The following is a 72,089-nucleotide window of genomic DNA, read 5'->3' on the forward strand; positions in this document are numbered from 1 at the left end:
ATGACCTCACACCCGTAACTGTGTTGTGGACTGGTAACTCCTGTACCGCCTCCCTCCTAGCCTTACCTATGGCCCTTTCTCCAGCACGTACAGTCAGACCCAGGAATTTCACCTCCTGCTGGCCGGTCTGTGCTTCCTTTGGGTTTACTTTAAAACCCTCTTGTCTGAGCAGCTCCAGTAGTTCGACGAGCAGTGGGCCATGCTCCTCTTTAGAATCCGTGAACAGGAGCAGGTCATTCACAAACTGTACCAAAAGTCCGGGCTGACTGAAACACTTTAAACTGTGTGCCATGCACTGATGGAAAATGCTGGGGCTTTTGTGGAAGCCCTGAGGCAAACAGCTCCAGTTGTACTGTTGCCCTTTAAACATAAAGGCAAACTTCTACTGATCCTCCCTCCTTAAAGGGATGGACCAAAACCCGTTGGAAACATCCAGCACCGTGAACGTGGTCGCGAATGCTGGAATACTTCCTATCAGGTCGGCAACTGCTGCTACCGTGGGTGCACATGCTGGGAAATTACTGTTGAGCAGCCGATATACCACCAGGAATTGTCCGGCTTTCTAACTGGCCACAGTGGCGAGTTTATGTGGGTGGCTACCTGTCTCAGAACTCCCTGCTGTACTAAAGAGGACATGAATGCTTCCATGTCCGGCTCCGCTTCCCTGTGGAAGTTGTACTGTTTTTGTGGTCGGGCCATGGGGTCCCCGTCTACGCTGACATCAAACCTGTTGACCATCCTGCAGTCATAGAAACACAGAAACATAGAAGATAGGAGCAGGATTGGCCATTCGGCCTTCGAGCCTGCTCCGCCATTCAATGAGACCATGGCTGATCATCCAAATTCAGTACCCTGTCCCTGCCTTCTCCCCATATCCCTTGATCCATTTAGCCTTAAGAAATATATCCAACTCTTTCTTGAATATATTTAATGAACTGACCTCCACCGCCCTCTGTGGCAGAGTATTCCACAGGTTCACCATTCTCTGGGTGAAGAAATTCCCCCTTATTTCAGCTGATCCTGGTACCGGAATGCCCGATTAGGTGCCCCGGGACAGGTGTTCCTATAAACCGGCCATAACCTTTCCGCAGAAGCCTCCGGTGTTTCCCCTGTGTGCTGGACAGTCTTCTCCCCATTGGAGATAGGACCTCCCTCATTCATCTCCATGGCCTCCAGAACCTCATCCCTGAGCTCCTCATTCCCGCTCTGCCCATTCTTTCACTCGTCAGAGAGGGATTGGAGGAGCCTACTCTCCAGGGAAAATAGCAGCATTTTGGCCTGCTCAGCACCATCGCAGTTGTTGACGCTGGCTGCCTGCTCTACTTCCCTGAAGTGGATCGAGGGGTCCCGTTTTTCGGAGAGCTTTTGGATATGGCTCACCATAGCCCTAAGCTTTTGGGTGCTATAGGGTAATACGAACTGGTTTGGAGGGTTCCCTCGTCATCGCCATTGACGGGTGGGCCGAACCTCCGATGCTGGGCTGGAAACTTTAGTCCCGGCTCCGGCCTCTCTGGCGGGGGCTGTTACACCTCCGTTCCCAATCCTGACTCTGCCCCCCCTTGCTTCCAGACATCGCTAAAATCTGGTGCTACGGGTGGCGGCCGACAGACCTCCTGTTCCTCAACCGTGTTGCCCCTTGGCTCTACCAGTGATGTCTGAACTGTTCTCCCCTCGGTCCCCATAAAATCTGCCTGGCCTGCCTCCGGGCTTATGAGGCATACCATGCCTTTTGCCATCCTCAGGGCCAGGCTCAGATTTTCAATCTGTTCCTTGGAGCGGCCATGATCTGCATCTTCAAACCCCTGTTCACTCGCTAGCTTGTAAGCTGCATTTACCTGTTTCACCTTTTCCTCCTGCTCTCTAACTTGCCTTGCCATGCGGGCGTTCTTTGCCCACAAGCTCAACTCGTGACCCTTGGCTTCAGTGACTTGGCACAGTAGGTATTCCAACTTGGCCTTATGTTCTCCCATTAAATGTACCCTTTCCTGATTCAGGGTATGTAATGCTACCATTAACTTCTCCCCTGAGAGATCTTTGTCCTGGATCTCCAGGGCTGACTCCTTTAACTTGGCTGCCCGTGCTGCAACGAGCCTGTCCAAAAGCTGGACCCGCTTCTTGAAACACATCAAGACATCTGCCTTCTCTGGGGATAACGTGTGCTCCCTCCCTTCTGTCCACTTAGCTGCGGCATCTACCAGACGCCCAGCCCTTAATAGATTGGTGATCCACTTCTTTGTGATATTCACCTTACTAAACACATAATCAGAAATCCGTTCCTCCATCATGGTTTGCTCATCCGAACCATTGTCTACGGTATCACTCCCCTGTTGCCGGAGTCCTGCCGCGGTCGCCATTTCTTTAGGGGATTTTGGCGTGTGTGCCCAGTCAGCTCTGCCCCTGACTGCTTTTGAGCGGTTCGAATCGTTCCACACCCATGGGTTCTAGGCACCAGAATTAGGTACAGGCAGCGATACAGGAAATCGAATAGACACGTGGTTTGGTACAAGCAAATCAAAATTTTATTAAAAGGCTGAATGAAACCCAATACTACTGAGATTTATTGGTATATTTCCAGGCATAAAACAATTAATACACTTATGTGGGAATGGGGAACACACGGCATATCGAGGGAAACAAATACGTTAAAAATCCCGTTATCCTTAATCCCACCCCCATGACTAAGTAGATTAAGCTATGAGGGGCCAGGTATTCATGCTCACCAATCCATAGCCTGTTGCGTTAGATGGTGGGTATCCGCTCTTCCTGTCCTCTGGGGTATCCCGTCGCCACGTGGTCACAGGGTGCGGCGCTGAAGTTGTTTTTGCGAAGCACCCTCCTTTTCATCAGCTGCCGATGTGATCGATGGCAATGGGCCTTCTTCTTCTTCTTCCTCGGGCGGTCGTCGGCGGTATTGCTGCAGCTGGGGGGTCGCTTGGCGTTCTTTACCGTCTAAATGATTGTGCTACCCATGCTTCAAACGCCAGTTTATTCGTTACCCGGGCTATTACTGTGCAATTTTCTAGCCAGGCTTTAAATGCTAGCTTACTCTCAAAGGCTTTGAACGCCAACTTATTCTCACAAACGCCAGCTTGTAACTGGGCTGTTTGTCTTGAGTTTACTGTCCATGCAACAAACGCCAACTTATTCACCAAACATCAGCTTATAACTGGGCGTTTGTCCCCCAACACGTCTTTCCGCTGCCCTTCTCTGCCTTTACCGTATTCTTCATCTTATCTCGTCTCATCTGCCCGTTTGTGGCCTGTGTGTCCTGCGTGGTTTTGAACTCGGGCCTCGTTCTCCTCCTGCATTTGGCCCCAGTGTAATGGGCGTCCTTGCTTGTTGAGCAGCGTGGGAAGCGGGAAGAGTGCCCGCTACGAGGCCAGGGCATGATAGCTAGAGCTAAGAACTAAGAGACCGATCACTACCGTTGGGCTTACAATTATACCCGATTCTTCATTCCTTAGCTGTGCGCCAAATCAGGTCAGTCCTTTGTCTAACTTTTGGCGGGCTCGTTTAAACTGATTGCAGCCATTTACTTTAAGGAATCCTGAAATGGCTGTCTCTGTGTTATAATGGTTTTGTGCCCTGGTTGTTGGTTATGTATGAGACTTAATCGGGTTTTCCTGACTTGATGGCTTCTGTGAGCTGTTACCGATTAAAATATGCAGAAATCTGATGGCCTTGATTGAGGCCCATTCTTACCTGATCTGTGTCAAGCCGAATGGAATGCATATTCTGTGTTTTCTTTGTCTGGCCTCACAGAGCCTATTCACATGTCTATGCATTTTAAATTTCGTTCCAGGCTTGAAAAAATGGTATCTGCTTGTTTGCAGAGCCTTGCTTTTAAATCCTGTTCTTTTGGTCACGAGGCTGCAGAAGCCATTTTGGGTACCGTGTCTTTTCATAACTTGTCCATACAGGGCCCCTTTATCCACAACTTTGGGGCATGTGGGAATTTGGAGAACCCTGCAGTCTCCTTTGCAAACGACACAGGAGTTGTTTCTGCAAACGGCGGTGCTAAAGAGCTCAAAAGCACTTTAACTGAATAAGCTGCCCATCAAAGTAGCTGCGGTTGGCCAGCTGACAGAAGAGAAACATTGAAACGCAGAAAAACAGGAGCCTGCTCCGACATTCAATGTGATCATGGCTAATCCTCCATCTCAATACCATATTCCAGCTCCGTCGACATAGCCCTTGATGACTTTTGTGTCTAGAAATCTATCCAGCTCCTTCTTAAATATATTCAGTGACTTGGACTCCACAACTTCTGTGGTAGAGAATTCCACAGGTTCAAAACCCTCTGAGCGAAGAAATTTCTCCTCATCGCCGCCCTACGTCTCCTACCCCGTATCCTGAAACTGTGAGCACACGCTCTAAACCCCCACAGCCAGGGAAAAATTCCTCCCTGCATCCAGTCTGTCTCGCCCTGTCAGGATTTTAGACGTTTCAATGAGATCCCCTCTTATTCTTCTAAACTCTAATGGATACAGGCCTAGTCGACCCAATCGCACCTCATACAAGAGTCCTGTCATCCCAGGAATCAGTCTGCTGAACATTCTTAAATATGGACACCAAACTGCACGTAGTACTCCAGGTGTGGTCTCACCATGGCGCTGTATAACTGCAGTAAGACACCTTACTCCTGTACACAAATTCGCTTGCAATGAAGGCCAACATACCATTTGTTTCCTAACTGCTTGCTGCACTTGCATGTTGGCTTTCAGTTACTGGCGTACAAGAACACCCAGGTCCCTCTGTACAACTACATTTTCCAATCAATCACCATTTAGATAATACTCTGCCTTTCTGTTCTGTTTACCGAAGTGGATAACTTCAAAGTTACCCACCCTATACTGCAACTGCTATGTATTTTCCCACAAACTCAACTTTTCGAAATCGCCTTGAAGCCTCTTTGCATCCTCCTCACTACTCAAAATCACACCTAGTTGCGTGTCCTCAGCAAACTTGGAAATATTACATTTGGTTCCATCATCCAAATCATTGATATTTTTCGATCTAATGACAGAGATTAATAGGAAGCAAGAAAGAATTGCATTTCAATAACGCCTTTCATGACATCCGGTGTCCCACAGCACTTTACAGCCAATGAAGTACTTTTCGAAATGTAGTCACTGTTGCAATGTAGGAAACGAGGCAGCCACTTTGTGCACAGCAAGCTCCCACAAATAGCAACGTGATAATGATCAGTGTTGAGTGAGGGAAAAATATTGGCCCGGACACCAGACATAACTCCGTTGAGCTTCTTCGAAATAGTGCCATGGGATCTTTTAGGTGCAACCTGAGAGAACAGACGGAGCCTCGGATGGACATCTCATCCGAAAGACGGCATCTCCGACAGCGCTGCGCTGCCTCAGCAGTCTACTGCAATGTCAGCTTGGATTTCTGCGCTCAGCTCCCTGGAGTGGGACTATGAACACACAACCATCTGTTTCAGACACGAGGAAGCTACCAACTGAGCCACCATCGACAATATAGGTATATGGATTGAAAGATAGACAGATGTAGGGAGAGATAGTAAACGGATAGTTAGCAAGAAATGATAGATAAATAGATAGATGGAGAGTGAAACCCACAGCGAGTAACAGAGAGGTGGAGAAGCAGGAAATATAAAGAAACAGGAAAGATGGAATCAGACAGAGCGATAGATAGAGAGACAGAGAAAACATGACAATTTACAGAGAGAGAGAGAGTTGGAAACAGGAGCAGACAGGGAAACTCAGGGAAAGTGAGAAGCATTTATAGAGGGAGCTGGAAACGGCAAGGGAGGGAAACATCAAAAGAGAAAGAGATAGAGAGAAGACGAGAGAGACAGAAAAACTGTGAAACAGAGAGAAAGACTAATATAGAGTAGGAAAATAAATATAAAGAGAGATACATCGCGACACATAAACAGCTAAAACACAGAGTTCGATAGTAACAAAACAAGGAGATATATAGCTATACAGAGATGAGGGGGGAAATTAATAATCTGTAACGCACAGTGTAGAACCTCTGCCGGTAGCACTCACAAGAGCTGCTCCGGGGAAGTGAAAATGAGATGGGGAATCGAGATAAAGTGAGGCAAGGAAAGAAAGATACAAACAGAGAGAGAGAGACATACTGCAAGATGCCGCCAAGAAAGGGGTAAAGATGCAGCATGCGACAGGAAGCAGAGAGCGAGACAGAACAATTCAAAAAGAGATAAGTGAATGGAAATAAATGAAGTCAGGGAGAGAGAAAGACAGAAAATGGCAGGCACTAGCTGAATAGCGAAAAGGAGCAAAGAGTGAAGATAGAAATCAGAAGGTGAAGAGGCACAAAAACGTGACAACCTAATAGAAACACAAAGAAGCAGACATTGAAACATGTAGAGGGAGAAACAGGCAAAGACAGTCATGAAGATAAAATGAATAGAAAGGGAGAACAGGATTAATAGAAAGCAAAAATGAACAGCGACGAAGAAGGAAAGAAATCAAAGAATCCGGGGGACGAGCATATGTAAACATTATGAACAAGGACAGCAAATCAATAAAACAGCTAATAGAAAGTGAGAGATAGAGAGAGTTGAGAGGGGTAGACAGATGGAGAAAGTAACTGAGGGGCACAGACAAAGTTAGATAGAGGGAGAGGGAGAGACACTGGGAAGTGATCCACCATTGGTGGCCGTGCCTTCCGCTGCCTGGGCCCTCAGCTCTGGCATTCCCTCTCTAATCCTCTCAGAATTTCTAAGTCTCTCTCCTCCTTTAAGATGCTCCTTCAAACCGATCCCTTTGACCAAGCTTTTGGTCATCAGTCCTGATATCTCCTTCTGTGGCTCAGTGTCAAATATGGTTTGATTGATATTGCTCTTGTTAAGCACCTTGGGAGGTTGTGCTGTGTTAAATGCACCATCTAAATTAAGCTGCATTTTTATGAAAGATGGGAAAATATACACAGCGAAACCAAGAGGCGGAAATCTTTTGGTCCACAATACAACGTTTTCTTTAAGTTGCATTTATACAGCTGCTTTTAAATGTTCACATCTCCAAACACTGTATACATTGAATTACCTCTGAAGTGTGAAGCCAGTTATGTCGCAAATGTGTTAACTAATATAACTGTGTGATGTGTCTGAACAAACGACTGTTACAGTTTCATTTCCAAATGCATAATTAGAATTGAAACGCGGACTGGGTGATCGCTTTGTGGAACACCTCCATTCAGTCCACATGTTGAATCTGAGCTTCCGGTCGCCTTTCACTTTAATTCTCCACTCTTCTCCCACTCTGACCTCTCTGTTCTCGGCCTCCAACACTGAATCGCAACATAAGTTCGAGGAACAGCAACTCATCTTCCGAATATGCACTTTACAGCCTTCTGGGCTCAACATCGAGTTCATTAATTACAGATCATAACCTCTGCCCCTATTTTTTCAGACGGCAGTTGTTGATGAATCTGCCATTCCCATTTACACCTCTTCTAGAGCCATCTTTTTTTTCTTAATCGTCCCATTACCATCTCCATTTGCCTCGCACCATCAGCCCTATTGAAATTCAATCTTTCCTGCCGTCCTCCCTATCAAAGATCTTCCCTTTTGTTCAATTCTCCCCTTCCCCCTTTTCCCGACCATATCCTCGCTTAAAACATGTTACATCTCTAACTTTTTCCAATTCTGATGAAACGTCAGCACCCGGAAACGTTAACTCTGTTTCTCTCTGCACAGATTTGCCTGACATGCTGAGTGTTTCCAGCATTTTTCATTAATATTTCATAATTATAATGTTAAGTTTGTTTTCATTTATATAATATATAATGTGAAAAGTAGTAATACATCTATGCAGTCTGTGAACACTGGAATAAAAATTGCTATTCAAGTGTAAAATCGAAAGGAAGAGGCGGCAAAGACAAAGAGAGAAATTAAAAAATGAAAGACTGAAGAAAGAGAAAAAGTAACGGAATGAAAAACAGAGACAGTCAGATGTAAATAAGTGATAAAGGAATGGTGTCAATATTAGTAATATAGTGAAAGAGAAAAGGAAAAACAGGAATGGAATGATAGGGAAACACTATGATAGAGAAAGACAGAGATAAAAATGAAAAAAAATAAACAGAAAGAGAGAAAGAGAAAAGGATAAACACAGAGACACAGAGACTCAGAAATAAACAGAGGCTGACAGAAGTGGAAAGAGTAAACAGTGTTGCAGGCAATGAGTGGGAGGTACATTGTGGCTGAGGGAGAGAGGAGCCAAAGGCGGGAGAGACAATCAGAGGCAGGCAGACATTAGGAGAGAGGGAGAGAGAGGATGGCAGTAAAAATGCAGAGTGACAGATTGGAAAATATAGAGACAGCAATCGAGAAGCAGAAAGTAACAGACGTGGAAATAACATGACAGAAAAACACAGAAAAGAGACCGATGAAGAAAAATATGCACAGAGAGACAGAGCAAACGAGAGGCAAACAGAGGTAAAAAGAGAAATGGAGGCAATGTCATGAGTGAGTTAAACACACCGCATGCCTTGAGTGCAATTGTATGTATTTATAATGATCTCCTTTATAATGATTTTATTATACAAAGAAACACCGTATAATGAGCCTGGCCTATTAGAGAATCAGCTGATGAAGCGGGTGAGACAGTTAATGCCTGTTCTGGGTTAATACACATTTGGGTTTAATTCTAAGTGTAATGCCTCCAGGCTGCACAATACAGTCACTCGGTCTTGTGTAACTGTCCCTGCCCATCACTTACTGCATGAGATTTCCCTGCTGCTCTGTACAATGTGCAACTTTCCCCAGTGATTTGCTCTATTCTGCAATAAATCAGAATGTATTGTTAACCCTTCTCCTGCGTTACTGAGCTGCATAGGGTCAAGCAGCACTGTCCTGCTCTCTGTTGTGTCTCGATATTCTATGTTATTCAGACCAAAAAAACCTGTTGAATAAAGAGATAACAATTAAACACTGAATCAGAAGAACTCTCAGACGCAGTCCAGTTTTATGTCTAACGTTTGAAATAAAGTTTATAATTGCATACTCTACAAAAAATGACTTCTACATGGGCATTACTTCAAAATAACAAACTTCAGTCCTTTTGCCTTATACAGAAGTTCATATTTCAGGGATTAATTCACTCTATGCATTGCATTCTGTGTTTTAAAATGTAGCTGGTCCAGATTTAACAGTTTATAACCCCGATTTAAAAAGTCCTTTTTATTTAATCCCAGCAATGATTTAATTGGAACTGCAGATTTAGACTCTCTGTGTCCCTCATCATAACAATCTCTTACCGATTAACTTCTTCACTGAGACTGAACAGCCCGTCCTGTGATACACATTACATCGAACTAAATTTGCTAATTAGAGGCTGCACCACAGAGACACACTCACATGGGAAACTGATGGTCAAAGGTCCATGCCTCTCATCCTTGCAAGGAATCTAGGGAAATAATTTGGGACAGGAGAAACGCATTGTGCATCCAGATATCTATTGCCACATCAAACACTCGCAGGGCAGGTACAGACTTTTTTTTCTCCGTGAGTGCTTGTTACAAACATTAGAATATAGAAACATTAGAAATAAGGGCAGGATTCGGCCTGCTCCACCATTCAATAACTTCATGGCTGATCATCGACCTCAACTCCACTTTCCCGCCCGATCTCCATATCCCTGGATTCCCCTAGAGTCCAAACATCCATCGATCTCAGCCATGAATATCCTTAAAGGATCATGATTCACGGCCCTCTGGGGCAGAGAATTCCATAGAGTCTAAACCGTCTGAGTGAAGAAATTCCTCCTCATCTCACTATGAAATTGTCTAGCCCTTATCCTGAGACTGTGCCCCCTAGTTCTAGCTACTCAAACCAGGGGAAACAGCCTTTCAGCATCTACATTGTCAATCCCCTTCAGAATCAAAGATGTTACAATGAGATCACCTCTCATTCTTCTAAACTCCAAAGGGTATAGGCCCATTCTGCGATATATCTCATCATAGGACAGTCCTCTCATCCCAGGAATCAATCTAGTGAAGTTTTGTTGCTCCGCCTCCAAGGGAAGTATATCCTTCCATAGATAAGGAGACCAAAACTGTGTACAGTACTCCAGGTGTGGTCTCACCAAGGCCCTATAAAATTGTAGCAAGACTTCCTTACTCTTAAACTCCAACCCCCTTGCAATAAAGACAAACGTGACATTTGCCTTCCTTAATGCTTGGTGTATCTGCATGCTATCTTTGTGTTTCCTGTATGCGGTAACGTAAACCTCTCTGAACAATAATTATTTAAATTTTCTCACCGTTGAAAATATATTCTGTTTTTACATTCTTCCTACCAAAATGAATAACCTCACATTTCCCTACATTATACTCCATCTGCCACCTTACCGCCCACTCACTTAGTCTCTCTATATCCCTTTGCAGACTCTATGTATCTCCTTACAACTTACTCTCCCACCTAACATTGTATCATCAGTAAACTTGGATACATTACATTCGGTCTGTTCATCTAGGCCATTAATATAGATTGTAAGTAGCTGAGGCCCCAGCACTGATCTTTTCGGCATCCCACTAGTTACAGCCTGCAAACCTGAAAAGGTTCCATTTCTCCCAACTCTCTGTTTTCTCTCCGTTAACCAATCCTCTATCCATGCTACTATATAACCCCCAACCCCATGAGCCCTAATCTTGTGTATAACCTTGCATTTGGCAGATTTTCGAATGCCTTTTGGATATCCAAATATTCTACATCCACTGGTTCCCCTTTATCTACCCCGCTACTTACTCCCTCAAAAAGCTCTAATAAATTTGTCAAACACGATTTGCCTTTCATAAAACCAAGTTAACTCTGCCAAATCATTTTATTATTTTCTAAGTAACTTACCTGTGCCTTCAGCATTCATTGATTGGGGCAGTTCTGTTCACTGAGTCTATCTATTATCTGGATTAATGTTGTGGAAATTATCAGATGATACCAAAATAGGATGTACAACGAATTCTATAGAAGACCAAAGGAAAACAGAAAGGGATATTGATTAGAGGGGGAGTGCCGCAGATGGATTTCAATGTGAGTAATTCAATGTCACCTGGCTTACTCCCAGTTGATTCCACACACCCACCCCTTACACACGCCGGACCCAGCCCCTCGCCACTCACAGGTTCAGGGGCTGCCACCTGTGGATTTTTAAAGTTTACAAGCAAGTTTTCCCAGCTGCTCCGTACAATGTGTAACTTTCCCAGTGACCGGCTGTTTTCTGTAATATATCACAATGTATTCTTAACCCTTCTCCTGTGTTACTGAGCTGCATAGGGTCCCGCAGCACTGTCCTGCTCTCTGTTATGTTTCGATATTCTATTTTTTTAACCTTAATTTCAAAAAATTGAATAAAGAGATAAAAGCTAAACACTGGATCAGAAGAACTCTCAGACTCAATTCAGTTTTATGTCTAACTTTTGAAATAAAAGCTAGAATTGCATACTCAACACAAACTGCCTTCTACATGCGCATTACTTCAAAGTATCAAACTCTAGTCCTTTAGCTTTATACAGAAGTTCACATTTCAGGGAGTAATTGCTCTCTGCACTGCATTCTCAGTGTTAAATCTAGCCTGTCCATGTTTAACACAGTTTGTTAACCCGATTAAATTAATTCTTGATATTTAGTCGCAGCAATGATTTAAGTGGAATAGCAGATTTATACTCACCGTGTCTCTCAACATAACAAGCTCTTACCGGCATGAACCTTTCACCGAGACTTAACAGCCTGTCATATCTTACTCATTAAATCTAACTGCAATCGCCTAACGGACTGCACAACAGAGACACACTCACATGGGAATCTGATGGTCAAAGCTCCATGTCCGTCACCCTTGGAAGGGCTCTAGGGAAATAAATCGGGACGGGAGAAGGGCATTGGGCATCCAGATACCTATGTCGTATCAAACACTCGCAGCCAGGTACAACGTTTTTTTGTAAAGCTGCCCATGATTACTTGTTAGAAACATTAGGTCTGCCTTCAGCATTCAGTGCTTGGCCGAGTTCTGTTCACTGAGTCAATCTGTGATCAGGAGCTAGGGATTGAGTACGATAGATTGAAGAATGGTCCAACCCGAAACGTCAACTCAAATTTCTCTCCACGGATGTTGCCTGACCTGCTGAGTTTTTCCAGCATTTTCTGTTGTTATCTAGGGCGAGACCTACTCGACAAATACTGCCAAAATTGGGCTCTAACAGTAAATCTAAAGAAAACCAACATCATGATTTTTCAAAAAAGGCCCAGATGTCAGGAAAACAAATACCAATTTACCCTCAGTGATACCGCTATAGGACACACTATGAGCTACACCTACCTTGGTCTAACTATTACAGCATCAGGGAGCTTCAGCATAGCAGTGAATGCACTAAAAGAAAAAGCCCGAAGAGCCATATATGCAATAAAAAGAAAATTCTACAACATCAAAATCCCAATCAAAATCTGGCTCAAAATATTTGACAGCATAATCCTGCCCAATGCACTGTACGGTAGTGAAGTATGGGGCCCGCTAAATCACCAAAGCTACACTAAATGGGAAAAACACACAATAGAAGCCCTACATGCAGAATTCTGCCGAAGCATCCTTCGCACCCAAAGAAAAACGCCAACAAATGCATGCAGAGCCGAACTAGGCAGATACCCACTGATAATAAACATCCAAAAACGAGCACTAAACTTCCTAAATCACCTCAAATCTAGCTCCCCAGACACCCTTCATTTCAAAGCCTTTCAGACCCAAGAGCTAAACCCAGAAAAGAGTCCCCTGAGTCAGCTGCCACTGAAACTAAGTACTCAGCCGGACCCTGACCAGCCCCAGACCAACACAGCCGTCCAAACACCAATCCGAGTGAACCAAATCATTAAACAATGCAAAGAAACCTACCTGGAACATTGGAACAAAATAACCGAAAGCCAAAGCAGATTAGAATGTTACCGGGCCCTAAAAAGAGATTATAAACTGGCAGACTACCTCACGACCATCAGAGACACAAAACAGAGACAGACCCTCACCAGGTACAGACTAAGCGACCAACAACTGGAAATTGAAAAAGGCAGATACAAGAAATCCTGGCAGCCTAGAGAGAATAGAATATGCGATCAATGTCTGGCCGGCGAGGTTGAAACAGAAATGCATTTCCTCCTAAAATGCGAAAAATTCAACACATCAAGAAACATATTATTCAACAAGCTAAGCCAAACAACCCCAGATTTCAAGGAATTGGATGACCTGTCAAAATTGAGATTAGTCCTGGGAGAAGGAGACAGACCATACCTTGGGGCCAAATATGTAACAACATGTCACAACCTGAGGACTGTTTAAAAGTAAGACTGTTTAAAATTAATATTGTTTAAAAGTAATATTGTATGTACCCAACAAATGTCAAATCGATTGACACCTACAGAATGTTGGAAAACTGTACCTTTTTGCTATGTAAGCTTTGGCAATATGGTTCTCTGTAAACTTTCATGCCAATAAAGCATTTGAATTGGAAAATTGGAATTGGAATTGGATTGAGTGCCTGCTGTGGAAATTTGCAGATTATTCCAAAATAGGAGGTACAGTGAATTCTATAGAAGACCAGTGGGAGCCACAAAGGGATATTGATTAGTGGGGGATTGTGGAAGATGGAATTCAATGTCAGTAATCGAATGTCACCTTGTCTTGTATACGAAAAGCCATATTTCAGACAAATACACGGAATGTTTGGCTTTATTAATACATGAAAACTGAGTTTAACAATCAACAAGCCTCAAAGACATAGGCTGTAAACAGAATACAGGCTTCTGAGATAAGATGGTTTGTTAACACAGAAGTCGTAAACACCACACAAGCTTTTGAAATAGTAATGGATTGTTAATACTGAGACAATGGCCCTGTTTAAACAGCAGGTTGGAAGTTCCTATATGTCTGAACATTGGAAGCAACACATTAGCAATGCCCAAGTTAAGTGTTATAAACCAACACTTCAGAAAGCATTAAATAAACTAAAAAAAACATTTGCCTTTGAAAAAATGACATCAAGCAAAATAAATACCTGCCGTAAAATAGATTTATGTTAAACTTAGAACAAGTAGACACGACGTCTGTGCTACAACCAACTGAAGTAGATAAGAAATGCATAAGAACACCCAAGTTGAAGTGTTTTTAATTTAAATGTTGTAAAACATACCTACAGAAGACTTTGGAAATATTACGTCAATAGATGTAGTAAATAATCACATTGTGTTTGTATTGAAAATGGAACAGTTAGGAGACACAACGTCTGCTTATAACCAGTTACGGTGATATTAGGAATTGAATTGAAGTCCTTCATAAGAGTCGCATCAAAACATATTTCCGTAATAACCATTTTTTATGAAATGTTTTTGAACACCTAGACAGCAGACAGCATTCTGAAAGTTTCTGAACTGACTGTAAGATTATAAAGAAGTCAACAGAAAGAATGACTAGAGATAATTAGCTTACAGCAGCAGAAAACTTCAAAGAATATATCACCGCACAAAGGATATGAAATGTGGAACTTTCAGATAGAGAGTCAGAAGTCGCTGGAGGGGGCAAGTGATTCTGAACTTCAGAGGCAGGCTCTGTAAGTTTTTAACTCTTTGAGTCTCGGGGTTCAAAATATACTCTTATTTAATTTTGCTGGATAACCTGGATTGAGATTAATAAGAAATGTAAAAATGTAACGAAGTTAAGATTTGAGAATAAGGATCTCTGAGAATAAGAAATGTAAGCTATTTGTATTTTGAACTGTTAAAATTTCGATTGACTCACCAGCTGTTAACTACATGTTGGTTCTTTAATAAATCTATATATTTTAGAATTGTTTCACAGAGTATTTTTGTATCAAACTCGTGAACTCAATCTCTGTACAGTCCATTGTGAGGAGCTGCAGAGTTCTGGGTGGGGCGGGGGGTTGTTCCGGACCCTCATAATATCTGGAAGGTTACAGTCTAGTTAAACTTATTAAAACTGCTATCTGGAAGACGGTAACATCTTCAAGTCGGTCCCTTCCTTTAGAGAGAGATAGCCTGGATCTTTAGACACAATTAATCGTCTTATAGAATTCGGCTATCTCTAACTTTAGTTGAAGTTAAACGTCTGGGGTATACGCCTGAATTTGGGTAGCCCGAAAAGTGCTCGGACTAGTAATTATCCCTTCAGCCTGCTCCCAGTTCATTCCCCACACCCACCTTTCCCCCACCGGAAGCAGCACCCCACCACTCACAAGTTCAGGGGCAGCAACCTGTGGCTTTATAGCGGTTGCAAGAACGGAAAGGGGAAGCTTGTATTTCCAGACTGCCCCATGAATCATAAAATCATACAGCACAGAAGGAGGCCATTCAGCCCATCGTTTCTGAGCTGGCTCCTTGGACAACCTCTCCCATTAACGCCTTCTCTTTCCCCATAGACCTACAATTTTTCCCCATCAGGTATTTATCCAATTCCCTTTTGAAAGTTATTCTTGAATCTGCTTCCACCGCCCTTTCAGGCAGTGCATTCCAGATTACATCAACTCGCTGTATAAAAATATTCTCATCTCCACCCGGTTCATTTGCCAATTATCTTAAAACTGTGTCCTCTGGCTACCGACTACGCTGCCAGTGGAAACATTCTCTCCTTATTTACGCTATCAAAACACTTCAAAATTGTAAACAACTAAATCCAATCTCCCCTTAACCTTCCCTGCTCTAAGGAGAACAGCCCCAGCTTCTCCAGTCTCTCCATATGTCTGAAGTCCCTCATCTCCAGTACCATTCTGGTGAATCTCCAATTAACCTTCTCCGCTCTAAGGAGAACAACCCCAGCTTCTCCAGTCTCTCCACATCACTGAAGTCCATCATCCCTTGTACCATTTTGGTCATTCTCCCCATAACCTTCTCTGCTCTAATGAGAGCAACCCCAGCTTTTCCAGTCTCTCCACATCACTGAAGTCCCTCACCCCTGGTACCATTCTGTTAAATCTCTCCATAACCTTTTCTGCTCTAAGGAGAACAATACCAGCTTCTCCAGACTCTCCACATCACTGAAGTCCCTCATCCCTTGGACCATTCTGGTCAAGCTCCCCCTTAACCTTCTCTGCTTTAATGAGAGCAAACCCAGCTTCTCCAGTCTCTCCACATCACTGAAGTCCCTCATCCCTGGCACCATTCTGGTCAACCTCCCCTTAACCTTCGCTGCTCTAATGAGACCAATCGCCGCTTTTCCAGTCTCTTCACTTACTAAAGTCCCTCATTCCTTGCACCAATCTAGTAAATCTCCTCTGCACCCTCTCCAAAGCTTTGACATCATTCCTAAAGTGTGCGGCAACAGAATTGGAACAAAACTCCAGCTGAGGCAAAAGCAGTGATTTATAAAGGGTTGAGCATCGCTACTTTAGTAATTTCCATATTAACTGTGCAACCCGCCTCTGGTACTGGAAGCAGGCCCCCAGAACGGATTCCCAGGGGATCTGTATTTCCAGTGCCAGGTTCAGGATGCAACTGGTCTCGCACAGCACGCTCTGCAAATGGGCAAACGTTGCATTTCGTACCTCAGGTGCCCTTTTTAATGGGAACAGCCTCACTGTCAGTGTCACTTTTCAAAGGGAAGTCTCACTGTCAGGGGTCCGTTTAAAGGATGAAGTTCCAATATCAAGCGCTTTGTTTTAAACATCACCAGCCCCAGCCCCCAATCAGTAGCTCCCTGATTCCAACCGCCCGCTGAGCCCCAACTTGCAGACCAACCCTTCTCCCCCATCTCCCATGTATCACAAAACCCTTCTCCCCACCTACTGCAGGAATGATCCGACCTGTCTTCCCCCGTCTCGACGCAGGAAAGGTGGACCTTTCTCCCACCCTGCCCAGGAATAGTCCGCCCCTTCTCACCACCAACAGAGGGTTGTGATTTGGGTGAGTCAGGCAGGTCTAAATTTCTCTGCTTTAAGCAGGGTAATAATGGGATATACAAGGTTTACAATTCAGAGCAGCTGAAGGCAGCTAATTAGGGAAACTGGATTAAGCTGCTTCTCTTGTAGCTGGGCTCAACAACTCTCAGCAAGTCTCCCTTGATTAAGGCTTATAAAACAGGCTTTGAAGCGCGATTTTGCACTGAGTGCGGCTTCAACAGAGGGCTATGATTTGGGTGAGTCAGGGTTAGGTGAGGAGTGGAAGGAGGAGCTCCCTTGCTGCACCTTTGTTTCTCCTAACATTTCACCCTGTAGGCTGACGCCGGTTTCGGGAGCAGCAGGAGAGTAGTGAGTTTTTAAACTAACTTTCATGGGCTTTTCTCAAAGTCAGCCATGATCTCATTGAATGGCAGAGCAGGCTCGAAACGCCGAATGGCCTACTCCTGTTCCTATCTCTATGTCTATGTCTATCTCACAGACCGGCGGTTGCGTTCCAGAGCCACGCCACGATTCCAAAAGTGACGTGGGCAAGGGGAAGCAGCTGGTTGGGCGAGTAAGGCCAAGTGAGCATTTATACGACTGTATAGTTTGACAGTGAAGGTTAATCATTTATAACGTTTAGGTCATTATTTTTGTGGTTATAGTTTCTAAGGTCTCTCTTGTTTATCGGTGAGTGCTGGTAACCAAGGTCCCTTGAGTATATCATTTAATTGCAGTGTAATTGGTGGTATTGATTTGATTTACGTTAATTTAAATTAATTGTAGGATAAGTCATGACAGCACAGCTGGGCACCGTGGCATGCTCCTCCTACCTTATGTGGGTAATCAGGGACACTTCCTGTGTCCCTGACGACCATGTGTGCGGGAAGTGCAATCAGCTGCAGCTACTGGCAGACTGCAGTGCGGCGCTGGAGCTGCGAATGGATACATACTGGAGTAACGCTGAGGACGTCATGGAAATCACGTTTAATCAGTTGGTTACAAAACAGGTAAAGGCTGCACAGGCAGCAAGGGAATGGGTGACCGCCAGGCAGAGCTTTAGGCGCAGGCACGTAGTGCAGGGGTCCCCTGTGGACATCCATCTCTCAAACAGATATATCGCTTTGGATATTATTGAGGGAGATGGCCTATCGGGGGAAGGCAGCAGTGGACGGGAGGAAGAAGAGCGGGAGAGCTATAGTGATAGGGGATTCTATTGTAAGGGGAATAGGTAGGCTTTTCTGCGGCTGCAAACGAGACTCCAGGATGGTGTGTTGCCTCCCTGGTGCAAGGGTCAAGGATGTCTCTGAGCAGCTGCATAGCATGCTGGAGGTGGAGGGTGAACAGCAAGTTGTCGTGGGGCATATTGGTACCAACGATTTAGGAAAAAAACCGGGATGAGGTCCTAAAAGCTGAATATAGGGTGTTAGGAGGTAAATTAAAAAATAGTAACTCAAAGGTTGTAACCGCAGGATTGCTACCAGTGGCACGTGCTAGTGAGAGGAGAAAAAGAAGGATATTTCAGATGAATACTTGGCTAGAGGTTTTCAAATTCCTCGGGCATTGGAATCGGTTCTGGGGGAGGTGTGAACATTGCAAACTGGACGGTTTGCACCTGAACAGGACCGTGACCGATGTCATAGGGGGAGTGTTTGCTACTGCTGTTGGGGAGGGTTTAAACTAAAATGGCAAGGGTTTGGGAACATGTGCAGGGAGACAGAGGAAAGGGAAACAAGGATAGAAGCAAAGGACAGGAAGGAGAAAAGCAAAGGGGGCAGTCAGAGAATTCAAGGGTTTAACTCAAGCATGGCCACGGTAAATAATAACTCTAAAAGGTCTAAGAGTGTTAAAAAACAAGCCTGAAGGCTTTGTGTCTTAATGCAAGGAGAATTCATAATAAGGTGGATGAATTAGCTGTGCAAATAGATGTAAATGGTTATTATATGTTTGGGAGTACGGAAACATGGCTCCAGGGTGACCAAGGCTTGGAACTAAACATCCAGAGGTATTCAATATTCAGGAAAGACAGGCAAAAAGGAAAAGGAGGTGGGGTAGCATTGCTGGTTAAAGAGGAGATTAACACAATAGTAAGGGAGGATATTAGCTCTGATGATGTGGAATCTGTATTGGTAGAGCTGCGAAATACCATGGGGCAGAAATCGTTAGTGAGAGTTGTATACAGACACTCAAACATTAATGCTGAGGTTGGTGATGGCATTAAATGGGAAACTAGAGATGCGTGCATAAGGACACAGCAGTTATCATGGGTGACTTTAATCTACAATTAATTTGGGCTATCCAAATTAGTAACAATATTGTGGAGGAGGAAATCCTGGCGTGCATACGGGATGGTATTCTGGACCAATATGTCGAGGAACCAACTGGAGATCAGGCCATCTTAGACTGGGTATTATGTAATGAGAAAGGATTAATTAGCAATCATGTTGTGCGAGGCCCCTTGGGGCGGAGAGATCATAATTTGATAGAATTCTTAATTAAGATGGAGAGTCAAGTATTTAACTCAGAGACTAGGGTTCTGAATTTAAATAAAGGTAACTACGGTTGTATGAGGCATGAGTTGGGTAGGATGGATTGGGGAACTTTGCTGAAAGGGTTGACGGTGGATAGGCAATGGCAAACCTTTAAAGATCGCATGGATGATTTACCGGGTATTTGTTCATCCCTGTTTGGCATGCAAACAAAACAAAAAAGTGCCTCAACCGTGGCTAAGAAGGGAAATTAGGGATAGCATAAGATCCAAGGAGAGCACATATAAATTGGCCAGAAAAAGCAGCAACCCTGAGGATAGGGAGCAGTTTAGCATTCAGCAAAGGAGGAGAAAGGGATTAATTAAGAGGGGGATATTAGAGTATGAAAGTAAGCTTACAGGGAACATACAACGTGAATGTCAAAGCTTCTATAGATATGTGAAGAGAAAAGCATTGGTGAAGAAAAACATAGGTCCATTGCCGCCAGAATCAGGGGAATTACTAATGGGGAACAAAGAAATTGCAGATCAATTAAATACATACTTTGGATATGTCTTCAATAAGGAGGACACAAATAACTTCCCAGAGATTTCGGGGAACATATGGTCTAAAGAGAGGGCGAAACTTATGAAATAGTATTTGTAGGAAAATGTTGTAGGGAAACTGACGGGACTGAAGGCCGATAAATCCCCAGGGCCTGATAATCTACATCCTAGAGTACTTACAAAATTGGCCCTAGAGATAGTAAATGCATTGCTGGTCATCTTACAAAATTCTATAGACTCTGGAACAGCTCCCATGGATTGGAGGGTAGTTAATGTCACTTCCCTATTCATAAAAGGTGGTAGAGAGAAAACGTGGAATTATAGACCGGTAAGCCTGACATCGGTAATGAGGAAAATGCTACAGTCCATTATAAAGGATGTAATCAAAGAGCATTTGGAAAACAGTGACAGGATCGAACAAAGTCAACATGGATTTACAAAAGGTAAATCATGCTTGAATAGTCTACTGAAATTTATGGAGGATGTAACTGGTAGAATAGATAAGGGAGAACCAGTGGATGTGGTGTATTTGGACTTTCAGAAGGATATCGATAAGGTCCCGCCTAAGAGATTAGCATGTAAGTTAAAGAACATGGGATTGGGGGTAAGGTACTGACTTGGATAGAGAACTGGTTGGCAGACAGGAAGCAAAGAGTTGGAATAAATGGGTCTTTTTCCAAGTGGCAGCAAGTGACTAGTGGGGTACCGCAGGGATCGGTGCTAGGACCCCAGCTATTCACGATATATATTAATGATCTAGACGAGGGAACTTGATGTAATATGTACACGTGTGCAGACGACACAAAGCAGGGCGGGCGCGTGTGCTGTTAGGTGGATGCAGATAAACTCCAGTATGATTTGGACAGGTTGGGTGATTGGCAGATGCATGGCAGATGCAGATTAATGTTAATAAATGCGAGGGTATCCAATTTCGTGGCAAAAACAGGAAGGCAGTTTATTATCTGAACGGCAATAGATTGGTAGAAGGGGAAGTGCAACGAGACCTGGGTGTCCTTGTGCACCAGTCGCTGAAGGTATGCATGCAGGTGCAGCATTCGTTTGAGAAGGCAAATGGTATGTTGGCCTTCGTAGCGACAGAGTTTGAGTACAGGAGCAACGATGACTTGCTGCAATTCTACAGGGCCTTGGTGAGAGCACACCTTTAGTATTGTGTGCAGTTTTGGTCGCCTTATCTGAGGAAGGATGTTCTTGCCATGGAGGGAGTGCAGCGAAGATTCACCAGACTGATACCTGGGATGGCAGTAATGACGTATGAAGAGAGATTGGGTCGATTAGGCATATATTCGCTGGAGTTTAGAAGAATGAGAGGGGATCTCATTGAAACTTCTAAAATTCTAACATGATCATACAGAATAGATACAGGAAGGATGGTCCCGATGGCGGGGGAGTCCAGAAACAGGGCTCAGAGTCTAAAGATAAGGGGTAAGCCATTTTGGTCAGAGATGAGGAGGAATTTCTTCACCCAGATAGTGGTGAACCTGTGGAATTCTCTACCACAGAAGGCAGTTGAGGCCAATTCATTAAACATATTCAAGAAGGAGTTAAATATATTTCTTAAGCCTAAAGGGACCAAGGGAGATGAGGAGAATGCAGGGACAGGCTACTGAATTTTAATGATTCGCCATGATCTCATTAAATGGTGGAGCAGGCTCGAGGGGCCGAATGGCCTACTCCTGCTTCTATCTTCTATGTTTCTATGTTTCTTCCCCCACCCCAAGTATCGTACCAGCCATCTCCCCCCTCCCACCTCAGCGACCCAGCCAACATTGGAGCACCAGTTGCGGTGGGATAGGGTCGTGGTTGTGTTGGGGGTGGTGTGCTGGTGGGTGGAGGTGAATGAGTTTACCGGAGCCTCCAGCACGAATTTGACGATCCGGCTCAGAACCATAATAACACAAGAAATAGGAGCAGGAGTAGACAATTTAGCCCTTTGTACCTGCTCCGCCATTCAATATGTTCATGGCTAAATTCTACCTCATCTCCACTTTAATCCATTGTCCCCATATCCCTTGATTCCCTTAATATTCAAAAATCTATCGATTTCTGTCTTGAATAACTTCAACGACTGAGCCTCCACAGCCTTCTGGGGTAGAGAATTTCAATGATTCCCCTCCCTCTGAGTGAAGAGTTTTCTCCTCATCTCAGTCCTAAATTGTCAACCCCGTATTCTGAGACTGTGAACCCTGGTTCTAGCCTTACCAGTCAGGGAAAAAGCCTCCCTTATTCTACCCTGTCAAGCCCTATAAGAATTTGGCATGATTCAATGAGATCACCTCTCATTCTTCTGAACTCTTGAGAATATAAGCCTAGTCTGCTCAATTCCTCCTCATAGGGCAATCCCCTAATCAAAGGAACCAGTCTGGTGAACCTTCGTTGCACTATCTCTATGGAAAGTATATCCTTCCTTAGGTAAGCTGACCAAAACTGTACCCAAATACTCCAGGTGTGGGCTCAACAGGGTCCTATATAATTGCAGAAAGACGTCTTTACAGTTGCACTCAAATTCCCTTGTAATAAAGGCCAACATACCATTTGCTCTCCTAATTCCTTGCTCTACCTGCATGATAACTTTCAGTGATTCGTGTACAAGGACACCAAGGCTCCTCGGAACACCAACATTTTCCAATCACTCACAATTTAAAAAATACTCTGCTTTTCTATTTTTTCTACCAATGTTGATAACTTCACATTTCTCCACGTTATATTCCACATGCCATGTTGATTCTCACTCCCATAGCCCGTCTATATGCCCTGAAGCCTCCTTACATCCTCTTCACACCTTACATTGCCACCCAGCTTTATGTCCTCAGTAATCTTACATATATTACATTTGTTCTCCTTCTCCAAATCATTGATATAGATTGTGAATAGCAGAGGCTCAAGCACTGATTCTTGCGGTACCCCACCATTTATAGCCTGCCAACACAATCATGACCCGTTTATTCCTGCTTTCTGTTTTCTCCCTGTTATCCAATCCTCAATCCACAATCCATGCTCGTATATTATCCCCAATCCAATAAGCCCTAATTTTGTTCCATAACCTCTCGTGTGGCACCTTATCAAATCACAGAATCACAGAAACCCCACAATGCAGATAGAGGCCATTTCGGCCCATCGAGCCTGCACCGACACATATCCCACCCGATCCCCGTAACCCCTACACCAACACATATCCCACCCTATCCCCGTAACCCCATGTATTTAATCCCCCTAACACTAAGGGTCAATTTATCATAGCCAATCAACCTAACCCGCACATCTTTGGACTGTGGGAGGAAACCGGAGCACCCGGAGGAAACCCATGCAAACACGGGGAAAATGTGCAAACTCCACACAGACAGTCACCCGAGGCCGGATTCGAACCCGGGTCCCTGGCGCTGTGAGGCAACAGTGCTAACCACTATGCCAATGCCTTCTGAAAATCCAAATACCACATCCACTGGTAGTTACAACCTGAAAAATCTGTAACAGATTGATAAAACGCGATTTCCCTTTCATAAACCACTGTTGACTCTTCCCAATCCTATCATTATTTTGTAAGTGCTATTTTACCACGTCCTTAATAATAGATTCTCGTATTTTCCCTACTAGTGATGTCAATCTAACTGTTCTTTAATTTCCCGTTTTCTCTCTCCCTCCTTTCTTAAATAGTGGGGTCATATTTATTAACTTCCAACCTGAAGGAACCCTTCCAAAATCTATGGAATTCTTGACAAAGGCAACCACTGCATCCAGCCTCTCTATCATCACCTTTTTCACAACCCTAGGATGTAGGCCATCAGGTGCAGGTAATTTAGCGGTATTCAGTCCCATTAATTTCTCCAGTACTATTTTTTTACAAATACGGCTTTCTTTTAGTTTCTCATCTCGCCAGAGCCTTGGTTCTCCACTATTTCCGGGAAGTTTTTTGCGTCTTCTTCCTTCAATACAAAGCATTTCTTTAATTTCTCTGCCATTTCCTTGTTCCTCATGATCATTTTTCCTATTTCAGCCATGTACGGGACCCACGTTTACTTTCACCAATTTGTTCCTTTTTACATACCAATATAAGCATTTAGCGCCGTTTTTTATGTATCTTGCTCATTTACACTCATGCTCTGTTTTCCCTTTTTTTTAACAATGTCTTGGTCATCCTTTGCTGATTTCTAAAATCCACCCAATCCGTAGGTGTACGACTCTTCTTGCTAACATTATAAGCCTCTTCCTTTGATCTAATACTATCTTTATCTTCTCTTGTTAGCCACGGTGGGACCACATTTCCTGCGTGGTTTTTGTGCCGTAATAAAATGCATATTTGCTGTAAACTGGTATTAAGTCTTTAAATGCGAGCCATTGCTTATCTGCCTTCACACCTTTTAATGTAGTTTCCCAAACTACCGTAGCCAACTAGCCTCTCATATATATATAGTTGGCGTTGTTTAGATATAAGAACCTAGTTTCGGATTTAGCAAAATCACATTAAATCTCAATATAAAATTTTATCATATTATGGTCATTCTTCCCTAAAGGCCCCTTTACAACAAAGTTATTAATTAACCCTTTCTCATTGAACAATACTAGAACTAAAATATCCTGTTTCCTAGTTGGTTTCTCAACATCGTGATCTAGAATACCATAGAGTCATAACGGCGCATAAGAAGGCCATTTGGCTCATCGAATCCATGCCGGATAACTGCAGAGCAATCCAGTCAGCTCCACTCCTCTGCTCTATCCCCGTAGCGCTGCAAGTTTATTTCCCTCAAGTGCCTATCCAGTCCCCCCTTGAAAGCATTAAGTGTCATCTCTTCCACCACTTCCGCTCGCAGCCAGTTCCAGGTTCTCACCACTCGCTGCTTAAAATTTTTTCCTCACATCCCCCCTATAACTCTTGCCCAAAACCTTAAATCTGTGGCCCCTTTTTCTCGTACCATCAACTAGTGGGGACAGCCTTTTTCTTTCTAGCCTATCCAACCCCGTCATTATGTTTTACACCTTTATCAAATCACCCCTCAAGCTCCTTTGCTCTAATGAAAACAAATCCTAAATATGAATAACATTTAATAAATGGAGCTTCTCCAACCGGTCCTTGCAGATACGATGCCCCGAACCCCAGAAACATCTTGGTGAATCTCCTCTGCAACATCTCAAGCACCTTCACATCCTTCCGAACATTTGTTGACTAGAACTGGCGCAATACTCCAGTTGTGCCCTAGCCAGCGCTTTATAAATGTTTAGCATAATTTCTCTAATTTTGTACTCAATAGCTCTATTTAGGACGACCAAGATACCATATGCTTTGCTAACCACTCTCTCAATATGGCCTGCCAACTTCAGGAACCTATCCACATTGACTCCCGGGCCTCTCTGTCCCTGCACACTCTTTAAAACTGTTCCATTATGTGTATATTGCCACTACACTGTTCCTACTGGCAAAAGGCAACACCTCACACTTTTCCATATTAAATTTCATCTGTCACTTTTCTGTCCAGTCTGCTAGCCTATCTATGTCCTGTTGCAGTCGATCGGTATCATCTTCACTGTTTGCCACGCCCACAACTTTTGGAGTCATCGGCAAATTTCGAAATTCTACTCTGAACTCAAATATCTAGGACTTTTATATATATATATGACAGAAGCAGTGGCCCCAACACATACCCTTGGGGAGCAGCACTGTCTACCATCCTCTCGTCTGAATACCAGCCATTTTCTACAACTCGCTGTTTTCTGTTCTGAAGCCAATTCATTATCCAAGCTGTCACTGACCCACCTATTCCGCGAGCCTCAATTTTGTTAAGCAGCCTTCTATGTGGCACATTGTCAATCGCCTTCCGAAAATCCATGTAGACAACGTCCATTGCAATCCCTTCATCAATCATCCTTGTTAATTCATCAAAAAGTTCAAGTAGATGAGTCAAACAGTATCGTGTATACATTCCACGAATTCGCCCTCCACACTATTGCAGCATATTTGGTTTGTACAGTCTCTACGTAGAATAAATTCCCTCATGATTACTCTATTACCTTTGTTACATGCGGCTCTAATTTCCTGATTTATACTCTGCCCTACATTACAACTAATGTTTGGAGGCCGATAAACAATTCCCAAAAATATTTTCTGCCCTTGCTCTTTCTTAGCTCCACCCAAACTGAAGCAACTTCTTGATTTTCGGAGATAAGACCCTTTCTCTCTACTGTCTTTATCACATCCGTTATTATTAGGTCTACCACTCCACCTTTGCCATTTTGCCCATCTCTTCTAACTTTAAGTGTCCTGGAATATTTATTTCACAACCGCGGCCACATTGCAACCATGTCTCCCTAATGTCTATTAAATCACACCTCTTACGTTCTATCTGCACTCTTAGTTCATCTATTTTGTTGCAGATGAGATTTACCAGAATGGTCCCAGGGATGAGGGATTGGATATAGGTGGAAGTATGGAGAAACTGGGGCTACTCTTCTGACAGCAGAGAAGGCTAAGTGGAGATATGGTAGAGGTGTTTTAAATCGTGAAGGCTTTAAGATATATTAAATAAAGCTAAACAGTTTCCAATGGCTGACGTGCCTATAACGAGAAAGCACAGATTTAATTTGTTTGGCAAAAGAAACAGATGCGAGTTGAGGAAAAATGGAACGAGTGTCTATAATTTGAAATTCACTGCCTGATAGGGTGTTGGTTAGAGATTCAATACTAGCCTTTGAATCGTCATTGGACAATAGTTGAAGTGGATAAAATGATTTGCTATGGGGAAAGAGTGGGAGTGTGGGACTAAGTGGATTGCTCTTCAAAAGAGCGGGCACAGATTCATTTGGGTGAATGGCCTCCATCTGCGATGTACTATTCTATAATTCCATGATTGATGGAGATGGCGAGTTAAAACTGGTGTCATCAGCGTACGTGTAAAAGCAGCTCACATATCTGATTTAGACACCAATGGGAAGCATGTTAATGAGGAAGTGGAGAGAGCCTGGATAGATCCTTGGGAGGCATCAAAGGTAATGGGGCGGTGGGGAGGGAGAGAAGCAATTGCTGGAGATCCTCCTGCTCCAATCAAATAGTTAAACGTGAAAACAAGCAAGGGAAGTCCCACCAAAAGAGAGGCCAGTGACAGAGGATTGAAGAGGAGACGGAGTGGAGGAGAGAACTGAGAGACTGGAGCTGATCAATGCATGATTGAGGTGTTCAGTGCCAGATCAGGGACAAGTAGTCGTCACAGGTTACAAAGGAGCTTACTGAGCCTGTGACAACAGCCAGCGAGGGGGATGGAATCGGTGACATGGGCTTGGAGGTTGTGGTGGGGCAGATATGATGGCTTCCGTCTTCCTCATGTTTAATTGGGGCAAATCGCAGCTCATGCAGAACTGTGGCAGTCTGATAACACAGAGATAGTGGAGGGTGGGGAGATGGTGGAGAGCTGGTGCTGGGTGTTGTCAGCAGATATGTGGAAGCTGGCCCCATGTGTATATATGATTTCATGAAGGGCAGTATGTAAATGAGGGCGAGGAAAGGGGCAAGATTGGAAAGTTCAGAGACTCGAGAGTGAACGGTGCTGGAATGGGAAGAGAAGACATTGCTGGAGATGATCTGGTTACCTACAGATCGGTAACATTGCGGCCAAGAGAGGACAGTCCCAACGAAAGAAGCTAGTGTCAGATGTGCGGGCATATCACGGGTAGATTTGCTGCGTGTTTGGAGGAGAGAGTGGAGATGGCAAGAAGATGATGCCATGGATGGAATTATACCCAAGAATCAGTATATTAAATTTAATGCTTTGGGCGTATTGAGAGCAAATTCGGGTCATTGAGGGCGAGAGTGGTTGGCGAGCGGGACTTTGGTAGGCAGAAATGGAGAGCATACATTTGGAGCGGTTGACATTGATTGAAGGTGGAGGTTGGTGGACTGGCCAGGAAAGAACAGGAGGAAAAGGGTCAGCAGGAGGAACAGTCCTAATTTTGCTGTACTTTATAAACTATGTAGAATAAACAGGTAAACATCTGCAGTAGAATATTGGAGAGAAGACTGTCAATGGGGCACGTTCAGTATCCGTCCCCTAAAATCACCCACAGTAATTTCCAGGCTCCAATCTTGAACATGGCCTTTAACTTTCCCTGTGTCAGGAACTGAAACATCATAATTGCATTGGGAAACTGCAGAGACAAAGTGAAACGTGTCTGCTTTAGTCCCTGGATTCAGCGAACACTGCGGAGATTTAGTTAAAATGTATTAATCATTTGATAGCAGGGAAGTTGTTCAATGTAATTACATGAAAGCTGTAAAGGAAGCCGATCATTATTGTTGTGTCTGTCCTGTATGATGAGATCTTTCAGCCTTATTCCCGAGAGACGGCTGATTAAGATGCGGTCATTGAGATGTTAATATTTTATCCACCACATTATTCACTTCGGAATCAAAGGTCCTGATGTAATGTGTTTGTTCAAGTGACTGTAACTAATATCAATGATAATATCAAAGGCTCGAGGGGCTGACGGCCCACTCCTGCTCCTATTTCTTCTGTTCTCATTATTATTTCTGTCCCTTCTGCCTCTTTGTCCCTCTGTTCACAGGTCGATTCTTGCTCTGACAGGCGCGGCATAACTCAGTTCCTCGTTAGAACAGTGGTGAGTTTCCCCGCCTGTCACGTGGGAGACCGGGGTCCAATCCCCGATGGGGAGGATTTTTAACATCCCCAGTTTTAAACCTATGGATAGCTCCTCGGACCACCCTGTAAGACGTGAAACTGAGGCTCGCTCTCTATGTCTATCTTTGTCTCTGTATATCATTCTGAGGGGCCTTGACAGGGTAGATGCAGGGAGGATGTTTACCATCCTGGGGGAATCTAGAACTACTGCGTTTTGCGGCTGTTTTGAAATGCCACCAATCAAAACACCCGTGCGAAGCAATGCTTACTCCTGATCAACCTTTGAACTTTCCACACCGCTGCTGCTGCCGATGTACACAATTAATTTCATTGCTTTCTGTAAAATGCCTGCTGTTTCAAAGTCAGCAGAAAATGCCATTTGGAACTAGATACTTTAAATGTTTACATGCCCACATTTAACTGTAGCTCACAGTGACAGAACAGTCATGGTTATTATCTGTTTCCATGTATTTTCCTGCCGACTGCATCTCCCTAACAAACTTAGCTTATCACAGCACGGCTATCCACCAATTCATTGCCAGTGTGAAAAATGCCACATTAGCAAAGTGAGCAAGACTGGAATGAGAGAGCGCCTGGGCCGTGATGACTTATCCTGAGCAGTAAGATATTCATTAGGCCTGAGCCCTTGCTGCGTAAGACAACTCTCCCCATATTAGTTCTTTTGCCGGTTATCTTAAATCGTTGTCCTCTGGTAACTTTCCTTCCTGTCACTGGAAAACGTTTCTCCTTATTTCCTCTAACAAAACCCCTTGTAATTTTGAAAGGCTCTATTAAATTTCCTCTTAACCTTCTGAGGAAAACCATCCCAGGTTCTGCACACTCTCAACGTAACCGAAGTCCCTTATCCCTCAGACCACTCTGTAAGTCTTGATACTGAGGCTCGCTCTCTATGTCTATCTTTGTCCCTGCATATGATTCTGAGGGGGCTTGACAGGGTAGATGCAGGGAGGATGTTTCCCCTCCTGAGGGAATCTAGAATTACGGGGCAAAGATTCAGGAACACGGTCCGCCTATTTAAAACGGAGATGAGGATGTTTCTTCCCTCAGAGGATATTGAATCTTAATAATCCTGTACCCCAGAGAGCTTTGGAGGCAGAGTAATTGAGTATATTCAAGGTGGAAGTTGTCACATATTTCAGCTGCAGGGGAGTCAAGGGGTATGGGGAGCGGGCGGGAAAGAGGCTTTGTGTCGAAGATCTGATCAGCCATGACCTTATTGAATGGCGGGGCAGGTTCGAGGGGCTGATGGCCTGCTCCTATTTCTTCTGTTCTTATTCATATTTCTGTCCCTTCTGCCTCTTTGACCCTCTGATCACACGTCGATTCTTGCTCTCTGACAGGCACGGTATTATTCAGTTTCTCGTTAGTTTATTGGTGAGTATCCCCACCTGTCACGCGGGAGACCAGTGTTCAAATCTCCGACGGGGAGCATTTTTAACATCCTCCTTTTTAAACCTATGGGTAGCTCCTTAAAATGCTCCTCGGAAAAGTTAAACAGAAAAAAATGAACTAACTTAATTTTAATAGATGTACTGGCACATGAAGAACTCCATAACAACTTCATGCACCAATTCCTCGTTAATATAGTGTTCTCCGTCTGTTTGCCTTTGGTGTGGGGCACTGAATATGGTTGAGAGCACAGAGAAAATGAGATAACAGCTGGAGTAAGCACGACTGCTCTTTGAAAGAGACAGCACTGACACGATTGGCCGAATGGCCTCCCACTGTGCTGCAAGCCTCCATGAATCCATGACACTCAGATGGATATCTCGTACATATCCACATAAAGAGGGCACACACCTTTGTTTGTGTGTGTGTTTGAGTCTTTGTCTCAAGCACTGCATAACCACTTCCTCTACATTGTCCTTAATATTGTAGTGGTGAGTATTCAATAGCCTGACGGCTTCTCTCTGACTGAGTGTCTCTGTCAATGAGAAAAGCACAGATGGAATTAGATTTCAAGTGGATGCCTACCTGCCCTTGGTGCTGTGCTTTCGCGAACATGTACTATGTGATCTCACCAAAAAATTCCATCTTGTACGCAAAGTTTGCCTGGCGTGAAAGTGATCTGAATTTCAAAGCAGCAAGGAGGAAAGTCTGCATTGCTCTGTTTGCTGGCAGAATACTTTTTGCAACTTCCCTGATGGTCTAGTGGTTAGGATTCGGCGTTTTCTACCATTGTGGTCTGGGTTCGATTCCCGGTCAGAAAACAGTGTGTTTTGGGGCTGTTTGAAATGCCACCAATCAAAGCACCCCCGTGAAGCAATGCTTGCTTCTGATCTACCTTTAAACTTTCCACACCGCTGCTGATGCCTTGGCACAGTGGTATAAAATGTAATTCATTGCTTTCTGTAAAATGCCTGCTGTTTCAAACTCAGCAGAAAATGCCATTTGGTACTAGACACTTTAAATGCTTACATGCCCACAGTTAACTGTAGTTCACAGTGTCAGAACAGTCATGGTTATTATCCGTCTTCCATGTATTTTCTTGCCGACTGCATCTCCCTAACAATCTTACTTTATCACAGCATGGCTATCAATCAACTCATTGCCAGTGTGAAAAATGCCACATTAGCAACGTGTGGAAGACTGGAATGAGAGGGTGCCTGGACCGTGATAACTTATCCTGAGCAGTAAGATATTCATTAGGCCTGAGCCCTTGCTGCGTAATACAATTCTCCCCACATTGGTTCTTTAGCCGGTTATCTTAAATCGTTGTCCTCTGGTTACTTTCCCTCCTGCCACTGGAAAACTTTTCTCCTTATTTCCTCTAACAAAACCCCTTGTAATTTTGAAAGCCTCTATTAAATTTCCTCTTAACCTTCTGAGGAAAACAATCCCAGGTTCTGCACACTCTCAACATAACCGAAGTCCCTTATCCCTCGGACCACTCTGTAAGACGTGAAACTGAGGCACGCTCTCTATGTCTGTCTTTGTTTCTGTATATGATTCTGAGGGGCCTTGGCAGGGTAGATGCAGGGAGGATGTTTCCTCTCCTGGGGGAATCTAGAACAAGCGGGCAAAGTTTCAGGTACAGGGTTCGCTCATTTAAAACGGAGATCAGGAGGAATTTCTTCTCTCAGAGGGTCGTGAATCTTAGGAATCCTGTACCCCAGAGAGCTGTGGAGGCGGAGTCATTGAATATATTCAAGGCGGAGGGAGTCATATATTTGAGCTGCAGGGGAGTCAAGGTGTTTGGGAAGCAGGCAGGAAAGAGGTGTTGAGTCGAATATCTGATCAGCCATGACCTTATTGAATGGCGGGGCAGGCTCGAGGGGCTGATGGCAGAGTTTCAGGAACAGGTGTCGCCCATTTGAGATGAGGAGGCATTTCTTCAAAGTAGGGCTGTGAATCTTTGGAATTCTCTACCGCAGAGGGCTATGGGTGCTCAGCCTTCCTATCCGAGATGTATTTGGACATTACTGGAATCAAGTTATATGTGGCTAGATCGGTAAGTTTCAGTTGAGTTAAAGGATCAGCCATGATCTTATTGAAAGGCGGAGAAGGCTCGAGGGCCGTGTGGCCAGATCCTACTCCTATTTCTTTTGTTCTACTGTACGGATTTTTGCCAGTGGGGTTGAGAATTGTGGTTTGTATGGCTTGGTTCATTAAATAAGCATCGCAGTACGAAGCAGCATCAACTGGAAAATGGCTGTGCGGACGTCATGCACTCTCTTCAATGGGTTGCAAAATAAATATTTTCGACGGTTAAAATTGCTTTCACGGTTTGAAGAGCATTAAACAATGTAGTATTTCTCTTGTAGCCTAGGCCTCTCGTGATGCAGTGATATAATAACGGGGTGAAGTTCTTCTTTTACTTTCTGCTTGAATCGTTGTTTGATTGTAGTTTTGAGTGTGTCACGGCACAGGAACCGAAAGGCAGCAGTTAAAATTAAGTAAAAACGGGTCACTTGGGACGACGTTGTCATTTCTGGAATTAGCAAGATTCGAACTTCCGCGGGGCAAACACGCCAATGCATTTAACTTGTCTACAGCCTTAACCACTCGGCCACGACGACCGAAACAGTCAACTGGCCCCATGCAGCTTCTCATTTGCTGCAAAGTTGGTGCCTCCGGTCTGAACGCTCTGGTACATAATCACTTGGGTTCCTGTGGAATAATTCAGCTGGCAAGATATTTGCTCGACTATATATGTGGCACAATGGGCCAGCGCTTTTAACTGTCATTCGAAAGGTTGGTGTTTCAAGCTTGCCCAGAGATATGAGCGATTTTTATTTTTGCCAACTGATCTATTGTATAAAAATTGATTCTATGATTCCGTGAAATGAACAGTGGTGAGCATCCACTGCTGCTGCCTTCCTGCTTCCAATCAGAACAATCGCTTCAGCGATCAGTCTCCTGCTAGGCAACCTAGATATACCATTTCCCATTTACCAATATTCCAAGTGCATCGTTCTTGCCATGAAAATCCACACGGAAAATCGCCCATAGTAGATAATCCATTCTGTAAACCATTTTCTAAGCATCCCTCAGTCTGAAATGAAGTGCAGTGTCTGAATCAAAGTGTTGCTTCATATGCCGTTTGTCCTAAAAAAGGTAGTGGAGTCAGGTTCGAATGCAACATCAAAAGGCAATGGGACATGTTTTAGAAGAGAACTAATTTGCAATGTTTTGAAAAACGCTGGCGTGGGGGATGGAATTGGACAGCTCTTTCAAAGAGCCGGCATAGGCACGATAGGCCAAATGACCCATGTTGAGCTGCAATATTCTATGATTTTAACCGCTCCATTATGTTAAACGCCTTCCTGAGCTCTCCTCTCAGTTTACTTTTTCCTAGAGGGAAAATGCCAAATAGTTCTCCAAGTCTTCCTTCTCCATTCCCCATTTCTCTGTTCTCGGAGTGACGAGGCCAGAATTCTTCTCTTCACCCGCAGTTGCATCAGGTGCTCTAACTTCAGCAAAGACTTGGAACACAAAGGGTGATTAGAAGGATAAAGCTGGCAGTCCTTCTGTCCCACCCACCATCTCCCAGCCGCTTCCCCGGTAGCGCTCCCGAAATTCACAGTTGCAAAGTGCATCCCACCTGCACCTGTCCTCCAATCCGATCAATATAACGAGAATAAATTCTCAAGCTAACCTATCCAGAGATTAAACGTTACATTAAGACAAGGTTAAGAGAAGATTCATTCTCTCTAAACAGGTGGTGAGCTGCTCTCTCTGTTCAGGATGAGGAACAGATGTTGTTTTAATTCCATTAATCTGAGGAAAGTGTTATGAGGAGGGCAATTATCCGCTATTATTCTCTCCTCTTATATTATGGTAAATTTCATGCTCAAAGCGGCTGGAATAATTCATTTCAGTGAGAGCGTTTGATGGAAAATCAAATAATGAAGTCATTCGACAGAAGTTTATTACCACAATTGGCAAAATTCTCAAATATTTCCCTATGGAAATGATTATATTTATTTCTTTCTACTGTTGTTTATTTCTTCCCTCAAGCTGGTTCGCTCCAATCTCACTGACTCTCTGCCACCGGTTCTCCTGCTTTTATTTGTTATCCGCTTGCAATGTTTCCCCTCATGCTCGCCTGCTCTGCTCAAACATGTATTTCCTGAGCGCCTTCGACGACCTGAACACGGCCCAAATGCTTTACAATGAAGTACGTTGAAATGTAGTTGTGGTTGTATTGTAGGAAACGCTGCAGCTTTTTGCACACAGCAAGCTCCCTAAAGCAGCAAAGTGATAATGACCAGATAATCTGTTTTTTCTTGTACTTGCTTTAGGGATAAATATTGAATGAAATTTACAATTGGTGTGTTGCAATATACATTTATTTATTGGTGTTGCCCTGAGAACACTTATGTTCTTCTGATCTAGTGTGTTGCATTATCAGAAGAGAGTTTGCCATCACCTACTTTAATTTCCTTGGTTACCCTTCTTTTCCAATTTCAATCACCAGTCAGTAGTTCCAGACCCAAGATGTGTCTATGAATTAGCGGGGCGAACGGTTTAAGGCAGTGGGTTAACTTTACAGATATTGTGGCATTTATAAATTTCATCTCGAAACAACAAGATTTAAAGTATGCAAGCTGGTCAGTTTTGCTGAATATCTATGTCACTTCTTAAACATTCTATGCAAACATTTCTTTTCAGTTGATATTGACAGGCAGAAACGAGTTGTACCATTGCGTCTTGTCAATAACTGTCCTGAACACAGCACCTGGTCAGTACGAACTCCGTCAACCAACTGACCTGAGGCCATTCACTCACACATCTCCACATCAGTTGTGTCTCACCTACTAAGAGATACCACCATTTTTATTTATTTGTTCCTTCCATTTGTTACAATCTATCGATTGCGCCCTCCTTGCGGCCATGTTCACAACCAGCATCTCTCAGCCGCTTCCCCGTTCGCCCTTCCAAACTTACCAGTGGAACAGCACCTCCCATCTGCTCCTGTGCTCCAATCCGATTAATATAACAAGAATATATTCTCAACCTGACACAGAGGGAGGAATGGATTGGATTTTAGGCAGTGGTATTTTTCCCATAGAGCAGTGGGCCTCTGAAATGCGTTGCCAGCAGGTGTTGTGGGTGCTGACTCCCTGATCAGCTGATGGGCAAACGCATGGCAGATGAAGTTTAATGCAGAGAAGTATGGCGTGATATATTTTAGTAGGACGAATGAGGAGAGGCAATGTCTGCGTAATAGTACAATTTTAAATGGGTGCCTGAACAGAGAGACCTGGATGTGTATGTGCACAAATCTTTGAAGGTGGTAGGACACGATCAGAATGCTGTTAAAGAAAGCATATGGATGCTTGGATTTCTCAATAGAGGAAGAGAGAAGAAAATTAAATAAGTTATGCTAAACGTACATTGTATTATCCCGTCTAAGGAATCAGGCTCATAGCGAATGCCAACCGGTTTCAAACAGCGTTCGATTGTCCTTTCCACACAGGGTACCATCTGTCCTGTGCTGCACATATACCAGCACGTTATAGAAACAACAGATCAATATTTTGATGAATTCAACGCCTCTTGGAATACTCAAACTTCACCAGCTTAAATTCTGGATTATCCTACACATGCTTAACTTTTTTGTTTTAATTTTTCAATTATTTTCCCTTTCTTTTAATAAGGAGGCAACCTACCTCGGAACACTTGTCTAAGGGCAACACCTACTTCTTTTGTCCTTCGGTGGAATGGGCACGTCCCATGTCTGAGCTCAGGCGATATGTGTCCAATTGCAGAGGGTATAAACATGGACGCTGATTGCCTCCTCAGTGGACATCCACTAATCAACACCTTACAACGGGGCCACTATGTGGAAGGATAGGAAGAAAGGAAAAAAATGTGTGGTAGCTCTGTCGATAAAGGATGAGAACAGTACAGTTGTCAGAAATGATGTTGGCTCAGAAGAGCAAGATGTAGAATCAGTTTGGGTGGAGATAAGTAATAATAAGGGAAATAATTCACCGGTGGGTGTAGGCTGCAGGCCTCCTAACAGTGGCTACATTCTAGGACAGATTATAAATCAATACATATTGGTGGCCTGTAAGAAATGTACTACAATAAGCATGGGCGATTTTAAGTTGCATATAGATTGGACAAATCAAACTGGCAAAGGTAGCCTTGAGGGCAAGTTCATAGAATGTATTAGGGACGCTTTCTTAAAACATTACGTTGTGGACCTAACCAGGGAACAGGCTATCACAGACCTCGTAATGTGTAATGAGACTATTTAATTAATGATCTAATCGTAATGGATCCTCTAGGGAATAGTGATCATAAACTGAAAGAATTTCATATAAATTTTGAGGGTGAGGAACTGTCGTCTGAAACTAGTGTCTTAAACTTAATTAAAGGCAATTACAAAGGCATGAAGTAGACTGGGAAAAGAGATTAACATGGAAGATGGTAGATAAACAGTGGTAGACATTTAAGGAGATATTTCATAACACTCAACAAAGACATATTCCAGTGAGAAAGACATCCTCTACGATAACGATGAGCTATCCATGGCTAACTAAGGCAGTTAAAGATGGCATCGAATTTAAATAAAAGGCACACAATGTTGTGAAGAACAGTGGTAGGCCAGAAGATTGGGAATTTTAGAAACCAGCAAAGGGTGACAAAAAATAAAGAGAGAGAAAATAGTTTATGGGAGTAAACTAGCAAGAAATATAAAAACAGAGAGTAGTAGCTTCCACAAGTATAAAAAATGAAGAGAGTAGCGTAATTGGACGTTGGTCGCTTAGAGGAATAGACTGAGAATTAACAATGGGAAACAGGGTAATGCTAGAGACTTTGAACACATATTTTGTATCTGTCTTCACGGTAGACAACCCTAAAAGCATCCTAATAATAGTAGATCATCAAGGGGCAAAACTGAGGTAGGAAGTTAAAACATTCACTATCACTAGAGAAAAAGTATTAGGCAAACTAATGGGACTAAAGGCTGACAAGTCCCCTGGACCTGATGGCCTGCATCCTAAGGTCGTAAAAGATGTGGCTGCAGAGATAGTGGATGCCATGGGTATAATGTTCCAACATTCCCTAGATTATGGAAAGGTTCCAGAGGATTGGAAAACTGCAAATGTAAATCGCCTATTCAACAAAGAAGGGAGAGTAAAATCAGGAAATTATAAGCCAGTTAGCCAGACATCTGTCATTGGGAACTTTCAGGAATCCATTATTAAGGGAGCAGTAGAATGACATTTAGAAAATCATAATGCAATCAAGCAGAGTCAACATGGTTTAAAGGTGGGGAATTCGTGTTTGACAAAATTAGTAGAGTTGTTTGAGGTTGTAACAAGCAAAGTGGATCAAGTGTGCCATTAGATGTAGTGTAATTGGATTCCTAGAAGGCATTCGATAAGGTGCCACATAAAAGGTTAATGCACAAGATTATATCTCACGTGGTTGTGGGTAATAATAGCAAGAATAGAGGATTAGCTAACTAACACAAAATGGAGATTCAGGATAAACTGATCTTTTTCAGGTTGGCAAAATGTAATGAGTGGAGTGCCACAAGAATCAGTGCAGGGGCGTCAACTATTTGCAATCAGTATTAATGACTTGGCTGAGGGGACCGATTGTACTGTAGCCAAATTTGCAGACGCCACAAAGTGAGTTGGGAAAGCAAGTTGTGAGGAGGACACAGAATGAGCAAAAGTATACAGATAGGTTAATTGGGTGGGCAAAAAATTGGCTGATGGAGTATAATGTGGGAGGGCAGAGCGGGCCTGGGTTTAATGCTGATCTGAAAGAAGTGCTCTCCGACAGAGCTGCACCCCCTCACCATTGCCCTCATGTAGGCTGGGAATATCAAAGTCTCCAAGCAGTTACTGGGAGCAGTGCTGATGCTGACCATTGAGGAGATTGTCTGCTCACTGTTTGCATCAATAACATTGGAGCATCTCAAAGACAGGACCAACTGCAAAAATATATGGACTGAACGTGGGAAGCAGCAAAATAATAAACTAAAAAATTCGAATTGCTGCCTTCCAACTCTCCTCAATGCGATATAAGTTAAATGAAACCTTCCAGCCTCTGATGAAATGCTTCCACACAGTTAGAAATGTTTCCGAAATGATGTTCATTTGGAATATGTGAATGAAGATGTGGAAGAGAAGCTGTACAGCTCTGCTCCTTAAACCTCTTTCCCTCTCCGCAGCCATGCGGATCAATGTGAAACTGTGTCTGGGGGCTCACATTTCCCGAAAGGAAAGTTGTGTGGTTAGAAGCGTATAGTTAAAGAAATGCAGTTATAACCTTCACGCAGAATCAAGTGCCGTTGCACCAAACCCGAGCATTCCTTTGTGGGTTCATCAATTTCACTGCGTGAGAAACTGATTTTTAAGAAAGCCTTTTATCAAAGAGGCTGAGTTTGATATTTCTTCCTCCATTTGTTTCGGTAAAAGATCTGCCAGGACTATGTCTGGAGTGTAAAGGAATGTTAAAATTCACAGAACGAGTGAATCCCTTATACGTTACCTGGCAGAATTCCTTCCCAGGAAGGAGGTCACTGAGCTTCTGAACTAAAGGTGACGCTTTACCGTTGCAGATAGAGCATCTTTCATTGGCTGCTAATGGCGTGAGATAATCACCTAATTCAGGATCTGCTTCTGATTGTGTGGGTGCTAGCGTTCACAACTGGGCTTTAGTTGATTGCCATAAGAGTTGTTGGATTGTGGTACCAATATAACTTCTCGAGATCAGAAGTTACTGTTGGGGAACAAATGTATTTTGATCAGCGATGATCTTATTAAATGGTCGAGCAGGCTCGAAGGGCCGAGTAGCCTACTCCTGCTCCAATTGCTTTTAACTTATGTTATGAATATATTTTGCTAATATCCGCACCTCAACACCTCTACATCTGCTGTAATCTCTTTAAATATGGGTCTGCACAAACTGGTGCAGACAATTGTTTGAACTGGTTATTGCATTGCCATTGGTCAGTTAGTTTAAGGTTTAGCGTGTCTGTGTAGTTTGACTTAGCGACACCTCCAGTTGCTATTTTATTGCTGAAATAGTTGAACAAATGTCAGAACTGTTAAGCGTTCACTGCAGATGAAGAGAGCTTATATTCATATCACTAATAAATAATACATATTACATCCTTCGTGAATTTAGCACAGATTCATTTCACAAACTTTTATAGCTAAAGCACACAGCGAGCTGTCTCTCTCTATTTATTTATCTCTCTATGTAACAGTCACTCTGTGTATGCAAGAACAACTATCATATAATTCACCGATTAGCTTTGGCCAACTCAAATTTCTCTTGTAAAATTTACAAGTGAAGATGAGTTACAATTTGAAAGAAGTGATACTCAAATAAATCTTAAATACAGGCTCGGTTCCACGAACTCTAGGGACAGGGCAAACGTCTCCAAACTCGAGAAGCAATATCACATCCATAAGACAGGTAGACGACAACAATTAAACTGCATTTGATTAATTCCAAAAGTTAATGGTTTAAAAGCTTATGTTATCATTATGGATGTGCATCATAAGAGAGAATGATTCGCTTTGTCTATCTATCACACACACACACCACAAAAACCATTGATAGAAAGAGATATGGACATTTCTTGTACACACGATTGAATTCAAAATCAAGTGTTTCCGATTCGGTGTACTGTCAAACTCTGCTCCGGAAATAATGTCACTTGTATATGGCATCTTACATATCATCTGTTTACACAGCAGTCTCTTCGCCGCCTCTTTCGACAGAATGTATTACTTCAGTAACATCATCTACCAGAAGATAAAGGAAATGGGTATCATCAAGGCTGCTCAACCAAGTGATGGACTGTCATTGATATCGTCATGTGACGAATCGACCATATAATTACATGTTATTCAGGCGCAAACCTCCGGTTCACAGAACGTATTTGCAGTTCACATGATTTTCGCTTGGTCATTTGTGTAAACATTTGCTGCGGCAAATTAACATGCCAACATTTCCAATTCAACTTTGCGATATCAGCTGTCATGAGAAAATTAGAGTTGCTAGCCATGAGTTGGCGCTCTGTCATAAATTCTAAATTGCCTCTCCCGACGTTTTTCATAAATTTGCTAAACAACTTATGTTCAACAAGTGATTAAGGGCAACGCCAATAAACATTTACTACCATTATTAAAACACTTTTGTCTGTGCGTGCATTTCCTGTACAACTTACGGCAATAATGATTTCTGGGCATCCGCTTAGAACATAATAACATAAGAAATAGGAGCACGAGTCGGCCATTTGTCCCCTTGAGCCTGCTCCACAATTCATTAAGATCATAGCTGATCTGGTCTTGGCTTCAACTCCAATTCCTAGCCCGCTCCCCATAACCCCTGACTCCCTTATCATTGAAAAATATGTCTATCTCCAGCTTAAACATATTCAATGACCCAGCCTCCACAGCTCTCTGGGGTAGAGAATTCCAAAGATTCACGACCCTCTGAGAGAAGAAATTGCTCCTCATCTCCATTTTAATTAGGTGACATCTTATTCTGAAACTATGCCCCCTAGTTCTAGATTGCCCCACGATGGAAAACATCCTCTCTGCATCTACCCTGTCAAGCCCCCTCAGAATCATCTACCTTTCAATAAGATCACCTCTCATTCTTCTAAACTCCAATGAGGACAGGCACAACCTAGTGATCCTTCTCTGAACTGCCTCCAGTGCAATTTTTTCCCTCCTTAAATAAGGAGACCAAAATTGTACGCAGTACTCCAGGTGTGCTCTCAGCAACGCCCTGTACAGTTGTAGCTAGACATCCCTCCTTTTATACTCCACCCCCTTGCAATAAAGGCCAACATTCCATTAGCCTTCCTAATTATTGCTGTACCTGCATGGTAACTTTTTGTGTTTCATGTACAAGAACACCAGATCCCTCTGTAACATAGCATTTTGTAGACTCTCTCCATTTGAATAATGTTTTTTTAATTTTTCTTGAAAAAGTGTATAACCTCACATTTTCCCACATTATACTTCATCTGCCAAATATTGGCCCAATCACTGAACCTATCTATAGCCCTTTGCAGGTTATTTGTGTCCTCTTCACAGCTTGCTTTCCCACCTATCACTGGATCATCGGCAAATTTGGCTAAATTACACTCGTCCCTTCTTCCAAGTCATTATTATAGATTGTTTACAGCTGATGCCCCAGCACTGATCCCTGTGGCACTCAACATGGTAGAGTTTGACAAACTGATAATGACCCATTTATCCCGACTCGCTGTTTCCTACTGTTTAGCCAATCCTTGATGCATGCTAATATATTACCCCAACCTCATGAGGTCTTATCTTGTACAGTAACCTTTTAAGAGGCACCTTATGGAATGCCTTCTTGGAATATAATTACACTACATCTACTGGTTCCACTCTCAGATACACTTTCTACTCCTTGCTACCCTTACCAGAGTCAGTTAGTATTTGATTGGATAATAATGGATTGACTCCATCGATAATAGTTTATTGCAAAATGTTGTCAAATCTCTGTATTAGGAGAAAGGGATGATCATCACCATAACAATGAATGTGTCTGTGTTGAGTCTGTTTGCGCGACGAAGATGTTATTACCTTTGAAACAGTGCATTGTGAATAACTGGTGTTCCAAACATTTAACAGGGTTGAAATGAGTTTAGCATAATTTAGCAAATAGATGTAACAGGAAGCATAGAACATTCTGATTGGTGGCAATGGGGCTGAAGTGTAAGCTCTCAAAGTTCTCTCATAGCTTGCTATTAAAACTGGTAAATATCAATAAACTGAAGGATATTTTGATATAGATATAATCGGTGTAGACAATTTAAAGGAAAATGCAAATGACCAATCTGAAAGCATTTATTTTGCTAGTTATTTACAACTCCACCACTTTTTGTTAAGTTCCCGCCAACCATCACCACCTTGTTGTCTTTATCACCACTTTTCTTGCACTGTCAAAGAGTGAGTAAATAAACTGCACATTTTTGTCGAAGAGGAATATTATAAGGCCCTTCAGTTTCCACATTGCAACAAACTTTAGTAGTAGTGTGGACATTTAATAATGTTAAAGTTAATACTTATTTACAGCACGGTGTGAAAAGCAAAATCTCTTCCTTTCTGACTTTATTCTGGAACGAAATATTGCGGGGAATCAGCAACCTTTACACGTACCGTCACGATGTTTCTTTGCATTTATCGGTTTGCACTCTATTCTCAGTATAATCAGAGTCCAACACAGGATAAATGCGGCGAGGCACAAACGAATTGGGATTGAATAAGATGTTAAGGAAGATCCTAGAAGATTATAGAAAGAGAGAATGATAATGGGAAATTCTCCCGTTTCCACTGCAAACACAACTACAGGGTCACTCTGTAATCCTTTCTAACCTTTGATTGGCAAGTACGGAACAATCATGATATTCTCATTCAGCATTAATGATCAGGGACAGAATCACACTGGGATGAATGTAATCGCCCTACGTTTCTCTGTGTTATTCACCCTACCTCAACTTGAGCTCATCCAAAACTCCGCTACTCATATCCTAACTCACCCCTGTGCTCACTGATTCCCATTTGCTCCCGTTCCGACAAAGCCCTAATTTGCAAACGCACATTCCTGGTTTCAAATCATTCCATGGCTCTTACCCCCTTCCTATCTCTGCAACCTCCACCAGCCCTACAATTCTCATCGTACTCTTCAAATCACTCCATGGACCTCTCGCCCTCCATATCTCTGTTTCCTCCTCCAGCCCTACAATTCTCAGTCTCGTCTTGAAATCCCTCCATGGACCTCGCCCCTCTCTCTCTCTCTCTGTAACCTCCTCCAGCCCTAAAATTCACATTCTCATCTTGAAATCTCTGCATGGACATTGCCCCCTTCCCACCTCTGTAACCCCCTCCAGCCGTAATATTCTCACTCTCCAGTTTAAATCGCTCCAAGGCCCTCGCCCCCTCCTTATCCATGTAAACTCCTCCAGACCTACAATTCTCATTCTCGTCTTCAAATCCCTCCATGGACCTTACATCACCCTATCTCTGTAACCTGCTCCTTCTTCCATCCAACCATCCGAAATCTGGGCCCGCCTCCAATTCTGACGTCATTTGCATCTTTGATTTTATTCGCTGCACCATTGGGGGCCGTGCCTTCAGCAGCCTGTGCCCTAAGCTTTGGAATTCCCTCAGTAATCCTCTCTGACTCTCTACCACTCTTTCCTCAATTTCAGACGCTGATTCAAACCTACCTATTTGACCAGGCTGTTGGCCATCTGCCGACGTTCTCCTTATGTGGCTAAATGTTCTTCTGAAGCGCCTTGGTACGTGTTACTAGTTAAAGGCACCATATCAATACAAGTTGTTGTTGTTGAAGTCCCTGTAGGTATCTAAATTACTGGATTCTGCCTATTTGTACCGGCAATAGCTGCTGCCGATTAAGATTGATTACTTCATTACTTGGTTGATTTAATCAATTGTTAAAATCAACTTTATGACCATGTCCAGGGTGAAAGACTTTTGAACCAGGTTGGAGGATATTTCCAGCAGAACAACATCACTGGCATGCATTAGGCAGAAGAGTAATCATGGGATGAGGAAAGTTATATTCCCAAAAATGCTAGTTTATTTAAGTTGATTCCTACATCTAATGAACAGGAATCTCAGGCGGAATACAATATGGAAAGAGCGGAATGTTGTGTGCATTTATGTCTCAGTGTTTGTATGTGAGTTTATGTGTGTGTGAGTGAGTTTGTGTGTGTGTGTGTGTATATATTTTTGCGTGTGTGTCTTTTTGTGAGTGTGTGTTTGTGAGTGAGTGTTATTGTGTGTGAGTGTGTGTATGTGTGTATGAGTGTGTGTGTGTGAGTGTTTTTGTGTATGTTTGTGTGTGTGTGTATGTGTGTGCGTGTATATTTGTGTGTATGCATGATGTCTGTTTATGATTGTATTGTGTGTGCTTGTGTGTGTGAGTATGTGAGTGAGAGTTTGCCTGAGTGTGTGTGAGTATCTGAGTGTTTCTGAGTGTCTGTTTTAGAATGTGTGTGGGTTTGTGTGAATCTGAATGTGTGTGAGTGAATGTGTCTGTATTTTGTGTGTGTGTGTGTGAGTGTGTGTGTGTGTGAGTGTATGGTTGCATGTGGGTTTGAGTGTGTGTGTAAGTGTGTGTGTATGAGTGAGGGTGTGTGTATGTTGTGTGTGAGTGTGTTTGAGTGGGAATGTGTGTGTGAGAGTGAGTTACGTGTGAGTTTGCCCGTCCCTCTCTGTCTGTAATGCAAATAAACTGATCATTACAAGGGAAGGCAGAGCCGTGCATTATTTACCATTACATTGTGGATACTATGGGGTAGTTTGTGGATATGATTGAAACATGCATAGGAGGAATCTAGTGGTACCTGCTAAATTAATTGCATTTTCGTTAGAGGGTTCTGAGTTTGGGATAATTTTGTGTAAATAGCGAGAGTGAGGATCATCTCAAATTGAGCGTTTACCTGGCGGTAATATTAAACTTGTAAAATAGCTGCAACATCTCCATCAATGTTTCCTGTGTTAACTGGATAACTGTTATGCTGTTTTTCAGCGAAATATTCCAAGAGAAATTGTAACAACAACTACCAAATTAAATGCAGAAACAATTTCCTTAAAGTCTCGTATGTCTGATATTTGCACAGTGGTTCTGGGCAAGGGTGGTTCACTTCCAAATACATTTAACGGCAATTAAATATGTGCCCCTCTCAAGCACATTAGGAAGAAGCTTCAAATCTATAGGACAAGCATCAGCCTGGTGTGTTACTGGGAAAATCGCAATGACAGGATGAGAAAAATTCTTTCAATCCTGCAACTCATCATATCATTGGATACTTCTAAAGTTAATGGCAACATAGTCAAGTATGACAGATTGATTCACTAATTGCTTCATTGATCCATTGCATTCCTAACTATTTTAATCATACATTAGTCTTTCATTCAATGATAAATTCATTTATTTTTTCTGCAATCAACAAATAAAACAACTGATTCAGCCTAAATGGAAAAGAAATAAACAGAGTGAATATGTGAATCTCACTGACCTCTTAAAGTTATAAGTACCGGGTCACTCAGAGCCGATGTTAGCTGTCTCCCCTCCACACTCCCCTCATACAGGCAGCTGAAATTTCCTCCTTCGGCATGATCTATATTATTGATAGTGAAAGTGACAGAATTGCTCCCTATAGCCGCAGGCTGGACACCTGAGTAATTATTTTTTCCGTGCCTGTATAAGTAAAATGTAAAGCCAGGAATGTCCCAGGAGATTGTACAGATAAAGATAACATTTCCACCATTCACAGCAACACTGGAGTCCACTGATATATTTGGTTTGGGTAGACCTGTATTTCAAAAGGAACAAGTATTAACAATCGATTCACAATGTAATACAGACTTACTTTCTGGATCCAAAATATTAATGGTCTGGACTTGTGTATACAGTGTATAATTTCAATGTTTGCAGGTCACACAAACTCGTAAAGATAGATAGATGTGAGAATGATAAAAAAACACATGAGCTGGGCATAGTCGGGGTTTTGAAATGGGGAGAATCATTGCAGACTAAATTTAACACAGAGAAATATGAAGTGAAGATTTTTGGTAGGAAGCATGAGGAGAGACAATATAACCTACAAGGTATAATATTAATTGGGATGGAGGAAGCGAGAAACCTATTGTCTATGTAAACAATCTTTGAAGGTAGCGATAATGATTGAGAAGTCTGTTGAAATGCTCTATCAATAGAGGAACAGAATACAAAAGTAAGGACGTTGTGATAAACCTTTCTACCTCAATGGTTAAATCCCAGCCGGAGTATTGTGTCTAATTCGGGGCATCACATATTGGTAAGGATTCCAAAGCTAAGGCAAAGGGACTGATTGGACAGCTCTTTCAGAGCAGACACAGGCACGATGGACCGAATGGCCTCCTTCTGTGCCCTGTGATTCTGTGATTAATGGTGTCGCTGACAGTAAAGCATCAGCCTGTGTGTTCAGGTTCAATGGTAAAAACCTGAGCTGAGCGCAGACACCCTCTCTGTGAATATTAAGCAATGGTATGTTTAAAAATGGATGGTTTCTGTATATACTAAGAGAGTTGAATATACATATTCAAAATCTCTGCTCCCTTTCACTCAGCAGCTATTGTGACCGTCAATTCTAACCACTTGCTATTGACGGAGGATCTATATTGGCATTGCTACCACTCTCCGTGGTTTGTGGTGTTAACCAAATCGCTCAGACAGGTCAGACATGTTGGGGTGAAATTGGAAATCTGGAACATAGATAGTGCAATAATACCCCACAGCCTGCAGAAAATGGTTAGGCATGTGGAGTATTCTGCACAGTTCTGGTCTCCATATTATTAAAATGTTAGAGAGGCAAAGGAGAAAGTGCAAAAAATGATTTTCAAGGATGACCAAAAAATCAGAGTTTAAAACTATCAGTAAATGCTGAACAGACTGTGGAACTTTTCACTGGAAAACAGAAGGCTGATGGAGATCTTTAAGATTATGAAAGGATTTGATAGGCTAGACTTAGTGAAAATGTTTCCACTTGTGTGGGAGTCCCAATCTGGGGGCCTTGAATATCAGATAGTCACTAGTAAATCCCAGATGGTGGCGAGAGTATGGATATCACTTCCACTTGGAGTGGTTGAGGTGAATAATTTGGATACATCTAGGAGTCACTCGATACACACATGAGGGTGAAGGGACTGGAATAATATATAGATAGGATGAGATGAATTAGTGTGGTAGCAGGCTCGTGTGGAGCTTAAGTACCAGCTTACACCAGCTGGGCCAAATGGTCTGTTCCTGTGTGGTAAATTCTATGTCATAATATGTAATGCAACAATGCTCCATTTCCACTACAGTAAATGCCGAATGTTTACCCCATTTTTCAAAGACACTATTAATAACGGAGCGCAGGGAGCCTCTATGTGAAATATATAAACAATTATCATTTAAACTGCTTCGAATTTTTAGTAAAATACCAATACCGTTGATTAGAAGTATTAACAATCGTTATTCCTCTTCACTGACCTGCTATAGTGACCGTCACTGCGTCACTGATCTGGGACCATAACCACCTGCTATTGACAGAGATTCTATATAGGCATCGGTACCGCCCTGCTTGGTTTGTCCCGTTAACCAAGAATGTTCCAATATTGTCCTTTGTGACGATTTGAGAAGTGTTCAGCCGTTGGTTTTCTTTGTAAAAGTAGATTTGACCATGATTCTCTCTGTCTACCGTGCAGGTAATGGTGACCATCTCTCCCTCTGAGTACACCCCAGCCGGTTGATCAAGTGATATCACTGGCGGTGTTAACGGTTCTGTGGTAAAATAAATAGAAAGAACAACAGAAATGGATTTCTGCATTATCTTGTGCCATGAAAGAGTGGTAACTCAGTAACGATTGTAACATATTAATGGGGAATGTTTGCATCGGCGACTGAGATTCTACAAAAGTGGAATTGATGGTTTCAAACAGAATTGGACAGAAAATAAACCAGCTGGGGGTCTAGTCCCAAAACCTTGGCTTATCACTGAAATTTCCTTCCGTGATATCTGGAGAAGGGGATGGCGTTGGTTTGAAATTAACATTTCTGCTAATTTAGTCCAGCCATAACTTGGGCTCTAGGATGTGGGCGTCGCTGGCAAGGCCGGAATTTAGTGCCCAACCCCAGTTGCCATTAAGAGGATGGCGGTCGGCCGTCTTTTTGAACCCACTTTTGCTCCCACAATGCTGTTCGCTACAGACTTCCAGGGATTTGACCGAGCGATGATGAAGGAACACGAAATATATTTCCAAGTCAGGAAGGTGTGTGGCTTTGAGTGGAACTGGGAGTTGATGCTGTTCCCATGCAACTACTGTCAAAATCTTTTATGATGGTGGAGGTCACGGGTTTGTGAGGTGTAGTCGAAATGCAATCCAATGACAGATATGGAAATGTAGATAATGAAAATATTTCACATATCAGGATGATATTGAAAATCTCGTTCCGCAGTTTCGGTTATCTGACTGAGAATCTTTAATCTGACAAGGCCAACCAGTCTGGTGGTGCCTTTTGAGGTGAATATACACACAGTGGAGTTAAAATTATGTAAGAATGATGCCATTTGACTTTAAACATTTCCCTGTGGTAGATGCAGAGATTTAGGGAGTAAAGCTGGAAATCAGGGTCATAGATTGTCTGATGACAAGACACAGCCTTCAGTCCCCCTGTCAGAAGGTCAGGAATTCACTTTGCAAAGTTTCAGCTCTCTCAGCTCCATAACACAGCATTCCCTCAGAACTGAGTTACACTGGCAATTGTAATCTGGCACCACATTACACTCCATTCAAGACAATGGAGGGTATCATTTGCGGAGAGTAAAACGGGAGGCAGCTCCCTATCCACTGCTTTCCCTCCTGGAGGATGTGGTTAAAGTTACCCTCCAAGTGTCGCCGCAGGCTGCGAGCTCATGTTTTATCGGTGTTGATTTCACAAAATTCAGATGCAGTTGAGAATACATTCGTCTTGTACAGTAGCCTAAAACAGACGCCAACCCGCTTTACACATCGCCAGATTTTAGTTTCCATTGCCTTCAATGGAATCAGAATTAAGGCAAGTGTGAAACGGGACGCCGATTTGATTTTGCCCAATCTGCAGTACCGTCCGTGTCGCTTTTCTGCCCCTTATCTCCAGTAGCGCCCTTTGCCATTAATGGATTCAAAGCGGGTGAATTCAGGGTCCAATATTACATGAATATTATCTAGAGTTGAGAAAGCGCATTCGATTTCCTCCCTCTCTCCTAACATTAAAACATTCATTTTGTTACAGTGATTAGAGCATGATTTTATTCAAAATACCGAGAGCTATGAAAAAAACATATGAAGAATCATCTGATCACTGTCACCTACCTGCTACAGTGACCATCACAGACTCACTGCGAAGAGATTCCAACCACCTTCCATTGATGGAGGTTCCATATTGGCACTGGTACCGCCCTCCTTGTCCTTTACTGATAACCGGGAATGTACTAATGTTGTCCTTTGTGATGATTTGATTGGAGTACAGACTGTGATTATCTTTGTTAAAGTAGAAGGTTTTATCCTGATTATCTCTCGTCACGGTGCAGGTAATGGTGACCGTCTCTCCTACTATATACACCCCAGTCGGTTGATCAAGAGCTATCTCTGGTGTTGTTAGCGAATCTGTGTTAAAATAAATGGAAAGTACAATGAGAAATGGTTCTGCGGATTTTCATGTACAGTGCAAGGTTGGGAACTCAATGATGATTGTGCAGTGTTGAAGTGTAGTTTCACTTTGGATACAGAGATTCCACAAAAGGGGAGATCGGGATTTGATTACAAAGAAGGAAAAACTTGCATTTCTCTAGCTCCTTTTTGACCTCGGAGCATCCCAAAGCACTTTACCGCCAATTTTCACTTTTGAGGAAAAGTCGCTGTTGTGATGTAGGAAATTAAATGGCAGAGCCAAGGTACCTAAATCAGCTCGAGTTCTCTGTCCAAAGTCCAGTTTTAAGCCGGAGATTTTAATCTGGGATACAAGCAGAACAATGAAATGGTTGCTTTGAAATGCCCAGTGCTGCTAGTTATTCCAGGTGAAGATGCGATCAGAAAGAGTGAAATTCTCCATTATACCTGCACTGCGGCCGGTACCTGTGCAAGTATGAAACCTCCGCCAAGGGAAGGCTGTTAGAAACCAACCTCAGCGAGGCTGTGATGGTCACACATTTCACATAATCGAGCTGTTTTGGTGGGCCTGCAATTATTGTTATCATTACTGTTGTGGTAGTCACTGGCATGGCCGGCAACTACTGTCCATCCTCACTTTCCCCTTCAGGATTGTATGTAACTTGGAGGGCAACTTGCAGGTGATGGTGCTCCCATGCGCCTGCTGCCCTTTCCCTTCTCGGTGGGAGAGCTCGCGGGTGTGGGAGGTGCTGCTGAACAATCCTTGGTGAGTTGCTGCAGTGCATCTTGTAAGTGGTGCACACTGCAGCCACTGAGCACCGGTGGTGGAGTGAGTACATTTTTAAGGTTGTAGACGGATGCCAATGAATAGGGCTGCTTTGTCCAGGATGGTGCCAACCTTACTTAGTTGCAGCTGCTCTCATCCCTGCATGTGGAAAGTATTCCATCAACCTCCTGACTTGTGCATGTAGATGGTGGGAAGACAATGCAGAGTCAGCCGGTGATTTTTTCGTTGTAGAATTCATAGCCTCCGACCTGTTCTAGTAGCCATGGTGTTTATGTGGAGCGACAGTCGGCGGGAATCGCGGGCTGGGCAGTGAGGGGTGAGTATAAAAGGCTCTAGAGACCAGGTAAGGCCTCAGTGTGGAGCGAGAGTCGGCGGGAATCGCAGGCTGAGCGGTGGGCGGTGAGTATAAAAGGCTCCAGAGACCAGGTAAGGCCTCAGTGCAGAGCGAGAGTCGGCGGGAATCGCGGGCTGAGCGGTGAGCGGTGAGTTAAAAAGGCTGCAGAGCCAGGTAAGACTTCAGTGCGGAGCGAGAGTCGGCGGGATCGCGGGCTGAGCGGTGAGCGGTGATTATAAAAGTCTCCAGAGACCAGGTAAGGCCTCAGTGCAGAGTGCGAGTCGGCGGGATCACGGGCTGAGCGGTGAGCGGTGATTATAAAAGGCTCGAGAGACCAGGTAAGGCCTCAGTGCAGAGTGCGAGTCGGCGGGATCGTGGGCTGAGCGGTGAGCGGTGATTATAAAAGGCTCCAGAGACCAGGTAAGACATCAGTGCAGAGCGCAAGTCGGCGGGATCGTGGGCTGAGTGGAGAGCGGTGAGTATAAAAGCCTCCAGAGAGCAGGTCAGGTGTACCAGTCTCCAATCTCGGAACTCAGAGGTAAGGAGAGAAGTAAAAAGAAAGCGATGTATGACGTCACCAGAAAGCAGGTAAGTGATTGGTTGGTGAGTATTTCTCTCTTTATAAACCGTAATTCTGTGGGTTTTGTCTCTAAAGTCTCTGTGGTGTAGCGGGGACTGTTTATAAACAAGGGCCCTTAAATATATCAGTTAGCTGTAAGGTAACTTCAATTCTGCGGCTTATATTTTCTAGGGTCTCTGTGGTGTAGGATGGACTTCTGCCATACAAGCGCCCTAGAGTATATATTTAATTGGTTGTAATGAATTAATTTAAATTAATTAAAGGGTTAGTCATGCCAGGACAGCCCAGCCCTGTGTTATGCTCCACCTGCGCTATGTGGGAATACAGGGACACTGCCGGTGTCCCTGACAACCATGTGTGCCGGAAATGTATCCAGCTGCAGCTTCTAGCAGACCGCATTGAGGCGCTGGAGCTGCGGATGGATGAGTTTTGGAGCATTCACGATGCTGAGAGGATCGTGGATAACACGTTTGGTGAGTTGGTCACACCGCAGGTAAGTGCTGCACAGGCAGAAGGGAAATGGGTGACCATCAGGCGGAGCAGTAGAAGCAGGCAGGTAGTGCAGGAGACCTCTGTGGCCATTCCCCTCTCAAACAGGTATATCGATTTGGATACTGTTAAGGGGGATGACTTACCAGGGGAAGGCAGCAGCAGCCAACTTCCTGGCACTGGGGGTGCATCTGCTGCACAGGAAGGGAGGAAAAAGTGTGGGAGCGCAATAGTGGTAGGGGATTCTATCGTAAGGGGAACAGATAGGCGTTTCTGTGGCCATAGACATGACTCCAGGATGGTTTGTTGCATCCCTGGTGCCAGGGTCAAGGGTGTCACTGAAAGGCTGCAGGGCATTCTGAAGGGGGAGGGTGAACAGTCAGTGGTCGTGGTTCACATTGGGACCAACGACATGGGTAGGAAGAGGGATGAGGTCCTGCAGCAAGAATTTAGGGAGCTAGGTAGCAGATTAAAGAGCAGGACCTTAAAGGTTGTAATCTCTGGATTACTCCCGGTGCCACGTGCTAGTGATTATAGGAATAGGAGGATAGAGCAAATATGTAACGGCACAAGGGAGTAATGCAAGACTGGATGGCATTTATTTTAATGCAAGGAGTATTGCGAATATGGTGGATGAACTGAAGTTGTTGATGAACACATGGGAGTATGATATTATTGCTGTCACAGAGACATCGTTGCGGGAGGGGCAAGACTGGCAGCTCAATATTCCGGGGTATAGAATCCTCAGGGAAGAGAGAGGGGTAATAAAAGAGGAGGGGGTGTCACAATATTTATTATGGTGTCAATTACTGCTGTAAGGAGGGATGATATATTAACAGGTTCCTCTAATGAGGCCATATGGGCAGAACTTAAAAACAAAAAGGGGGCAAGCACTTTGCTGGGAGAGTACTATAGGACCCAAACAGTCAGGGGGAGATAGAGGAACAGATATGTAGGCAAATCTCAGAGAAATGTGCAAATAGTAGGGTAATAATAGTGGGGGGTTTCAACTTCCCCAATATTAACTGGGATAGTCAGAGTGTGAAAGATTTAGAGGGTGCAGAATTCATAAAGTGCATCCAGGAGAGCTTTTTGAGCCAGCATGTAGAAAGTCCTACAAGAGAGGGGGCGGTGCTGGACCTAATTCTAGGGAATGTGCCCGGGGAAGTCGTAGAAGTGTTAGTGGGTGAGCACTTTGGTGACAGTGACGATAATTCGGTGAGATAAAAGTTAGTCATGGAAAAGGACAGAGATGGACCGGAAATAAATGTTCTAAATTGGGGAAGGCCGATTTTAATAAGATAAGGCAGGATCAGCTACTTGTAGGAAAATCCACATCGGAGCAATGGGAATCTTTCAGAAAGGAAATTGAGAGAGTACAATGGCAACATGTTCCCGTAAAGGTCAAGGGTGGGACAAACAAGCCCCCGGAACATTGAATGTCAAGGGAAATACGAGAATGGATTAGGAAAATAAGGGGGGCCTAGAAATAAGGTATGGCCCCGCCAGGTCTTTTGCGCCCGAAATTTTGCGCCCGCCAGGATTCCCGTAGCGCCCGCCTAAAATTCAGTTGCAACGGGCCAAGATGGCGGCGGGCGCTATTGCAGGGATTGGCCACCTCGCTAGGTGCGATGAATGTCACTTTCAGGCGTCCAGCTCCCGCTGCGGCACCCGATGCGGTGAGGCAGGCTGGGGTACTGCAGGCCTCCTCCTTCTCTTAAGGAGGAGCTGCCTGCAGCCGTCAGATCACCGGTGGATTCCCCCGGCAAATGAGCCCGGCACCACGGAGAAGTGCCGGGCTCGTGGGACTCAGACATCAATGCCGTGGGGGGGTGGTGCAGGAGTCCGGGGAGGGAGGTGCGGGCAGGCGGCCGCCGGAAAAGCGGCCGGCCGCCACTCCACCTTTATGCGCCGGCCTTTCGGAGCTGCAAGACCCCGTTTCACAAACGCTGTTTGCGGCTGCCACGGGCGAGGCGGCCGCAACTGAATTTGACCATCGGGCCGGAATAGCATTGCAACCGGGGCGCTGCGCACACCGATGATGTCATCGGTGCCGGCGCGGCGCTATCGGCTAACGCCGATGTTAGGGTCCATCTGAATTTCGGGCGATAAAAAACTTCAGGCGCAAACCACTTTATAGCTAATAAGTGGGCGTAAACGCGACTGAATTTCTAGGCCGGGGTCTTTTGGAAGATACAAAGGACTAAAGACAGAGGAAGCCCTAGAGGAGTATAAAAAGTGCACGGGGATAATTAAAAAGAAATTAGGAGAGCGAGGAGGTGCCATGAAATAACACTGGCGAGCAAAATAAAGGAAAATCCTAAGGTGTTTTATAAGTATATTAAGGGCAAGAGGATAACTAGGGAAAGAGTAGGGCCCATTAGGGACCAAAGTGGTAATCTGTGTGTGGAGCCAGAAGATGTAGGTGGGGTTTCAAATGAATTTTTTGCATCTGTGTTCAATATGGAGGAGGACGATGTAGATGTAGAAATCGGGCAGGGGTACTATGATATACTTCAACATATTAGCATCGAGAGGGAGGAGGTACTAACGGTTTTGGTAGGCTTAAAAGTAGATATATCCCCAGGCCCGGACGAGATGTATCCCAGGCTGGTGTGTGAGGCAAAGGAGGAGAATGCAGTGGCTCTGACAGAAATTTTCAGAACTTCTCTGGCCACAGGGGATGTGCCAGAGGACTGGAGAACAGCTAACGTAGTACCATTATTCAAGAAGGGCAGTAGGGATAAACCAGGGAATTAGAGGCCAGTGAGCCTAACATCAGTGGAAGGAAATTATTGGACAAAGTTCTGAGGGACAGAATTAGTCTCCACTTGGAGAGGCAAGGATTAATCAGCGATCGTAACCATGGCTTTGTCAAGGGAAGATCATGTCGGACCAATTTGATTGAATTTTTCGAAGGGTTGACTAGGTGTGTGGATGAGGGTAGTGCAGTGGATGTCGTATACATGGATTTCAGTAAGGCTTTCGATAATGTGCCACATAGGAGACTGGTCACGAAGGTAAGAGCCCATGGGATCCAGGGTGCCTTGGCAAATTGGATCCAAAACTGGCTTAGTGGCAGAAGGCAGAGTGTGATGGTCGAAGGTTGTTTTTGTGACTGGAAGCCTGTGTCCAGTGGGGTACCACATGGATCGGTGCTGGGTCCCTTGTTGTTTGTGGTCTACATTAATGATTTGGATGTGAATGTAAAAGGTATGATCAGTAAGTTCGCAGATGAAACGAAAATTGGTGGGGTGGTAAATAGCAAGGGGGGTAGCCTCAGTCTGCAGGACGATCTAGACGGGTTGGTTAGATGGGCGGAACAGTGAGGTGATGCATTTTGGAGGGACTATCAAGGCAAGGGAATAAACAATGAATGGTACGACCCTAGGAAAGACAAAGGATCAGAGGGACCTTGGTGTGCATGTACGTAGATTCCTGAAGGCAGCACAACATGTGGATAAGTTGGTTGAAAAGGCATATCGGGTACTTGCCTTCATTAGCCGAGGCATAGGATATAAGAGCCGGGAGGTTATGATGGAGCTGTACAAAACGCTGGTTAGGCCACAGCTGGAATACTGTCCGCAATTCTGGTCGCCACACTATAGGAAGGATGTGGTTGCATTGGAGAGGGTGCAGAGGAGATTCACCAGGATGTTACCTGGGCTGGAGTGCTTCAGCTATGAGGAAAGACTGGACAGGCTGGGGTGGTTTTCCTTGGAGCAGAGAAGGCTTAGGGGGGACCTGATTGAGGTGTACAAAATTATGAGGGGCATAGATAGGGTAGATAGAAAGGAACTTTTTCCCTTAGTAGAGGGGTCAATAACAAGGGGGCATAGATTCAAGGAAAGGGGCAGGATGTTTAGAGGGGATTTGAGGAAGAACTATTTCACCCAGAGGGTGGTTGGAATCTGGAATTCACTGCCTGAAAGGGTGGTAGAGGCAGGGACCCTCACTACATTCAAGAAGCATTTGGATGAGCACTTGAAATGCCATAGCATACAAGGCTAGGACCATATGCTGGAAAATGGGATTACATTGGGCAGGGCTTGATGGCCGGTGCAGACACGATGGGCCAAAGGGCCTCTTTCTGTGCTGTATAACTCTATGACTCTATGACTCTAACTTGGAGTTGATCATAGAATCATCGAAATTTATAGCACAGAGAGGCCCACCTTTCCCGTGCCGGCCAACAAAGAACTATCCACCCTAATCTCACTTTCCATCACTTGGCCCGTTGCCTTGCAGGATATGGCACTTCAAGTGCATATCCAAGTACTTTTTAAAAGTGATGAGGGTCTCTGCCTCGACCATCTTTTCAGGCAGTGAGTTCCAGATCCCCAACACCCTCTGGGTGAAATACATTCTCCTCAAATCCTCTCTAAAACTCCGATCAATTACTTTAACTTAATGTCCGCTGGTTATCGACCCTTCTTCTAAGGGATAATATATTTTTCCTATCCATTCTATCTAGGCCCCATACAATTTTATACACCTCAATTGGGCCTCCCTTCAGCCTCCTCTGTTGCAAAGAAAACCACCCCAGCTTATTCACTCTTTCCCCAGCTAAGGCAACATCGTCGTAACTCTCCTCTGCACCACCTCTAGTGCAATTACATCCTTCACGCAATGTGGTGAACAGAACTGCATGCAATATTCTAGCTGCGGCCTAACTAGTGTTTTATACAGGTCAAGCATAACCTCCCTCCTCTTATATTCTATGCCTTGGCTAATAAAGGAAAGTATGCCATTTGCCTTCTTAACCACCGTATCTGCCTGTCCTGCTGCCTTCAGCGATCTGTGGACATGCACTCCATGGTCCCTCTGATCTTCTGCACTTCTGTGTCCTAACGTTTATCGTGAATTCCCTTGCTTTGTTAGCCCTTCACAAATGCACTATGTCACACTTCTGCAGATTGATTTCCATTTGCCACTGTTCTGCCCACCTGACCAGTCCATTGATATCTTCCTGCAGTCCACAGCTTCCTACTTCAGTATCATCCACACGGCCAATTTTTGTATCAGCTGCAAACTTCTTAAACATACTTCCTACATTCAAGGCCAAATCATTGATATATACCACAAAAAGCAAAGGAACCAGTACTGAGCCCTGTAGAACCCCAGTGGAAACAGCCTTGCAATCCCCAAAACACCCTTGGGCCATTATCCTTTGTTTCCTGCCTCTGATCAATTTTGGATCCAACTTGCTACTTTGCCTTGGATCCCATGGGATTTCACTTTCTTGACCAGACTGCCATGCGGGACCTTATCAAAAGCATTGCTAAAATCCATATTGACTACATGAAACGCATTAGCCTCATCGACCCTCCTTGTTACCCCCTCAAAAATGTAATCAAGTTAGTCAGATAGGTCCTTCCCTTAACAAACCCATGCTGACTGGCACTGATTAATCCGTGTCATTCTAAATGAAGATTTATTCTGTAAGATCAGGTAGCGGTCGCCAAATGTCAATGCACTGTAGTAGGGCAGACAAGGCTAGTATATGTACAAAATTTGCAAGATATGGACTGCCTGGAAGCATAAATGCAAGAAATATCTTCAGGCGGACTCGTTTCAGCACAAAGCCAATGTACATGTAAGAGTGGAACTTGGAGTTGATGTTGTTCCCATGCACCTGCTGCCCTTGTCCTTCTGGGTGCTGAAGTTCACGAGTTTGCGAAGTGCTGCCGAAAAGTAATGCACATAGGAATATGGACCCGCACACGGAAATTAGATTAAAATACCACGCATAACAGGATCATTTTGAAAGTCTTGGCACGCAGATTCTTTTCTCTGACAGAGAAACCTGTAATGTGTCAAGGCCAGTCAGTCTGGGGAGCTTCTTGAGGTGATGCTACACTCAGTGGAGTTAAATCCCTGGCGCCGTTCTGTACCTGTGGCACTAAACTTTGATAGTTCAAACATATAGGGGATTATTTTTTCTCAGGCGGATCCTTGAAACAAGTCGTCAATATTCGACTTTACTCAAATAAATAAATGGAGAACTTTATCAGGCGGGGCATACAATGGACGGTCGAAATGCTATCGCCCGTTTTGCGCAACCGCCCGTGACCAATTTCACTGCCTTATCTCCAATAATGCCCTTCGCCGGTAACAGATGCACAGCGGGTAAATGCAGGGCCTTGCTTTGCAGGAATCTTGTCTAGAGTTGAGCAATAATGTCAAAACTCATCCGATTATCTTCCTCTCTCTTAATATTAAACCATTGATGTTGATACAATGATTAAAACATGATTTTGTAACTTACCAAAAGCTTGAAAAAATATGAAAATCCTCTGCTTCCTGTCGCTCACCTGCTACAATGACCGTCACAGGCTCGCTGCAATGAGATTCTAACCGCCTTCCATTGACGGAGGTTCTATATCGGCACTGGTACCGCCCTCCTTGGTCTTTCCTGGTGAGCGGAAATGATCCAATGTTGTCCTTTGTGACGATTTGCTCGGAGTACAGCCGTTGATTATCTTTGTTAAAATAGAAGGATTTATCGCGATAATCTCTGGTTGTACTGCAGGTAATGGTGACCATTTCTCCTACTACATACACCCCACTCAGTTGGTCAAGAGCTATCACTGGTGTTGTTAGCGGATCTATGTTAAAATTAATAGAAATTACAATGAGAAATGGATCTGCGGATTTAAACAATGCATGTTTGGGAACTCAATGATGATTACGCTGTGTTGAAACGCAGTTTCACATCGGATACAGAGATTCCACAAAAGGGGAGTTTGGATTTCATTACAAAGAAACAAAGAAGACTTGTATTTCTATAGCGCCTTTCATGACCACGGGCCGTCCCAATGCGCTGTACCACCAACTTCCAACTTTTGACGTGTAGTCGCTGTTGTAATGTACGAAATCAGATGGCAGAGCCAAAGAACCTAAAGTAGCTCGAGTTCGCTGCCCAAAGTCTGGTTTAGGTCGGAGATTTTACTCTGGGACACGACGGGAACAAGGCAATGGTTGCTTTGATAAACCCAGTGCAGATAATTTAGCCCAGGTGAAGATGCGATCAGAAAGAGTGAAAGGCACCGGCACCAGTGCAAGTATGAAACCTCCAACAAGTGAAGGCAGTTAGAGCCCAATCCCAGCGAGGCTGTAACTGTCACACATTTCACATAATCGAGCTGTTTTGGTGGGACCACAATTATTGTTATCATTACTGTTGTGGTAGTCGCTGGCATGGCCAGCAGCTGCTGTCCATCACTAGTTTCCCCTTCAGCAGGTGGTGGGTGGCCTTCTAATTGAACCAAAGTGAGGCCGGTGCAGTCAAAGTGCACAGCAATGCAGTGAGTTCTAAGATTTAACGATGAAGGAACAGCGATATATGTCCAAGTCAGGGTGGTATGTGACTTGGAGGGGAACATGGTGCTGGTGGTCTTCCCATTCGCCTGCTGCCCTTACAGATGGAAGAGGTCGCGTGTTTAGAGGCTGCTGCTGAAGAGGATTTGGCGAGTTGCTGCAATGCATCTTGTAGATGGTACACACTGCAGCCACGGTACACCGGTGGTGGAGGAAGTGAATGTTAATGTGGTGTATGAGGTGCCAATCAAGGGAAGCATTTTTTCTTTAGTGGCTCCTTGAAGCAGGTGGTCACGATTTAATTTACACACATTGAAAACAAACTCATGCGGGGCATAAAACGGGCGGCCCAATCGCTATCGCCCGTGACGGTTTTCACCCCCTTATCTCCAGTAACGAGCTTTGCCGGTAATAGATTCACAGCGGGTAAATGCAGGGCTCAGTGTTACAGGCATCATATCTAGAGTTGAGCAATAAGATCAAAACCCATTCAGTTATCTTCCTCTCCACTAATATTAAACCATTCATTTTGTTGCAGTGATTAAAGCATGATTTTATAAAAATACCAAGAGTGATGAAAAATACATGAAAAAATCTCTGCTCCCTGTCACTCACCTGCTATATTCACCGTCACAGGCTCGCTGCGATGAGATTCTAACCACCTTCCATTGACGAAGGTTGCATATTGGCACTGGTACCGCCCTCCTTGGTCTTCATTGGTCACCGCGAGTGTTCCAAAGTTGTCCTTTACGATGGTTTGAGCTGTATACAGCGATTGATTAACTTTGTAAAAGTAGAACAGTTTACTGCGATAATCTCCTGTCATGGTGCAGGTAATGGTGACGGTCTCTCCTGCTACATACACCCCAGTCGGTTGATCAAGCGATATCACTGGTGTTGTTAGTGAATCTGTGGTAAAATAAATGGAAAGTACAATGTGAAATGGTCCCGCGGATTTTCAAGTGCAGTGCAAATTTGGAAACTCAATGATGATTGTGTGTTGTTGAAGCACAGTTTCACACCGGATACACATATTCCACAAGAGGGGAGTTCGGGATTTGATTACAAAGAAACAAGGAATGACTTTCATTTCTATAGTGCCTTTCATGACCTCGGGACGTCCGAAAGCACTTTACCACCAAATTATTGCTGTAGAAGTGTAGTCGCTTTTGTTATGTAGGAAATCAAATGGCGGAGCCAAAGAACCTAAATCAGCTCGAGTTCTCTGTCCAATGTCCGGTTTTAGGCCGGAGATTTTATTCTGGGATACGAGGGGAACAAGGAACTGGTTGCTTTCAAATCCCAGGTTCTCGTAATATCGCCCAGGTCTCGAGTTTGTGAAGTGCTGCCTAAATGCTATGCAGATGAGATATGCAAACACACAATGTAATTAGATTAAAATATCACGCATAGCAGGATCATTTTAACATTTCGGCACGCAGAATCTGTTGTCTGACAGAAAGTCCTGCAATGTTTCAAGGCCAGTCAGTCTGGGGAGCTTGTTGATGTGACACTGCAGTCAGTGGAGTTAAATCCCTGGCGCCGTGCTGTCATTGTGGTGATACACTTTGATAGTTCGAACATGTGGCAGTTAAATATATTCTTCGGTGAATCCTTGAAACAGGTGGTCACGATTCAATTTTCCACACATAATTAAATGGATAACAAAATCAGGTGGGGCACAAAACGGTCAGCGTAATCGCTATCGCCCGTTTTGTTATACTGCAGGAGACACAGTTCATTCTCGTATATTGTCATTAGCTGAGGGACAAGCAATGCTATCCGATTTTCTTAGAGTGAAAGAAAATAAATCTTACCCACTACCGTTACCTCCACTGCATCACTTCCCCCTGCGGTTATCTGCCGCGCTGACACTGGCATAAATGCTGGCTTTGCCACCGACACCCAGATCACATAAGTGAACAAAAAAACAGCATTACTTAGACATTGCGGGTTTAATTTTCCCGGGCGGTAGAGCAGAACACGTGAAAGAAAGAGATTCGGACGCCCTTTTTTCTGATTTTCCTTATCAGTTGTTTATATCTGAACCCACCTGTGGAGATTTTAACCCTACTCATTCAGCAGAAACCTGGCCGCTGGGCAGTTACATTGTCTTGGCTCTTTCCAGCTCATAGCTCATGGTGAGACTTAATGGGTAATTGTGACCTAATCCACCAAACAGGAAAGAGCTGGTGGATTAGGTCACAGGAGTAATCTTCTGATCCGGTCCCCACACTGTTCGTGATGTCAATGGTGACCGCGGATTCCCATGTTTTGGCTGTGACCATTTTGATTGGAATATTTTGGCCTCCTTTGCACAAGAAGAAACTGCTCCCTGAATATGAAGACCCTGCTTCACAGGTAACTCTGACCATCTCCCCTATCACAAAAACTTTATCCAGACGGCTAAGAGATATTGATGGTTTGTGAGGAGAACAAGGAAACACATTAATGATAAACCAATATCCCGCCAGGCGGGAGGGGGTCCGCTGTTTGCTTTTCTCCACGTACTATTTTACTCTCCTCGAAGTCAAACGAAAGTAAATTCGAAAAGGTTGTGAAACGATCATCCGATCCGAATTTATGCTGCACAAAATTCAATGGAGGGTGTAATCGGGCGGAGTGTAAAACGGGAGGCCGGCTTCAAACCAGCTCTTTCCTGTTTGGTTGATTAGGTCACAATTGCCCATCAAGTCTCACCATGTGCTGTGAGCTGGAAAGAGCCAAGACAATTTAACTGCCCAGCGGGCAGGTTTCTGCTGAAGGAGTAGGGTTAAAATCACCCCCAGTGGGATCGGATATAAACAAATGGAAAGGACAATCGGATAAAAGGGCATCCGATTCTCTTTCTTTCTCCTGTTCTGCTCTACCGCCCGAGAAAAATTACACTCACGATATCTCAGTAATGCTGTTTTCTTGTTCACTTATGGGATCCGGTTGTCGGTGGCAAAGCCAGCATTTATTGCCCTTGAGAAAGTGGTGGTGAGCCACCTTCTATAACCGCTGCAGTCCGTGTGGTGAAGGTGTTCCCACAGTGCTTTTAGGGTGGGAGTTCCAGGATTTTGACCCAGCGACGGTGAAGAATCGGCTATATATTTCTAATTCAGTATAGTGTGTGACTTGGAGGGGAATTTGGAGGTGTGATGTACCCATGCGCCTGCTGCCCCTGTCGTGCTAGGAGGAAGAGGTCGGTGGTCTGGAAGGTGCTGCTGAAGAAGCCTTGGCCAGTTGCTGCAGTGCTTCTTGTAGCATTATCCCAAACGATATTTGGGTAATTAAATTCCCCCAATACCACCACACTATAGCTCTTGCACAACTTTGCGATTTCCCTGTAGATTTGCTCTCTACCTTGGTCTCACTATTTAGAGGCCTAAACAATATCCGCAAAAGCTTGTGAATACCATTTCTGCTCCTCACCTCTAACCAAATGGATTCTGTCCTTGTTCCCTCACTTTCCAAAACTACAATGTCTTCCTTAAATAGCTCTACCACCCGCAGCATTTTTTCCTTCCCTATCTTTTCTAAACACCTTGTACCCTTGAATACTAATTGCAGAGTCCTCACCGTTTTAAGCCACTTTTCCGTTCTTACCACAACATCATATTTCCACAAGGCTAATTTTGCTTATAGCTTACCAACATTATTCAGCAAAGTTTGTGTATTTAAGCACATGCATTCTAAACCCATTTTTGAATTTTAATAGCCTTTCTTATTCTGCTCCTATCTAATGTGGTTCGAATACCTCCTCTAGTACTATCGTCTCTCGTACTATCCAAAACACTTACACTTTTAAGCACCTTCTTCCTCTTTTCTGCTCATATATGCTGCTGCCCATTCCCCAGCCAAGCTAGTTTAAAGCATCCCCAATAAGAACTAGCAAACCTCCCCGGGGAAATATTGTTCCCGGCACTGTTGATGTTTAGCCCACTCGGCTTGTGCAGGTTCCACATTCCCCAGAAACGTTCCCAATGCTTTCGGAAGCTAAAGCTCTTCCCCCTGCACTATCTCTCCAGCCATGCATTCATCTGTTCCATCCTCTTATTCCTGCACTCACTAGCACGGGGCACGAGGAGTAATCTGGGGAATGCCACCTTTGAGATGCTGCTTTCCAATCTCTCTCCGAGCTCTCTAAACTCTGCCTGCAGGACATCATTATTCTTCCTGCCAATGTCATTGGTACCAAAATGGAGATGGACCTCTGGCTGTTCACCTGCCCCCCACAGATTGTGCTGCCGCCCTCAGTGTCATCCTTGATCCTGGAACCAGTGAGTCAACATGCCATCCTGGAGCCAAAGCTGCTGCCGCAGAAACGTCTATCTGCTCCCCTAGCTATCGAATCCCCCACCACTATTGCTCTTCAACTCTTCTTCCTCCCCAACTGTGCAGCTGCACGAACCGTGGTGCCGTGGACTTGTCTCTGGCTGCTCTCCATGGTGGAACCACCGTCCTCACCAGTGCTCAGAACGGACTACTGGTTGGAGAGCGAGAAGCACACTGGGGACTCCTGCACTCTCTGCCTGTTCCTGCTCTTCTGACCGGCCATCACCCATTTCCTCTCTGCCTGCACACTCTTAAGCTGTGGGGTGAGCACCTCCCAAAATTTGCTATCCATGCAAATCTCAGCCTCGCGAATGCACCACACGGACTCCAGCCACTGCTCAAGATCGAGATTCTGCAGCTGGTGACACCTCCTACTCATGTGGTTGTCCAGGATACACGATGTGTACAGGACATCCCACATGTCACAGGCTGTGCAGCCCACGGGAGCGAGCTGCCCTGCCATGCCTCTAGTTATTAGATAAATTAACTATCTCAGATCCCTGTGCCGGTCCCATGCAGGTCCGTCTTCTGCGGTGTCGGGTTTCCTCTCAAATGGTTCGAACAATGTGTATAAAACTGAGACGTAATGGGCAATGAGAGAGAGAAAGTGTAGAGAAATGGGAGGGCGACCAAAATTAAAAGTAAGTGTAAAGGAGGTCTGAGAGAGAGAAAGAGAGAGATAGAATATATAACTATGGCCCCTCACTCATCACTCTGTGACGATGATTGGCTCACCGAGCTACCAACCTACCCAGTGCGAGAAGCATCTCATCAGTTGGTTCAGGATCTACTGTCAGCAGGTTGTCGGTTTAGCTGAGAGTTTGCGAGGAATTTCTTCACACAGCGAGCGTTGAGAATGTAAACTCGCTGCCCAGTGGAGTGATTGCTGCCTCTAAGTGGAGGCTAGACGCAGACCCGAGGGAGATGTGGGGGCAGGGTGGGAAGAGGTGATTAAAATGTGGAGTGTGAAAATATCAGAGGCTGGGGTAGAATGGACAGTTTCTGTGACACACTTTTAGTGTAATTCCCATTAATCAACCCACTACTGAGCGGTGCTCAGTGAATCCCGGTGCAATATTAAATCTGTAAGTATATGTTCATAATATCATAGGCTCTCACAGCACAGAAGGAGTCCATTCCACCCATCTTGCCTGTGCCAGCTTCTGCACAGAGCTATCCAAATGATTCCAATCCCCACAACCCTGATCTTTCCTTATAAACCTGCAAATCTTTCTTTTTCAAATATGTATCCAATTCCTTTCAAAATTACAATTGAATCTGCTTCCACCGCCCTTTCAGGCAGTGCAGTCCACATCATAACAATTCGCTCGGTAACAAAATTCTCCTCTTCTCCCATTGTCTGTTGAAAATGTTGGGCCAACGCCTATTGGCTGAAATTAATGTGATATGTTACAATGCATATTTCTAAGATTACTAACACACCAGCTAATTTCCCCTGAACATCATCTCAGATATTTTGGGTCTGTCTGCTTTTTAAGTTTTTCTGAACAATAGGTAATGACAGGATTTTACCATAATATTCCCTTCGCACTGATATAAAGCAGCAAAACCATTGATGCAATATTTTGAAGTACGAACTATTTAGTTTGTGGTGCATTATTTCTAATCTTTGTCGATTTAACGTGTTTTGGTCCACAACACAAAAGGGGCACATCCTAGGTTGCTGATGGGTGCAAGTTTCGAGATTGCAGAAGCAGTGAACACATTCTTTCATTGCTCCTTGGAGATGGGAGAGGTGCAGTGAACTGGAGCATTGCAAATATTACACCGCTAGGGGAGAGGGATAAAATTGGTAACTACAGAGCAATCAGTTTTAGGTTAGTAGTGGGAAAACTACTGGAGACTATTATCAAGGAACAAATAAATCTCAACTGAAGAAACATGGGTTAATATGGGACAGCCAGCACGGATTTGTTAAAGACAAACCGTGTCTGACTAACCAGATTGAGTTATTTGATGAAGTAACAGAGAGTATTGTTAAAAATTCTGAAGTAGATGTTGTGTGTAGCGACTTTCACGAGAAAGATATGATAAATTACCGCATGATAGCCTTATTAGGTCACTAGATGCCTAGGAAATTAAAAGGTCGGTGGTAACTTAGATACGGAATTGACTCCACGATAGGAGGCGGAGAGTAATGTGAATGGATTTTTTTCAGACTGCATCAACGTATGCAGTAGGGCCTCCTACGGGTTGGTATAATTATCATTGTTTCTGTTGTTCGATATTCAAGATATGGACTTGGTTATAAAGAGTAAAATTTCGAAGTTTGCGGATGACACAAAACTTGGCAACTTCTTATATAGTGAGGAGGATAGCAGTGGTACTCCGGAGCACATAGACAGACTTGTGAAATTGACAGATACATAGCAGATGCTTTTTAATGTGGATCAATGTGAAGCGATGCAATTTGTGAGCAACAACGTACATAGGCCGTAAAATAGAAAAAGATCTATTTAGAGGGGGTGCAAGAGCAGAGTGATCTGGAAGTGCTTAGTCATAAATCGTTGAGTGTTGCAGGGCAAGTGGCTGAGGCGGTTAAGAAAGCATTGGGATATTGGCTTCGTAAATAGGAGCATTGAATACAAAAAAGCAAAACATTTATCAATCTCTGGTTAGGCCTCCTCTTGAGTATTGTATACAATTCTGTGCTCTACACTTTAAGAAGGATTTCCAGGCCCTGGAGTGGGTGCAAATGAGGGTTAAAGAGATGATACCATAGATGAGGGACGTTAGTTATGGGGAGGGTTTGGAGACTCTAGGATTGTTCTACTTAGAACAAGAAAAGGCGGCATTGTATGTACTGTAGGTGGCAGCATAAAATTACAAAGCTATCATAATAGCATTAATGAATTGACAAAACTGAAATATGGATTTCAATACAGGCAAGTGTGCCCTCGTTCATTTTGGGCTTTAAAAGGATTGATCAGATTAATTTCTAAATTGAGAAAAGCTAAAAACAGTGGAGGGCCAAAGAGCCGAGGCCCGGGTGAGTATAAAACGTCAATTTCGCGGGCATTCTTTCAGTGCTTGGAGTCGTGAGCGGAGGGTCCAGTGAGCCAAGGCCCCGGGTGAGTATAAAACCTCACTTTCGCGGGCTTTCTTTCAGTGCTTGGAGTCGGGAGCGGAGGGACCAGTGAGCCGAGGCCCGGGGTGAGTAGAAAACGTCACTTTCTCGGGCTTACTTTCAGTGCTTGGAGTCGGGAGCGGAGGGACCAGTGAGCCGAGGCCTCGGGGGAGTATAAAACCTCACTTTCGCTGGCTTTGTTTCAGTGCTTGGAGTCGGGCGCGGAGGGACCAGTGAGCCGAGGTCCGGGGTGAGTACAAAACCTCACTTTCGCGGGCTTTCTTTCAGTGCTTGGAGTCGGGAGCGGAGGGACCAGTGAGCCGAGGTGGGTGAGCATAAAACCTCACTTCCGTGGGCTTTCTTACAGTGTGACGTCACTAGAAAGCAGGTAAGTGAATGGGTGGCAAGTAGTTCTCTCTTTTTAAAATTAAACTCTGTGGTTTATAGTTTGTTTGTAAACCAGAGCCCTTAAATATATCATTTAGCTGTAAGGTAACTTCAATCCTGCGGTTTACATTTTCTAGATTCTCTTTGGTGTAGTGGGGACTTCAGCCATACAAGCGCCCTAGCGTATATCTTTAATTGGTGGTATTGAATTAATTTAAATTAATTAAAGGGTAAGTCATGTCAGGACAGCCCAGCCCTGTGTTATGCTCCTCGTGCGCTATGTGGGAATTCAGGGACGCTGCCGGTGTCCCTGGCGACCAAGTGTGGTGGAATTGTATCCAGCTGCAGCTACTAGCAGACTACATTGAGGCACTGGAGCTGCGGATGGATGAGTTTTGGAGCATTCGCGATGCTGAGAAGGTCGTGGATAACACGTTTAGTGCATTGGTCATACCGCAGGTAAGGGCTGCACAGGCAGAAGGTAAATGGGTGACCATCAGGCGGAGCAGTAGAAGCAGGCAGGTAGTACAGGGGACCCCTGTGGACATCCCGCTCTCAAACCGCTTTGGATACTGTTGAGGGGGATGACTTACCAGGGGAAGGCAGCAGCAGCCAACTTCCTGGCACCAGGGGTGCTTCTGCTGCTCAGGAAGGGAGGAAAAAGAGTGGGAGAGCAATAGTGGAAGGGAATTCTATCGTAAGGGGGACAGATAGGCGTTTCTGTGGCCATAGATGTGACTCCAGGATGGTTTGTTGCCTCCCTGGTGCCAGGTTCATGGATGTCACTGAACGGCTGCAGGGCATTCTAAAGGGGGAGAGTGAACAGTCAGAGGTCGTGGTGCACATTGGGATCAACGACATCGGTAGGAAGAGTGATGAGGTCCTGCAGCAAGTATTTAGAGAGCTAGGTAGCAGATTAAAGAGCAGGACCTCAAAGGTTGTAATCTCACGGTGCCACGTGCTAGTGAGTATAGGAATAGGAGGATAATAGGAGATGAATGCGTGGCTAAAGAGTTGGTGCAGGAGGGAGGGCTTTAGTTTCCTGGATCACTGGGTCTGCTTCTGGGGAAGGTGGGACTTGGGGAACGTGGGACTTGTACAATTCGGACGGGTTGCACCTGAACCAGAAAGGGACACATATCCTTGAAGGGACGTTTGCAAGCACTGTTGGGGGGGGGGTTTAAACTAACTTGGCAGGGCAATGGGATACAGAGTGGAGCTATAAAAGTGGGTGAGGTACAGCCAAATATAGAGGAAAGAACAAGTCAGCTTGGAAGGCAGAGCAAATACGTAACGGCACAAGGGAGTAGGGCAAGGCTGGATGGCATTTATTTTAAGACAAGGAGTCTTGCGAATAAAGTGGATGAACTGAAGGTGTTGATGAACAAATGGGAGTATGATATAGTTGTAATCACGGAGACAGGGTTGAGGGAGGTGCAAGACTGGCAGCTATATATTCCGGGGTATAGAATCTTCAGGCGAGGCAGAGGGGGTTAAAGGAGGAGGGGGTGTCGCAATATTCATTAAGGAGTCAATTACTGCTGTAAGGAGGGATGATATATTAACAGGTTCCTCTAATGAGGCCATATGGATAGAACATAAAAACGAAAAGGGGGCAAGCACTTTGCTGGGAGTGTACCAAAAGCCCCCAAACAGTCAGGGGGAGATAGAGGAACAGATATATAGGCAAATCTCAGAGAAGTTTGCAAATAATAGGGTAATAATAGTGGGGGATTTCAACTTCCCCAATATTAACTGGGATAGTCAGAGTGTGAAAGGCTTAGAGGGTGCAGAATTCTTAAAGTGCATGCAGGAGAGCTTTTTGAGCCAGCATGTAGAAAGTCCTACAAGAGAGGGGGCGGTACTGGACCTAATTCTAGGGAATGTAGCCGGGCAAGTGGTAGAAGTGTTAATAGGTGAGCACTTTGGTGACAGAGACCATAACTCGGTGAGATTTAAGGTAGTCATGGAAAAGGACAGAGATGGACCGGAAATAAAGGTTCTAAATTGGGGGAAGGCCGATTTTAATATGATAAGAAAGGATCTGGCCAAAGTGGACTGGGATCAGCTACTTGTAGGAAAATCCACATCGGAGCAATAGGAGTCTTTCAGAAAGGAAATTGAGAGAGTACAATGGCAACATGTTCCCGTAAAGGTCAAGGGTGGGACCAACAAACCCAGGGAACCTTGGATGTCAAGGGATATACGAGAATGTATTAGAAAAAAGGGGGGCTTTTGGCAGATACAGAGGACTAAAGACAGAGGAAGCCCTAGAGGAGTATAAAAAGTGCAGGGGATAATTAAGAAAGAAATTAGGAGAGCGAGGAGGGGCCATGAAATAACACTGGCGAGCAAAATAAAGGAAAAATCATAAGGTGTTTTAGATGTATATTAAGGGCAAGAGGATAACTAGGGAAATGTAGGGCCCATTAGTGACCAAAGTGGCAATCTGCGTGTGGAGCCAGAAGATGTAGGTGGGGTTTAAATGAAGTTTTTGCATCTGTGTTCACTATGGAGAAGGACGATGTAGACATAGAAATCGGACAGGGGGACTGTGATATACTTGAACATATTAGCATCGAGAGGGAGGAGGTACTAGCGGTTTTAGCAGGCTTAAAGGTGGATAAATCCCCAGGCCCGGACGAGATGTATCCCAGGCTGCTGTGTGAGGCAAAGGAGGAGATTGCAGGGGCTCTGACACAAATTTTCAGAAGCTCTCTGGCCACAGGGGATGTGCCAGAGGACTGGAGAACAGCTAACGTAGTAACATTATTCAAGGAGGGTAGTAGGGATAAATAAGGGAATTACAGGCCAGTGAGCCTAACATCAGTGGTATTGAAATTATTGGAAAAAATTCTGAGGGACAGAATTAGTCTCCACTCGGAGAGGCAAGGATTAATCAGGGTTAGTCAGCATGGCTTTGTCAATGGAAGATCATGTCTGACCAATTTGATTGAATTTTTCGAGGGAATGACTAGGTGTGTGGATGAGGGTAGTGCAGTGGATGTGGTATGCATGGATTTCAGCAAGGCTTTCGATAAAGTCCCGCATAGGTGACTGGTCAAGAAGGCAAGTGCCCATGGGATCCTGGGTGCCTTGGCACATTGGATCCAAAACTGGCTTAGTGGCACAAGGCAGAGGGTGAGGGTCGAAGGTTGTTTCTGTGACTGGAAGCATTTGTCCAGTGGGGTAACGCAGGGATCGGTGCTGGGGCCCTTGCTGTTTGTGGTCTACATTAATGATTTGGATGTGAATGTAAAAGGTATGATCAGTAAGTTCGCAGATGACACGAATATTGGTGGGGTGGTAAATAGCGAGGAGGGTAGCCTCAGTCTGCAGGATGATATAGATGGGTTGGTCAGATTCGCATAAGAGTGGCAAATGGAAGTTAACCCTGAAAAGTGTGAGGTCATGCATTTTGGAACGACTAACAAGGCAAAGGAATACACAATGAATGGTAGGACCCTAGGAAGGACAGAGGATCAGATGGACCTGGTGTGCATGTACATAGATCCCTGAAGGCAGCAGAACAGGTGGATAAGGTGGTTAAAAAGGCATATGGGATACTTGCCTTCATTAGCCGAGGCATAGAATATAAGAGCAGGGAGGTTATGATGGAGCTGTACAAAACGGTAGTTAGACCACAGCTGGAATGCTGTGTGCAGTTCTGGTCGCCACACTACAGGAGGGATGTGATTGCGTTGGATAGGGTGCAGAGGAGACTCACCAGGATGTTACCTGGGCTGGAGCGCTTCAGCTATGAAGAAAGACTGGACAGGCTAGGGTTGTTTTCCTTGGAGCAGAGAAAGCTGAGGGGGGACCTGATTGAGGTGTACAAAATTATGAGGGGCATAGATAGTGCAGATAGAAAGGAACTTTTCCCTTAGTAAAGGGGTCAATAACACGGGGGCATAGATTCAAGGTAAGGGGCAGGAGGTTTAGAGGGGATTTGAGGAAGAACTTTTTCACCCAGAGGGTGGTTGGAATCTGGAACTCACTATCTGAAAGGGTGGTAGAGGCAGGAACCCTCACAACATTCAAGAAGCATTTGGATGAGCACTTGAGATGCCATAGCATACACGGCTACGGACCAAATGCTGGAAAATGGGATTAGATTAGACAGGGCTTGATGGCCGGCGCAGACGCGATGGGCCACAGGGCCTCTTTCTGTGCTGTATAACACTATGACTCTATGACTTAAGTGTCCATATACATAGGCCATTAAAAGGTCAGGGACAGGTACAAAAATTATTTAAATGTACTAATGGAATGCTGGACTTTAGTTCAAGTGGACGAGAATACAAGGGGTTGTAAGTCATGCTACAGCTGTACAAAGCCCAGGTTAGAACACACATGAAATACTGCGCTCAGTTCTGGGCAGCACAACTTAGGAAGGATATATAGGCTTTGGGCGGAGTGCAGTGTAGCTTTACTAGAATGACACCTGAACTCCAAGGGTTACTTTATTTCCAATAGATAAAATATTTCCACTGATAGACTAAAAATAGAGCCAGACCTTTCAGGAATGAAGTTAAGAAACACTTCTACACATAAAGGTTGGTAGCAGTGTGGAACTCTCATATACAATCGGCAGTTGATGCTAGGTCAATAGTTAATCTTAAATCTGGAATTGATCGTTTCCTGTTAACCATAGATATTAAGGAATATGGGGTAAAGGCAGATATATGGAGTGAGGTCACAGAGCAGCAATGATCTCAATGAACGGCGGAATAGGCTCCATGCGCTAAATGGCCTCCAGCTGTTCTTATGTTCCTGGAGTGAAAACGCTAAGCGTTGACTTAAGAGAGACATTCAACATTATGAAGGGTTTTGATGGAGCAACTTGGGACCCTCTGCCAAGTGGGTGAGTAAACAGAGGTCACTGATTTAAGTTACTTTGCCAACGAAGTAGAGAGGAAAGGTGGAGCAATATTTTAAGAGTAACTTTAACATCTGTAACACAGAACCTGAGAGGATGGTGGGAGTAGATTACATCCAAACTTTCACAACGCGAATTTGAAGATGAATAATTTGCACGATTGAGGGGAAAAGATGGGCGTTGTGATTACATTGGACAGCTGTCTCAAAGAGCTGGCACAGGCACAACCGGCCGAATGGCCCCTTCTGTGCTGTAAGTTTTTCTGTTTGTATGATTCTGTCATCAAGCGAAATAAAAAAAGGATTGATATGGATGCTCTGCATTTTCCCGCCAGCAGATGACGCTAATGCACATGTTAGGCATCTAAAGTTGCAACCAAATGCTGGGATATCTCGTCAAAATGATTGGAAAGGCAGCTCTGTTATTTTACTCTTTGTGTCATGCGATCATCAGTGCAGTAAAGAAAAGAAATGTGTTAACCTTGGCTCACTGGGATTCAGTCTCTCGTCTCTGAGTCAGGCGATTGTCCTATCAAGCCCCATTCTTAACAGTGGATTTCATAATCTAGGCCGACATCCCAGTGCAATGCTGAGGGAGTCCAGCACTGTGTGAGATTCCATCCTTGGATGAGATGTTCAACCGGGGTCCTTTCTGCCCTCACCGAACAATGTTAAGAGTC

General features: G+C 44.1%; 1 protein-coding gene across 1 annotated transcript; it reads right to left on the reverse strand.

The window, feature by feature from the left end:
• Positions 1-16,374: 16,374 nt before the first annotated feature.
• LOC147087604 (Fc receptor-like protein 5) lies at positions 16,375-59,562 on the reverse strand. The gene is made up of 6 exons (XM_085977765.1): positions 59,352-59,562; positions 57,731-58,024; positions 48,930-49,223; positions 47,068-47,358; positions 45,090-45,367; positions 16,375-16,506 (listed from the first exon to the last, which is right to left on the reverse strand). The coding sequence occupies exons 1-6, from the start codon at positions 59,560-59,562 to the stop codon at positions 16,375-16,377; spliced, it is 1,500 nt and encodes a 499-aa protein (XP_085833891.1).
• Between the last annotated feature and the right edge of the window lie 12,527 nt (positions 59,563-72,089).

Source organism: Somniosus microcephalus, unplaced genomic scaffold, assembly GCF_052327205.1.
Source record: "Somniosus microcephalus isolate GS21.2 unplaced genomic scaffold, FLI_Smic_1.0 unresolved_chr5, whole genome shotgun sequence".
In the NCBI taxonomy this organism is placed as follows: Eukaryota; Metazoa; Chordata; class Chondrichthyes; order Squaliformes; family Somniosidae; genus Somniosus; species Somniosus microcephalus.

What these genes read in the sequence shown, in the direction of transcription:
- LOC147087604 (XM_085977765.1), bottom strand. Translation starts at nt 59,562, where the DNA reads ATGACAGGAGATTATCGCAGTAAACTGTTCTACTTTTACAAAGTTAAT. An exon ending in TGTGACGGTCATTGTAGCAG is followed by an intron (nt 49,224 to 57,730) that starts GTGAGCGACAGG and finishes ATTTTAACACAG; the next exon opens with ATTCGCTAACAACACCAGAG. An exon ending in TGTGATGGTCACTGTAGCAG is followed by an intron (nt 47,359 to 48,929) that starts GTAGGTGACAGT and finishes ATTTTACCACAG; the next exon opens with AACCGTTAACACCGCCAGTG.